The sequence below is a fragment of the Pleurodeles waltl genome, chromosome 12 (assembly GCF_031143425.1).
Source record: "Pleurodeles waltl isolate 20211129_DDA chromosome 12, aPleWal1.hap1.20221129, whole genome shotgun sequence".
Taxonomy (NCBI): Eukaryota; Metazoa; Chordata; class Amphibia; order Caudata; family Salamandridae; genus Pleurodeles; species Pleurodeles waltl.
In genome coordinates this window covers 159,647,152-159,719,240 of record NC_090451.1, presented here as the reverse complement: position 1 = coordinate 159,719,240, position 72,089 = coordinate 159,647,152, and positions in this window count along the sequence as shown.

Genomic DNA, 72,089 nt, shown 5'->3' with positions numbered 1-72,089 from the left:
AGTCATGCGCACTTTGCATGTTCTCTACCCGACTGTATTGCACAGCAGAGTGGAGAACATGCCCTGGCTCCCATTCCCCATCTGAGCGACAGAGAAAGTCGCTCAGACCAATCAAGACGCTGCTGTCATGCCGTTGACAGCAGCATTGTGATTGGCTGGGAACCTGTGCAGCCGGGAAGTGGAAGAGGATGGAGAGGAGACAAACGTGTCTCCCCTTGAAGGTAAGTGTGTTTTTTTTTTTTTTTTCCTTAAACCCCCACCCCCTGTCCCATCGCGCCCTGTCCAGCCCTGCCACCCGCATTCAGTGGCAGTGGCCACTGAGAATACATGTGCATGTTCAGGTTAGTGTTAAGTGAAAGTATTTTTTTTAACAACCCTTCAGTTTAATAGGTTTAAGGGGGCGTCATGTGCTTTGTAAAACTTTGCACAATTCAATAAGAAGGCAGAGGTTCCAGTTTTTCTTTACTTTTTGCACAGAAGTAAAAAGCATAAAAAACTATTGTTACGTGAATATGAGTAGCAGTGAGGTCATTTTACTAAATGTGCAGAGAAGATCAACAGACATTATACATCCTTTGAGAACTCCAATTGAAGCCAATTGCAGGCCACACTATATATTTTTTTTTATGCAGGCTTTATTGAAAATTCGATGCTGCAGAATGTCCTTGATAATTAATTGATCAGAAATAATAAATGTGTTCAGAATCTCGGTAAAATTACAACTGTACCAATTAATGATCAAGGGCTGGATCATCTAATGGGTGCAAGGTCCATGATTTGGGATTAAGCTCATCCTGGTTAAGTGTGATAGACATAAACGAGGGCAGTTGGCCCATGCACAAGAAAACTAACCAAATAAAGAAGCACTATAAATACAAAGGCATCCAAAAGCTGACAATGCAATCCCAGGAGCAGGTGGATGTAAGTGGGTTTTCAATTTGGCTGGAAACAGGACTTGATCATTACTTATCTACAAAGTCGATCCCACCTTTTGACCTCCACATCTAAAGAAGCATAACTGTTAAACCTGATTGCCTTAGGGTGGTCATCCCTCAACTTGTTGCCTGCCTCCCTCCATGTTTCTGACCTTGAGTTTTCTGGTTTTAGGACTCTGTGCACTTTACCACTGCGGACCAATGCTAAAGTGCTTGTGCTCCCTCTCCCCAATTGACGTATTTAATTTACTTGTAAGTCTCTTGTAAAGTGGTATACCATATACCCAGGGCCTGCAAATTAAATGCCACTAGTGGGCCTGCAGCTCTAGTTGTGCCACCCAAACAAGAAGCCTTTTAAAACTGTCTCAGGCCTGCCATTGAAAGCTTTTGTATCCAGTTAACATCCACTTCGACTTGGCATTTGAAACCCCTTGCCAAGCCTTAAAGCCCCCCTTTCATTAAATATAAGTCACCCCTTAGATAGGCCCTACAAAGCACATAGGGCAGGGTGCTCTGTAAACAAAAAGTAGGACACTGGGACTCATTACGAGGTTGGTGGGATGACCATTGGCCCGCCAGCCCCTTGGTGAGGAGACCACTGCAAAGTTGGCCTTCTCCACCCCAGCCCAAATACAAGATTTCCACTGGGCTGACATGCAGACACCTCAGAAAATGGAGGTTTCTGCCAGTCATCCCAGTGGAAACCATTCAGCGCCATTGGCCTTGGCTCCTGATGAAAACAGCGGGATGAGTTCAGGCTGGATTGGGTCCACTGACTTGGCCAACGGATACAGATGGAAGGACTGTACCCTAGTGACATCCTGGTGAAATTACACTCCTATTGAGTGAAAGAAGCAGTCCTACAGGCAGCCAGAAAGGTATCTTTGCAAGGGTCCTCATGCACAGACAAAACATAATGTGGTGACACTCCTCTTCCACTCATCCATTCTGTTTCACCTTAAAGACAAACAGACAGGCAAGGAGGGAAGGATACTGATGGTCAAGGGGGAGACACTAGGCAGAACATGTAAAATCACACCCATTTATGCCCCCAACACGACTCAGACCTCCTCTCTTCACTCCTTCTTTACCCTCCTTTACTTTCCAGAGGGGGAGGTCATTCTGATGGGGGATTTTAATCTCATTTTGGACACTAGTTTAGATAGCACCTTTCCACATAGATCTGTGACAAACAGTTTTCCCAACTCTATAAAAACAATCTATACATTCATTAGGTCTTGTAGATGCCTGGAGATTCTATCCTCCCAACATTAGGGATTCTACCTTTTTCTCCCACTCCCACGATCATACTCGAGATCGGATCTCACCTTTATAAACCAGGCACCAGCACACTCCATATAGTCTTCAATTATACATCCTAAATATATATTGGACAATGCCCCAGTGGAGCTGTCCCTGGATTGGGCACCCCTACTACCAAACTCTGTAGGTGGTTCTTTCTGTCCTCTCTCACAAGAGACTTTGTTCTCCGAGATGAGCTATGCACTATCATTAGAGAATTCCACAAATTAAATATCCCTCTGGACACTGACATCTCCAATACTTGAGATGCATTTGAAGCAACAATTAGAGGAAAATGCTTTTCTGGAACGGCTGCACATACCAAAGAAAAAAAACCAAGAATGACTGACTCTCAAGGCAGAACTTCAAAAAGTCAAATAAGAACATAAGGAAAATCCCAAACTCACATTACACAAAAGATTCATATCCCTTAGAGAGAAGTTGAATGTCATCTATACTAATGGAGGGGAGTTCACTTTCCTCTGCCTAAAACAAGCTACATATGACCGGGGAAACAAAGTAGGCTCAAAATTAGCACAACACCTATGGGTCAAATACAAAAGAGATTGCATTGGTCACCTAATCAATGACGTGGGAGACCAAATTACGACTGAATGTGACAAAGCAGACACTTTCCATGACGTCTATAAAAATCTTTACATACCCAAACTACCCAACTATTCACTACAAAAAGGAATATTTAGAAAGGGTCCAATTGCTTCAAGTGTCCAGCGACCAAAACGAAGATCTAAGCAGCCCCAGTAAAGAACAGAAAGTCCAATTGGCAATCTCATCTCTTAAATTACACAAAACTCCTGGTTGAGATGGATTTACTGCTCAATTTTGAAAAACTTTCATTGCTTGTTCCACACCCCCTCACAACTATTTTTAACCAAGTAGCATCCACCCACAAAGTCACAGCTTTTATGTGTGAAGCTTTAATCATGGTTATTCCCAAACCAGGGAATGATTATCCTTATTGTGCCTTGTCCAGACCAATCACACTGCTCAACCTGGATGCTAAACCTTATTCTAAAATCCTCAAAACTCGATTAGAAATTATTTTACCCGATTTAATTCACCCAGATCAGTCAGGTACTTCTTCTGGCACTTGATGCCGAAAAGGCTTTTGACCAAGTAGAGTGGTCTTTCCTCTTTCACACTCTACGGGGAAATACGGAATTAGTGAACACTTCATAAATATGATTCAAGCCAATTACACATCTCCCCTTTCATGAGTGGTAGTAAATGACTTAGTTGCTGATTTCTTTAGACTAGAACAGGGAACTCAGCAGCAATGCTCGCTATCCCAGCTGTTATTAGCCCTCAGTATAGAACCATTTGCAGCTAGTGTTAGAGCAGCAGACGAGATACAGGGAATCCCATTCAGTCAAGAAACCTTCAAGATTTCACTCTTTGCAGACGATGTACTGCTTTCCCTCACTGTAACTAAGTTCACCCTAGAAGCCTTATAACAAGAATTAAGCCAATATGGACAAGCATCATGCTATTGCGTGAACCTTCACAAATCATTCCTCCTAAATCTAAATCTCCACCCATTAAAAATGGGTGAACCCATTACCTTGGCAAACAAATATCTTTCCTACTTAGCAATTAAGATAACCCCTAAAATTCCATATCTATATCATATACATTTTCCCCTGTCACTAAGACTTTTGCAACTTGTCCTAAAACAATGGGCACCCCTATCCTGGTTGGACCAGAACAATGCAGTCAAGATGACTGTATTGCCACATCCCATATTTATTTCAGGCACTCCCTAGAGAACTTCCCAGCGACTTCCTCTCAGCACTTCGCTCCATCATACGATTCATTTGGCAAGGACGTCAGGCTCGACTTTCCTATAAGTTTAACAGCTTCTGAAACAAGCAAGTGGAATGATGCTTCCTGATTTCCTCCTCTATTACAGAGCAACACAACAGAGTGATAACAGAATGGTCAGCGAGGGACTCAGATAAGCAATGGCTACACATGGATACAGCAGTGATGGGACGCTACAAATGAGATGTATTATGGAAACCAAAGCCAGACAGACCCCCAAAACTCATACCTTAGTACGCCCATGAGAACCATTCTTAAAGTATGGGATATTGTAAAGTGCACCCAAGGCTGGGTGACATTCCCTTCACCGCACACACCCATTCATTTCAAGTCTGTATTTCCCAGGCACTTAAGCCAGGTCCCTTTGACCGATGGAGGAACAGAGGTTGCATCACTATTTCTGACCTCTTCCATGGATAGGACCTGCTTACTATTGAGCACTGTCCAAGATACTTTGGACTGGCCGCTTCTGAACCCTACAATTACACATTACTTAAATATTGGGTCCTTCACCAGATCATTCGAAGGGCCGCCACTAGGGATATATCTCTGATTGAACAATGTGTCCAACAGTCAGGAGAAACTAAAGGGGTAATTTATTTTCCTTATACCCACTTACTGACTACTACCCCTAGCTCATCACAGTGTCACATCACATGTTGGACCACGGTTCTAGAAGATCTCGTCTCCACTAAACAATAGCAAAAACTTTGAGGCAACATAGCTAGATATAACCATTCTATTGGAATGAGAGAAGCCCATTACCAAATACTTTATGATTGATACTTATACCCCACCAAACTCAAATTAATATACCCCACCACATCAGAACTCTGCTGGAGAGGCTGTGTATTACTGGGAGACTTTAAACCTATTTGGTAGGATTGACCCATTATCCGGCCTTTCTCATCTGAAATCTTAGCACAAATCAAAATGATATTGTGATACCCAATCCTAGCTGTACTAATTAGATCTCTAAGATGAGACCCTTATTCACCAAACCTCAAACGATTGTTCCATCCTATGGCTATATGTGGAAGCAGCTAAGATTACACCAGCTTCCAACTGGAAAAAATCCCACCTCCACTTTGCTCGACTTTGACAGGGCCTCACGATGGAAAGAGTGGCTGATGTTTTAACAGACTCCCACAAGAACTTTAAATATAAATGGGACCCCCTTGCTCAATTTCTTTCCAAAGGCCTCCCATTCGAGGCTTGCCCCACCCATACAAGAGCATGGCACCTCTTTCAAATATGATTTTGCCTCGTCTTAACATGTTCCATGACTAGTCCCTTTCTACTGGTGGCTTTCCGTTTTTGCACTTCCATCATCCATTTACCGTATACACCTAAGAATACACTTGCACTCCTGAAAACAAAAGTTGTTTTTTGTTTGGGGGAGGGGAGGGTTAATATCAGGCATGACAACTAAAATTGTGATATTGAAATGATATTCAGAGATCAAATGTGAAAAATGTTGACCAGATGCCATTGTTTCCGACTCATGCACCTGATCAGTATACTAGCTGTAAACACTGCAGGATCGATGACGTTTTCTGTATTTTGTCAAAAAACAAACTCTTTGTCTGATATCATGCCTGTTAAAACAGTTTGAATAAAAGGACTTCCCTTTTGTAACAAACAGCAGTACCTTAGCATGAGGTGATTATGGGAAAATAGACTTAAAACAACACAGATTAAAAATCAGCAGGTAGCAGTTAAAAAAAAATGGCTGCTAAATGAAAGTTAAAAAAATACCATCACTCCATAGAAATGAATTGGAAAACTTGAAGCAATATTAACAAATGTATGGAAACATGTTTAAAAATAATAGACATGCAAAATTATGCTTTGAAAAAAGTTAAACACATGTAAAGTATAAATTAAATAATAGTAGAAATTATATACACATATTTAATATATACATAAAAACATAAGATAAATTGATGTGGGAAATATGTATATAAAACAAATAAAAAATGTTAAAATACTGTGGAAGGTAAAAGGTGAAAATGTACAACATACAATACTACATAAATATAAGTTCTATGTTTTTTTATTAACAAAAAGTTTACTTATCTCTTTATAATTTTTTTGTTTTTCGGACTCAATATATCAAAATACACAATACATAAACTTTGAAAACATAAATAAAGTTAGAAACGTGTGTGTCATGTCTTTATTATAAAAAACAATGCAATTAATAGTACTATTGTTTACAAAGGTACATCTATTTTTTATTATATTACTAATGATCAACAATACTAATTAACTAACACAAAATATGCAAAATATGCCTGCTACTTACAAATAAAAATAAATTAAAATATTTCAGAATAAAAATATAAAATTAATAATATGAATACTCCAAAACTAATCATTTGTGAACCATTATAAACCAACTATTCCCACACCAATATAAATCCATTTAGGGAAGATGTTGGCCACAAAAGAGGTGGCATTTACTATTCCCACTCCAATCTCAACCAATTTGAGGAAAGCATTGGACACTAAAGAGGTGACACTTACTATTCCCACTCCAATGTTAACCAATTTGGGGAAGGCTTTAGACACTAAAGCAATTACAGTTACTATTCCCACTCTAATTCAACCATATTGTGGTGGGAAGGTGTTGGACACTAATGGAAAGGGGTGACATCTACTGTACCCACTCCAATCCAACCATATTGGAGGAAGGTGTTGACAACTACAGGGGTGACACTAACAGGGTGACATTTACTATTCCCACTCCAACGTAAACCAATTTGGTGAAAGTGTTGGACACTAGAAATGTGACATTTACTACTCCCACTCCAATCCAACTTATTGGGGGAAGATGTTGGGCACTAAAAGGGTGACATTTACTATTTTCCTACCAATCCATCCAAATTAGTGGAAGGTGTTGGACACTAAAAGGGAGACTTTTGCCATACCCACACCAATCTAATCCAATGTGGGAAGGCATTGACACTAATGATGTGATATGTACTATTCCCACTCCAATCTGAAGCAAATTAGGGAATGTGTTTTGCACTAATGGGGTGACATTTACTATTTGCACACCGATCCAACCCTATTTGGGGAAGGTTTTGGACATTAAAAGGGTGAAATGTACTATTTTCACTTCAATCTAAACTGGGAAAGGCTTTGGACCATAAAGGGGTTGCATTTACTATTTCCACTCCAATTTAAACCAATTTTGTGAGGTGTTGAGCACTAAAGGGATGACATTTACCATTCCCACTTCAATCCAACCACATTCAGAGAAGGTGTTTAGCACTAAAGCGGTGACATTTACTATCACCACGCCAATTTAGACCAATTTGGGGAAGGTGCTAGACACTAACATGGGGAAATTTACTATTCCTACTCCAATCTAAACCAATTTGGGGAAGATGTTCAACACTGAAAATGTGACATTCACTATTCTCACTCTAATCCAACACTATTCGGGGATGGTGATGAACACTAAATGGGTGACAATCACTATTCCCACTCTAATCTATACTATTTTGAGGAAGATATTGGACACTAAAGGAGTGAAATTAATTATTTCCACTCCAATTTAAAACAATTTTGGGAAGGCATTGGTCCCTTAAGAAAATACATTACTTACTTTCACTCCAATCCAACCATATTGGGAAACAGTGTTGGACACTAAAGGAGTGACATTTACTATTCCAAATCCAATCCATACCAAATTGAAGAAGATGTTGGACACTAAAGGGGTGAAATGTACTAATCCCACTCCAATCCAACAATTTTGGAGGAAGGTGTTGGACACTAAAACAGTAACATTTATTAATTCCACTCCAATCTAAGCATATTTGAAAAAGGTGTTGGATGCTAAAGATGTGTAATTTGCAATATCCACTTCAATCCATTTTTTTTTTTTAAAAGGCAATGCAAAATAAGCTATGTCAAAACACAATCAATACTCCATAATCAAATATTTTGTACTATAATTTTAAATATAATTTAATCTAAAAACAAACTAACCTAAACTACAAACCTTTCTATAAAAATTAAAATGATAAAACTGTTTTTTTATTGAATTATTTTTCATTCTCTCCAAAACTGTATGCCATAAACTAATAAATAAACTATTACTTCAAAATGAACAATCATAAAATAAAAAATGATAACAATTACATATATTTGTAAATGTAAACTATATTTTAAAAATAAAAAATTACAATTTCAAAAACATATTAACACATATTACAAAAATAAAAATAAAATTATTTACAAAATATTTTCTTATAACAATATATAGCTTAATTGCATTTTTCGCTAAATATGAAAAAACAATATTAACCCTTCGCTGCCAGGCCTTTTCCCCCTCCTGTGCCAGGCCTTTTTTTGGCTATTTGGGGCAGTTCGCACTTAGGCCCTCATAACTTTTTGTCCACATAAGCTAGCCAAGCCAAATTTGCGTCCTTTTTTCCCAACATCCTAGGGATTCTAGAGGTACCCAGACTTTGTGGGTTCCCCTGAAGGAGGCCAAGAAATTAGCCAAAATACAGTGAAAAGTTCGTTTTTTTAAAAAAAATGGGAAAAAGGGGCTGCAGAAGAAGGCTTGTGTTTTTTGCCCTGAAAATGGCATCAACAAAGGGTTTGTGGTGCTAAAATCACCAGCTTCCAGGAACAGGCAGACATGAATCAGAAAACCCAATTTTTCAACACAATTTTGGCATTTTACTGGGACATACCCCATTTTTACGATTTTTTGTGCTTTCAGCCTCCTTCCAGTCAGTGACAGAAATGGGCGTGAAACCAATGCTGGATCCCAGAAACCTAAACATTTCTGAAAAGTAGACAAAATACTGAATTCAGCAAGGGGTAATTTGTGTAGATCCTACAAGGGTTTCCTACAGAAAATAACAACAGAAAAAATAAATATTGAAATTGAGGTAAAAAAAACGGCAATTTTTCTCTCCATTGTACTCTGTAACTTTTTCCTGCAATGTCAGATTTTTTAAAGCAATATACCATTACGTCTGCTGGACTCTTCTGGTTGCGGGGATATATAGGGCTTGTAGGTTCATCAAGAACCCTAGGTGCCCCAAGCCAATAAATGAGCTGCACCCTGCAGTGGGTTTTCATTCTATACCGGGTATACAGCAATTCATTTGCTGAAATATAAAGAGTGAAAAATAGCTATCAAGAAAACCTTTGTATTTCCAAAATGGGCACAAGATAAGGTGTTGAGGAGCAGTGGTTATTTGCACATCTCTGAATTCCGGGGTGCCCATACTGGCATGTGAATTGCAGGGCATTTCTCAAATAGATGTCTTTTTTACACATTCTCTTATATTTGGAAGGAAAAAATGTAGAGAAAGACAAGGGGCAATAACACTTGTTTTGTTATTCTATGTTCCCCCAAGTCTCCCGATAAAAATGATACCTCACTTGTGTGGGTAGGCCTAGCGCCCGCAATAGGAAATGCCCCACAACGCAACGTGGACACATCACATTTTTTGACAGAAAACAGAGGTGTTTTTTGCAAAGTGCCTACCTGTAGATTTTGGCCTATAGCTCAGCCGGCACCTAGGGAAACCTACCAAACCTGTGCATTTTTGAAAACTAGAGACCTAGGGGAATCCAATATGGGGTGACCAGGTTCTGTTACCCAGAATCCTTTGCAAACCTCAAAATTTGGCTAAAAAAACACATTTTCCTCACATTTCGGTGACAGAAAGTTCTGGAATCTGAGAGGAGCCACAAATTTCCTTCCACCCAGCATTGCCCCAAGTCTCCCGATAAAAATGATACCTCACTTGTGTGGGTACGCCTAGCGCCCGCGAATTGAAATGGAACAAAACACAACGTGGACACATCACATTTTTTCACAGAAAACAGAGGTGTTTTTTACAAAGTGCCTACCTGTGGATTTTAGCCTCTAGCTCAGCCGGCCCCAGGGGGCCAGAAATGGCCTAAAATAAATATGCCCCCCAGTCCCCCGGGGAGCGACCCTTGCCTACGGGGTCGCTCCCCTTGCGTGACATTGGCACAAAAAAAAAATCCCCGGTGCCTAGTTGTTTCTGCCCCCTTGGGGGCAGGTTGACCTAAAATCGGCCGATCTGCCCAAATAAATTTGCCCCCCCCCGTGAGCGACCGTTGCCTACGGGGTCACTCCCCTTGCGTGACATTGGCGCAAAAAAAAAAATCCCCTGTGCCTAGTGGTTTCTGCCCCCTGGGGGGCAGATTGACCTAAAATCGGCCAATCTGCCTCCAAGGGGGGGGGGGAGAAATGGTCTAAATACAATTTGCCCCCCAGGGGAGCGACCCTTGCCTAATGGGTCGCTTCCCATCTCTAAAAAACAAACAAAAAAAACACACAAAAAAATTAGCCCTGGCACCTAGAGGTTTCTGCCCCCAGGGAGTGCAGAAATGGCCTAAAATAAATTTGACCACCCACCCCCCCCCATCCCCCCTGGGTCGCTCCCCTTGCCTGCGGGGTCGCTCCCCTTGCTTGACAGTGGCACAAAAAAAAGATCCCCGGTGCCTAGTGGTTTCTGCCCCCTTTGGGGGTAGATTGGCGTAGCAAAAATCAGCCGATCTGCCCCTAAAGGGGGCAGAAATGGCCTAAATACAATTTTCCCCTCCAGGGCAGCGACCCTTGCCCAAGGGGTCGCTCCCCATCTGTAAAACAAACAAAAAAAGAAAATCCCCAGTGCCTAGTGGTTTCTGCCCCCCTTGGGGGCAGATCGTCCTAATTAAAATAGGCTGATCTGGCCTAAAATAAATTTGCCCCCCAGGGGAGCGACCCTTGCCTAAGGGTCACTCCCATGCGTGAAAGTGCATGGGCAGTGCAGGGATCCCCTTTCCCAGCACCCTTTCTAGGGTGCTGGTTCCCCCTGCGTGGCAGCATTACCACCGGCTCGATTACGAGCCTGCAACAATGCTGCCTGCACTTTCCCGCTGGGCTGACTGGCAGAAACCTTGATTTCCGCCCATCAGCCTAGTGGGAAAGTCGTAATGGGCCCAGCGGGGAGTTAGCCAGCATAGCGGCAACCTCCCAGTCGTACGTTTGGCGGATGAGATATTCCATCCAATGAACTCATAATGAGAACAATAGGGCCTTATTATGAGTTTGGCAGTTTTGTGAAAGCAAAACTCGCAGTGGCGGTTGACCGCAGCACTCCTGGTGGTCTGACCACCAGATTACAACGCTGGTGGTTGGACTGCCCGGGGACCATGGCCAGTATCAGGGATCTCAATGGTTGGTGGCGGTCAAAGTCGTGGTCCTCCTTGGTAGCACTGAGTTCAGCACTGCTGTGCTGATCACAACTCCCCTTTCCGCCAGCCTTTACATGGCAGGGTCTGTGGGAAGAAAAGGCTGTCGGAAGGACAGTGCTAAGGCCCCCCTGCCCAGCCCCCTCAGAATGCTCACTGTCTGCTATGGCTATGCATTCCAAGGGTGCTGTGGCAACGGCATTGGCCTCAGCTCCCTGAGGGACTGAGGTCAAATCCGCGACTATTTCCACAGGGCTGACCGGTGGAAACCTCCTATTAGAGAGGTTTCCGCCAGTCAGCCTGGTGGAAATATTGTACCGGAGGAGAAATTCAGCTTCACTGCTGTCTCCTCCCCATGACTCTGTTGGGCAGGCGATCAGCCTGCCAAACTCATAATGAGGCCCTTATTGTTGTTTTAATGTTGCTGGGGATCTGCTGTCATTCCTTCAGCCCCCCTACAACATTAAAACAATGCTTGGTGGGGGCTCCGCCTCATCGAAGTGCACCATCAGGATAACACATATAAATAAAAAGCCCTGGCAGGGCATTATGGGACACTTCATACCTGAGCTGTGAATAAGAAATGGTCAGCTCCTGCCACTCATTCATAATTATTTTTATTCTCCTTTTTTTAAATAGTTTCTGGTGCCCACTTGGGACACCTGCATCTTTCATTTATGTTTGAGGCTAGAGGGAGAGCCCTGTGGCCCAACCAATTCCCTTCAAGCAGTACCATGGGCCACACAAGAGCCAGCAATGTTTTTTTTTAAATGTATTAAACAACTGGAGTACCGAGTGCACACCAAGGGAACCCCACAGCATTTTTTATATTGGTGCTGTAGGTTGAGGCCCAGGGACCCCACAGCCCCTGCTGGCTGCCCTCATGGGAGTCAGACACTTTTCTATCGTTTGGTGGGTGCAATAGTCCCCATCTAGGACACCAACAATCATGGCTTTGCTGGGGCAGCAGGGTTAGCCCCAGGGCCCCCACAGACCCAGTGAGTCTCAAACCCATCACCACACTAGGTGCTAATGTGAACTGGATCCATTGCTTTGCTTCTGCCCGGGAGGACAGAAAACTTCTATTCCCTACCTAGGAGGGTGCGAGCAGAGTATGCCCAAATTTTTCCAGGCAATAAACTACAGTGTATCAGGGAATGGGGTCCCCATGACACTGCAAAGTATTGGGCAGCAAGTGGTGAGGTCCCCAGGGCCGATCTCAGCTCAAGCAATGGGGTCCAATGCCCCCTACCCTGTAAAAGTATGCCCCAGGAGGATGGGGTCCCTGAGGCCTCACAAAAGTTCCGGAGGGCAGTCACATGCCCTACTCCCTATATTTTAAAACAGTCGTTTATTATAGCCCAGCAGCTCAACAACATGTTTCAGAAATAAAACTATGTTTATGATCACTGACACCACTGCAATTAGCATTATAAATGCTCCAAACTACCAGAGACAGAGGAGAAAATGGAAATAGAGAAAAAGTGTCTGACAACGGGACAATGAATATGGTAACTGACACAGTAATTACTCTAGCTAACAAACAACTGAGACTGAATTGGAGGTTTCATTTTGTAGCCTCTTATTTTGTCTATCAGAGAATTTTAATTTTGTTAGAGCACACATTGATTCATGCATATTAACAAGACAACTGAAACCGTAGAAGGCTTTTAAACTTAGCATGTAGGTCATGCTAATTTTGAGAATTATTTGATTTATGTTTCAGTGATGTTGACATTTTGACTAAGGGATATAAATTACAAGAGGATATGATTACAGAAAATGCTAAAATTGAGGATGTCATAAATAACCTTGCATTTTGTATGATAGAAACATGCCTAGTGATTTCAAACCAAAATCAAAATTCGTACATATGATGCCATATGATGTGATTGACAAATTCCAGAAAAAAAGTGTGGAATGACCCAGAAAAGGGATAAAGTGAAGGATAAAATTAAATGGTGCCAACACAGAACACTTGAGTCTTTTATCAAAGATGATGAGATAATAATTTGCCTCGCAGACAAAGGTGCCAACAATTTCATCATGCCCCTTGAAATGCATGAATCTTAGGCACAAACACAATTAAATGAGTGTTATGAAGTAATCAATAGAGATGAATAGAAATGAATATACAATGTGAGAAAGTCATCCTTTTGGTCCTGACCACCCTCTATTTTGACTGATACTGGTGGTATTAACTTTGACTATGCTCTGGGCTCTGCTAAACATTCCCAGGGTCAGTGCTTTGTTGAAAAAGTAAATGAAAATGAGGTGTAATTATAATTGGCTCTGACACCCTACCTTTAAATCCCTATTATATAGTAGGGCATGGAGGGCATGTAGTTTCAGGGACGTCAGTTGAGTTAGGGCACCAATGCCTATCTGTCTGCTTTTAAAATAAAATTAACCCTGAATATGACTTTGGAGTTAAACTTCCAAAGTCTTAAACTCCCTTATTTTTAAATAGGTCACCCCTAATGTTTAATTGTTTCCCATTGTAGTACATTTCCTCTATAGGCAATTAGAAGGCTTTATTTTAAAATAATAAATCTTATTTCTGCTAGGAAAGGACTAAATATGTCATAAGGGAAATCAAAATAATAGTTAGAATAAATCCGACAACTTGCCAATGTTAGATTTATTATAACTATTTCTAAAAGTTACCTAAATCAGCCCTATAGGGGCCTTTCCTGATTGATCAGCCTCTAGCAGGCTGGGCCATGCTACTTTAAAGAGGTATGAAGTGGACTGGGCTGAAACAAAGGAAGCATTTGGTGGTTGAGGAACTGCTAGAGTAAATGGCAGGAAGTGGGTAGGGTGGCCACACTGGTCTTCAAAAGAGGGAAAGCCACTTGGGACAGAAGCTACACTTCCCCCATTTCCTGCACCCCCGGTCGAATGGAAGCTCCAGTAGACAGATTAGGAGAGAGACTGGAAGGGGTTTATCAGGGAAACCTAGCCACACCAGTGGGTAGGCTCTGCCACATCTAACCTCCCAGGAGAGTGTGAGAAAACAGGGCTGATTGCAGAAGCCTTCTGACTTTTTGCCCCACTTTTCACTTTTTGCTGGTGTTTTCCTGACTCTAATGGGACCCTGGGTACTGCTAACCAGTCCCAGGGCCTGTGCTCTTTATAAAATGAGTATGCAAATTAGGCTAATTATATTTGGCTAAGTCAACCTACCTATAAGTCCCTAGTATATGGTAGGGCGTGTATGTTTAGGGACCCCAGCAGTGGGGGTGCCCCCATAGGTGCACTGCTGAGGTGCCCAGTGGGATTTCAAAGGCAGGCCTGCCTTGCTGGCTGCTTTTAAATTAAAGTTACATGCAAATTTGAATTTGGGATTAAAAGTAGTTCCAAAGTCTTAAACTCCCTTAATTGTACAGACAGGTCACCCGTAAGGTGTTCCCTATGTGCCCCTAGGGCTGGGTGCCATGTAACTATAAACAGGGACCTTAAAATAGTTGTATATGCCCTGGTGAGGTAAAACAACTAAAGTCATTTTCCCCTTGTTGTAGTGAATGGCCTCCATAGGCTAGAATGGGGAGACTTTATTTTAATTTATAAAGTCCTCTTAAGTGCCAGATACCTTACGTTTCGTATCAAGTTAATTGCTATAATAAGTCCCACAACTTACAATTGTTGGATTTAATATAACTTGTTCAGGTAAAGAGTTTTAAACTTTAACTAAAAAGTTGCCAATTTCAGCCCTGTAGTGCATTGCTCTGATTTGCCAGGCTGCCATGATGAGGTGTGAAGTAGCCTGTGCTGAACACCACCAAGGAATGTGCCTGTGGGAGGAGATCTCCCATCAGATAGGGAAACCGAAAGGGGGGAGGGCTGCCGAAATGGTCTTCAAAGGAAGGGAAGGACATTTGGAGTAGCCCAGCACCTCCTTTAGATCCTGCAAACCCAGACAATTAGGTTAGGAGAGGGCAAGGGAAAGGTGTGTTTTTTAAGATTTTTAGCCACATCAGTGGGTGGGCTCAGCCAGATGTAACCTAGAAAATCACGTTCCGCCATGATGGATTTTTAAGGAATGTTGCTCGCTGGGGTTTGATTTTTGCCACACTTCCCAGGAAGTGGTCATCACAGGACCCTGCACCTGATTGGAGAACGGGGACGCCCATGTTTTTCACCCAGGAGCAAGAATAAAACTACCAGACCTGCACCCACACCTCATATCCCTACCAGATTCCAACAAGGAAGAACTACAGAAGAAGAAGGACTGCCCTGCTGGACCCCCAACCTGCACCTGGATACTGCACTCTGGAGGACTGCATCAGCTGCACACTTAGGCTTCACCACAAGAAGGACTTTGCCTGGCTTTAAATGGTTCAAGGAGGGACTCCCTGTTTGCTACAGGTGACAAATTGCTAACCAGAGTCCCCTGCACCAACGCCTGAAGAAACTGACCAGCTGACCACTGTCCAGTGGCCAAAAAGGAGTTTGTGCCAGGTGCATTCTGGGAGTTGTAGTCTGCACCTTCAGAGCTTCTGGAACCTTGGGGTGAGCTGTGGACACCAAAAGTATCATACTAACCATTTCAAATGGATCAGGGATGAAACACACACAACTGCAGTCACACATCACAAAGTATCCAATAACATCAAATAGTTGCAAAAGTAATGGCAGGACTATTGTGTTCTAAACAAAGCAAATCTTTAATTTTGCAAAAACTGTTTGATTTAGTAAACCAAAGGCAAATGACCAGTCCATTTTCACATTGTATGGCCCAGCACACTGCTGTGCCACTAAACGTGCCCTTCATGACAATGCCAGGGAGCCTCTTCATAAAGGGGCATCCGTTGGGCATGGCTGGCACCTCGAAGATGTTACTTGGGATGAGGACATTTGGGTTTGGGAGGGGTGTCCTTGGGTTTGAAAGGCGGGGGTTTGGAAGAGGAAGGGGTGGAGTGACATTTAGGAGTGTGGGTTTGGAAGTCAGAAGGGCTGGATCAATGTGTTGAAGGGCGACCCTTTCAAGTGAAAGATGTGGGTGGGTCTGGAATAGGGGTGGATTTGGATGTGGTAGGGGCTGGAACCTTTATGGAAATGGGGTAGGTGGGTTGCGAGGGCAGAGGGCCTTGTAAATGTTTGGATCCTCAGAGGGCAACTTAAGAAGGGCTTTGATAGTTAGTAGGATCTTGGAGGTAGAAGGAGTGTCAGTATCTGGTGTGGTTGGGCCTGTTGCGGGTTCAGGTGCATGTGCGTCAGGTGTACGTGCTGAAAATATGGGTGTATGTTGTACCTTACGTGTAAGTTGGGTGCATGATTGTTTCAGTCTGAGTTTCTTAGGTGTGTATAGTGTGTGATGTGTCTATGGATGTCAGTGCAGTGAGGGGTGTGTGTGTTGTTACTGCTAATGTAGTGATGACTGTGGGTGTAGATATCTGTGTGGTCTGCATGTGATGCTGGTTATGGCGGTGCATGTGGGTTTTGAAGGTGTCTGTGCTGGGTGGGGATGTGGTTATGTGGGTGAGGGGGTGGTGTGTGCATGAGTGTGTGTTGTCTCCTGTGCTGTCTGGAGATATGATGCAGGAGGGGTGTGAGTATGTGGGTGTGGTGTTGTCAGTGGTGGGTGTGGCATATGTGTGTTTGAATGTGTGTAATTTCTTTTTGGGTTGGAGGTGCTTGCGTGTGTGTGTGCTGCCTCTGTCTGTATGGGTAGGTGTGTGGCAATGTGTGCATGTGCTTTTGGCAGGTTTGGTAATAGGGTATTTTAATGGGTATAGGCCCGGAGAGGAACACAAGGTTGGGGTGGAAAGGTTGCGGTCAGCGAGGATGCCAGAGCCTAAAAAGGTCTTTGTAAGTCAACCATGGCACTGTGAATGCTTTTCAGATAGGCCATTACTTGCTTAAGATGGGTGCCTTGCCCCTGGATGGCATTCACGACGGCAGACTGACCCACAGATGTGTGTGTCTCAGGATATCAATAGGCTCCTCACTCAGGGAAACAGGGGGGACAGGGGCAGGGGCTTAGGTGCCTGGAATTTAGGAGATGGCTCCCCTCTTAGGGGGCAGGCCAGGCCAACTGTTTGGGGGAACAACTGGGAGGGTTATGATAGAACTGGAGGTGGTAGACAAGGATGAAGGTGGATCCAATCCTGCAGGGTCCGCCACTACTCAGGAGTGTCCATCTGATAATGAATCTGTATTGGAAGAACTTGAGCTTGTGATGTTCTTTGAACGCCCCACACCCTTCTGGTTACTGGCTCCCTCCATGTCCAAACTGAAAGGTCCAGAACCACTGTGACCAACAACGTTGGTCCCGCCTCATTTCTCCTTCACTTGCTCTGTATGAATCTGAAATGACATGTAAAATTGGTATATTGCAACTGCATTTCCACACCTGACCATCGCATATCAAGAGAAAACATTCATTAAGTGCACATATCACATTATTTTCTTGGTTCACTATATAGGCTTCAACATAGGCATGTGCACATGCATGCATGCTACATAACCTGGAAACAGTTGGTTCCAGTTAAGTCATAACCGCAGACAGCTCCAAATGCATCAATGGACTTCTCTACACTCCATCCTTCTGTCCGTAGTAGGATAGTTGATCACCTTGTCTACTTTGCCACTTGTAGTATACCATAGTAAAATGATGTTACCAAATAAGATGGCTACAAAAAATACATTGTTCACACAAGGCCCAGATTTCACGACATGTTCATTTACCTTACAGCACATCATGATGTCATGAAGTTCAAGTTAAAGACCAACGTACCATCAATATGGGCTATACCAGAAATCATGTAACATTTTTTATTTGAAACCTTATCATATGTCCACGTCAGAAAAGGTCTAATGAAAGCTGTAATGAAGTAGGTTAGTGTTGTGGGTACTCTAGCACATCCAAGAGCTTGAATACAGCAAGATGCTGTTGCTTGCAACATTCAGACTTATTTGGGTATATTAATTACATCTTCGAATATCAAGTTTGCAATAACAATGCTTGTTAAAAGTCTCCTCCAACTTTAACTGACAAAACGTGCTCTTCACTATGTGATCTGTATTGAACATATGCCACAATTAGGAGGATAATTGCTCATTTCCTTAACAAGCAACCACCTGCCAAAAGGCACTTGTACACATTTGATCATTTAAGGATGCTTGCAAGTCTGAGGCCTTGATTGACTTCATACTTATTTCTCTGCTCACCTGTTTCTAATCAAGTCAAGTTCCTTGTCCTCCATCCTGCCTCCAGTCGAGTTCCAGTGGAAGTCAAGTTCCTTGTTCTCCAGCCTACCTCCAGTCAAGTTCCATTGTTCCTCATTCTCCGACCAGCTTCCAGTCGTGTTCCAGCATTTCTCATCCTCTGGACTGCCTCCAGTCGAGTTTCGTGAACCTCACCCTCCAAACGGCTTACTGCAGAGTCTCAGCTCTCCTTTTCCGTCTTCTACCAATGATCCCATATTTCCTGTAAAAGAGAGAAAATAATAAAGTTGAGAAACATAGTTTGGGTTCTTCTCAAATTTACAAGTAAGTAACTTTATTGCAAGGTAAAGAAAAATTAATTGCTTAAATGAAACAAAACAGAGCTCTGTCTTTTTAATAATTTATGACAATAAGAACTAGCATGATTTATTGTTTGGGTGGAAATCCAAGATACCGCTAAACACACATTAAGGAAAGACGTATTTCTTGTAACAAGCGCTCCCCTGAGAATTGCTAGATTGGAAATAGAGCAAGTTTATGAAAACTATAATTCGCATGAGATTACGCCAGACCACAAAGAAGCCCTTTAGTCAAGTTGATTGTTTATGAGTTTGGACATTGCTTCAGAGACTCTGAAAGTACTGTAATAAGATGAAGAGATTTGTTCAGCCTTAGAGAAATGTATGCATAATGTGTCAACAATAACTGACATTATGCAACATATAGGCCCTCATTACAACCCTGGCGGTCGGTGATAAAGCGGTGGTAATACAGCCAACAGGCCGGCAGTAAAAAAAAATGGGATCACGACTGCAGCGGAAACCGCCAACATAGACAACCACTTTAACACACCGACCACCACGGCGGTAGCAACAAACACTGCGGCAGTCACCGCCACCAGACAGGTGGAAGACAATGTACCGCCCACCCTATCACAATCCGCCAGCTTTTCTGGGGCAGTACCAACGCCATCAAAAGCATGGCGGAAACTGGACTTGGAAGGGAAACCACTCACCTTCCGACAATCAACGAAGGTGTATTACAAGGTGTGCTTTCAGAAGCGATTAAACACATTGACAGAAACATCCAGTTACCCAGACGTGCGGATTCAGTGAATGTGAACGTTGACTTCTATGGATATGGTTGCATCCCACATGTGGTTGGAGCTATTGATGGCACCCATATTGCCTTAGCACCATCTCAAACCAGGGAACAAGTTTATGGGAACAAGAAGAACTTCCATTCTATAAACATGCAAGTTGTCGGCTTACCAGATTTGTAGATATCAAAAGCATGTGCTCGGTTCCCAGGATCGGTCCATGAGTTCTTCATGCTGCATAACAGCACCACGCCACAGCTGATTTCACAACTGCTACCAGAGAAGGTCTGGCTTGCTGGTAAGTATAATATGTTCTGACGCTGTTTGGGTAAGGTTAGGTACTATAATCAGAAAGTGTGTGACTTATTGTATCACTTATGTCTGTCATCTAAATAAAAGTCTCAGCATATCCCAACGGTCTATGGTTGTTGACACTGCTGAGGAATCCAACTACATCAGGGGAAGTCTGCTTCAATAAGGCCCATGGAAGAACATGAGTGCCTATGGAATGGGCTTTTGGGCTCTTGAAGGCCAGATTCAGATGTCTATGTCAAGACGGGGTAGCCCTCCTCTACTCACCTGGGAAGGTGAGTCATATCACTGTGGCCTGCTACATGATCCACAACATCGCCCTCTGGCAAAACATCCCTTATATCTCAGAGGATGGAGACCATGAAGTGCCACCGGGTGAGGATCCTGAAATCCCAAATTATGATGATAGTGAAAAAGAGCAAGGAGCTGACTTGCACCAAGGTCTCATTGACAACTTCTTCTCATGAGTGTAAGTATGCTGTGAGATGTCATGACTTAGGCTCTCATTTGAACCTTGGTGGTAAAAACCGCCTACTGCTGCGGCTACGGCTGCTAAAAGACCGTCGCCGCAGCTACAAGCTGTCCGCCGGATTATGACCACAGCTGGATTTCCGCCAGAAGGATGGCTGCAGCCAGCTGTATTATGAGAAATAATACGGCCTGGCGGTGTTCTGCTGGCGGATGCTGCTGCTGGCAGCAGCACCCCGTCTCCTGCCAGAGGACCTCCTGCACATAGGTAAGTGGGTGCTCTGACAGGGGAGGGGTTGGGGGTGTTGTGTGTGGGGGTGTATATTTGTATGTGCATGTATGCGGGTGAGTGTTGCGTATTGGATGCATGTGTGCATGTATGAAGGTGTGAGTGTGTGTATGTTATGTTTTGTGAATGCGTGTGTGCGTTCTTGTTTAAAAGTGTGTACGGGCATGTGTGAGTGGGAGTATGCATGCGTGGATGTTTGTGGGAATGTGTTTGTGTGTGTGTGAAGGGGTGCATGAAATAGAGGAGGACTGGGGGAAATTGGAGAGGCAGGGGGGTGGGGGAATTCCCTCTCACTAATAGTGCCTACCGCCATGGTTTTCGTGGCGGTAAGGAAGCCAAGAAAACCATGGCGGTAGGCGGGGTCATAATCCCGCGGGTGGAACAGTGACGGCCGCCGGGCTGGGGATAGATATCTCCAGTCCGGCAACTGTCACCGCCTTGGCGGTCAGAGTGGTACATTGGCGGGTTGGCTGTCATAATATGGTGGTACATACTGCCAGCCTGTTGGTGGTACTTACCACCATATTTCCACCGACCGCCGGGGTCATAAAGAACCCCTAAGACTAATATGGCAACTCTTCTTGTAATTATGTGAGAAGTATGTTTAGGGAAAGCATTAGGAAGCTGACTCTCTGACAAACTGTGATAAAAGGTGTTTGTGGAGGAAGGATTTGACACATGCTCATTGTGTTAGAGTTGCTTTGTTTAGTGTAGAGTTTTGTCATGGAAGGTGTTCTCCAGAAGTTGACTATGTGAATTTTGTCATTTGCATGGTTTCATAGCTAGTCCCTTAGTTTAGGTCTGTTTTTTGGTACCTTCACCATGACATCTTCAATTGGACATTTCAGAGCTGTGACATTAGTAGGTATATGATGCTGTTAGGACCTAAGAAGTGGACATTTTGGGTGTACAAATCTTGTACCAAGACAACTTGCACATAGATAAGATGAAAGTTAAGACGAAGCCATTGGACTTGTTCCTTGTCATGTAGTGGTCCTGATGCAATATGTGTGCCATCATGTGCTCCAACAAAATGTTGTTGTGGGCCCAAATCATGCTAGTCTCCCTTCAAATTGGCAAAATCCTCATTGTATATGAACTGTATGTTGCTGTTGATGTAAGTCATCATTCTAGGCCAAAGTGCTTGTGGCACATCACTGATATTTGTTTGTGACATTCCACTAGTTGCCGGAACACCGGACTGGAATGACCCTGTGATAAGAAACTGTTGTACTGCCATGTGTTAGTTTCTTGGTTTAAATGACGCGGGATTTCTTTTGTGAGGTAGGGGATATGGCTCCAGCTGATGACACAGACCAATTGGTTTTTGCATGTTCTATAGGAAATTGTCTGAGGTATCGCTTCCTTCCATGTTGTAAGGCCTGAAAATTTGATCACTGGCCCAGAATATTTGAGTCATGTATGATTTGCCATGCTTCTGACAGCATGTTGGCCTATGACTGGAACAATGGACTAAAGATGTTATAAGAGAGGGTGCTTGTTTGTATATGTGGGTGTGACATGGTTACGATCCTGAGCTAAACATTGTGTACATGCAACATATCCATGCTTACACAAGTAGCTTGTTTTGCCATTGTAATTTCACATGGTAGTATATATATATATACATTGCTAAATGTGAGATTTACTACAGCAGACAAGGAGTTTGTGACTTGTGTATTTATTAAAACAGTAAAGGTGAAGAGATAAAACAAACATAAAAAAATTAGTGAAGTAGTCAATTATGATGAATGAAACCATAGTTGTAGATGCCGAATTGTCTGAAGTCCAAAGTCCAAAATACCACTCTCATCAGAAAGGGAAAAGTGTACAGAAATATTCCAAGGAGTGAATGTGTGACATACACTGGAAGAAATGAAGGTCAAGGTTTCTTGCTGGCGGTGATGGGTGTCTTGCCATCTGCACTGCCTTCATTTTTACATGGATGTCTCTGCTTGCGAAGGAGGGGGGTCCGCTGCTGCAGAGACAGGAGTGTCTGCTGGCATGTTTTCATCTGGCAGGGCCTCCCTTCGTGTGGCTGCCACAGATGGAGGTGTCCCAGATCTAGTTGGTCCACAGGAAAAGATAGATGGTGCTGGAAAAGTCCTGCACACGGTTATGTTGATGCCCTACAGCACCCCAATCAAGAAGCCCATGTTGGTGTTGTGGGTGACCAGCTCCTCATGTATGTCCCTCTAGAGCTGATTCATCTGCCGTATTTTCCATCAATATCTGGCCCATCACATCTTGGGACTCATTATGGATTCCCAAGAATTGGTCGATGTTGTTTTGGGTGTGAGTGGCCCTAGTGGCTTCACTCTGCTGGCCCACAGAAGCCCTCCCATGAACACTACCCCCACGAGCCTGTGCCCTTGGCCAGGGGTGCCCTCTCTCACTAGGCATTGGTTACTCTGTGACTGGGCTGGTGATTCTCTCCTCAGAATCCAGGACTCAGTAGCATAAGATGGCAGTAGCTATGCTAGGTACACAGGTTGGGGAAACTTGGGTTGGCTGAGGTGTTGCAGCTGGTGTGGGAGGTGTTCGTGTGGGCACAGTGTGACTCAATGTTACCAGCTGACCAGATGTGCCAGGACCATCATCCAAGTTCACATGTCCAGGAGTGTTTTCATCACTCTGGGCTTCATCCAGGGGTGGAGTGGGAGTTTACTCAGTGGTTAATCTCTGCTGTGCTAGATTGACCTGTTGTGAAATAGAGAACATTGTTATTGTGGAAATGTGGTATCTACATGCAAATGTTTTGGATCACAGTAAGTAGAGACCTAGGTAAAACAAAATAAGTAGAGATTACTATTGTGATATATTTCCGTTGTATTGAACTTGTTAACAAGACATTTGGAGACATTCAACACATGAACTGGAATTGAACAGCTCAGTAGGTGTGCTCATTGTTGCATTTTGGATTAAGGAATGGACATGACATCTCAAAAACACTGAGGCAAAACAGTTGAGAAGTCGCATGTGTATTTGAACATTTCAAGCCTTGGTTGTGTACAATAGGACAAACACACAACTTTGTTGCATATGTAGTAGCAGTCGTCATGTGAGCAGTGCAGAGTCAATGGTTCAATTGCCACTTCTAATTAGCTGACTTAGCTTAATGCTTTACAAATATCTTAGGTACACACTTGGTATGGTGTCACTCATGCCATCAATAGTTTCAGTTGAGGAGACCAGAACAATATCACGCTAAGTAGGCAGACATGTATCTGAGTAGAACATTGTATGTAGATTGCTCAGTCCATGAAAAGTGTAACATGTCAGACAAGTGAAAATGGGCAAAATCACATTTGCATCTCGTTTTATGTTACAGAAATAGGGCCTCTTGGTAATTGTAGCCATTTCAATCTCTACTTCCCAATGCTTGACAAATGGTTAGTCTTACATACCTGTTGGCAAAATGCATTGGTCCTGGGATGATAATTTAATAGTAATACACTTCTAGACACCCTTCCAACATGTGGCATGTAATGGAAATTGATACATGTGATCATATATATGTAACAATACACATTGACACTGACAATCAAACATCTCTGGTACTTTGAGTATTGCATGTTAGGAAAGTAGATAGACAACACAATAGCAAAAGCTGAGATGAGAGCATACAGTATATTGAAGTGTTGTGACAGTTACTGGCAATCTGCTAGTAGCTAGACATCAGATCAAGCAGGATGAGGAGCTTGGCAGCTCCTAGCTGGTCAATTAGCTCATCAGCTCTGGGGATGGGGTATGTGTCAGTCCTGGTGATAGCACTGAGCCTCCAGTAATTAACACAGAACCTAAGTTCAGGTGTAACACTAGGTGGGCCAGTCGTGTGGACAAGAACCACTGGGCTGGACCAAGAACTGTTGGAGTGCTCAATCACCCCTACCTCCAGCATCTTGGAGACCTCCTTCCTTATGCTGTCTCTCACTTTGTCAGTCACCCTGTAAGACTGTAAGTGCTTGACAGGTAGTCTGTCCCTAGTATCAGTGTCATGTGTGCACCAGCAGGTAACCTCAGGGGTAAGTGAGAACAGGGAGGCAACTGACGTCAGTCCCTCTGCTGATCTAGGGTCAGAGTAGGAGAGAGGTTTACAACCCGCACTGACCTATCCTGCTCTTTGAAAGACAGGAGGTTGGGTAGAGGTTTGTCCGCCTCACCTACCCTATCATCTGTACCCAAAAGCATGGTCAACTCATACCTCTCAAAGTGTGGTTTGAGGCGGTTCAAGTGCAGGACCCTCAAAGGCTCCCTACGAGTCTGCATGTCCATGAGGCAGGTGACATTGCTCTTGCGCTCCTTCACCCAAAATGGCCAAGACCAACATTCTTGGAGAGCATGGGGCTCTACTGGGCCCATCACCCACACTTTCTGGCCAGGCTGAAATTCAACTAGAGTGGTATTCTGGTCATACCATCATTTCATGTCCTCCTGGCTAGCCTCCAGATTTTCCTGGGTGAGTTTCTGGAAGCAGGCTGTCTGGTTCCTCAAGGTCAACATGTAACTGAAAACATCCTGGGGTTGCTTCTTAGGAGCTTGCTTCCAGCCCTCCTTCACCAAACTAAGATGCCCTCTCACAAGGTGCCCATACAGAAGTTCAAAAGAGCTAAAGACCCCCTTCTGTGGTACCTCCCTTAGGCAAACAACAGGCACGGTAACAGGATATCCCACTTATGCCTCAAGGATTCTGAGAGACCCATAATCATGCCTTTCAGTGTACAGTTGAACCTTTCAACCAGCCCATTGCTTTAGGGGTGGTAAGGCGTGGTGAATTTGTGTGTTATACCACACGCCTGCCACATGGCCTTCATGTACAGCAACAGGAAACTGGTATTCCGGTCAGATAACATATCCCCATCAGTGCCCAGGCTACTGTGGGCCCAGTCATTGTCCTCAGAGGGATAGCTTTTGGGTACCGGGTGCCATGATTCACCAAGACCAGGATAAACCTGTTGCCCATGGCTGCCTTGGGAGCTCCACAATGTCAATGCCTACCCGCTCAAAAATGATGCTCACGAGAGGAAAGGGTTGAAAAGGAGCCTTGGACCTTTTCCCAGAATTTCCACTCATCTGGCAGGTTTGACAAGTCCTGTCGAATGCATCTGAGTTCTTCCTTATTTGAGGCCAATAAAAGTGAGTGACAAGTCTATCAAAGGTCTTGTCCTGCCCTAAGTTACCTGCCAGTGGCACATCATGAGCCAGATTCAGCAGGTAGGCCCTTAAACACTGGTGTACCACCAGCACACGGGCTTACCCAGGTTCAGCAACCTTAGGCTCACTACAAGCGATCCCTCTGCCAGTATATCAGGTGAGATTCAGAGATGTCACCAGCTGCCTGGGCCTCACCCTGTTTCAGAAGCCTCTCAAGGGTAGGGCATGCTTTCTGCACTGCACAGAATTCCTCCCTGGTGGGGCCTCCTTCCTGCTGCAATGGGTCAGCTCAGGCAGGTCCCCCAGATCAGCCACTCCTTCCCCTGTAGGTAATGGTGCAGCCTCCTCAGGTTCAGCCTCCTCCCAGACAACGGAATCTCAGGAGCAGGTTTCCCATGCTCCTTGCCCCTCCCCTTCTTGGCAGGCACCTGGGCCATTGTTTCAGGCTACCTCCTGACTACTCTCTCTAGTGGCCATGGACCATGTGGTCATGCACACCCACTCTGACAATCCCAACATTTCCAAGTGCGACCTGAGCTCCACCTCCTTCCAGGTGGTATTCTCCATGTCGTTGCCTAGTAGACAGTCAACAGACATGGATGGACTCACAGCTACCCTCAAGGAACCTGAGACCCCCCATTCAAAGGGAAGCTGAGCTACCAAGCATTGGCGCTCACTGCTGTCTACTGCTACAAATTGGTGGACCACATTAGGGACTACCTGCTTCATACACCAGATGACAGCAGTCTGTTGTCATACTGGCTCCTGTGTCTCTTAGAGCCTCCACCCACCTCCCATTGATAGTCACCCAGTGTCTGTACTTTGTATTATTAGGCATGAGGGTTCTCTGGACCACCTCACCCTCACCCAGAAAGAATAGGGTTAACTCAGCTGTCTCTCTACCACTGACTGGGGCCAACCCCTCCCCAAGTGCTACACTGGCCACCCCAAGTGACTGCTCACCAGTGGGAGGCTATGCCCGCTTCGAACACTTGGGACTCCTTCTGATGTGCCCTTTCTGACTACAGACAACAAACTTGATGGGTCCCTTTCCTGAGAGGAACCAACTCTTTCTCTCAACAGGGGCTGGGAATCCTTATCCTGGGAACTAGTTTAGGGCCCCTTAGAGAACTCCTTACTTTTACCCTTGTCCCCCTTCTTTCTTCAGTTATGGACCCTGCCCACCCTTGGCTGAGTCTCCCACATACAACTTCGGTGGACCCTGGTACTGAGCTCGTGATCTGCCTCCTTGGAAAGCTTCCTGTTGTCAGGAAGTTTACTATCAATCAAATAGTGGTGCAGCTCTAAAAATCAACGTCTAGACAAGTGCTTCCAGGCAATCAAATTGTGCAGCCCCTGATAGTCTGTTACTTTGCTGATCTTCATCCAACCATCCAGTGCTCAGGAGAAAGAATACACATACTCCACCCAAGTTTGTGACCCCAGTTTGGAATTCGCCCTAAACTTGATGCTGAGGTGAGACCATACCTCCTGGTCAGGTTGTCCTTCATGGTAGGGTACCTTATCTGATCTGCTATTTCTAAGGCCAACAAGGTGTTCCTCCCCTCCACTGAAAAATACTTCGGCAGGTCTGACCCCCCCAATTTCTCTCAGGGATCTTGTGCATCCTCAGTGCCACATTATAACCCTTGAACTACTGCTTTATGTCGTCACCCACAACATACTCAATCCTTTATCACATCTTTGGGTATCTGTACCTTCCCCACAGACTGCGATGGAAAACTTCTGCCACCATCTGTTCTGGACCTGCTCTTTAGATCCAGCTCCTTCAAGCTCAGCTCATGACCTGGCATAATTTTCCTCTCCTCCCTGGCCATTGCCATTTTCTTTGCTTCCATCTCCAGCCTGAGTGCCTCAGGCTCCAAATGATGCCTCTCCTCTGCTTGTCTGCCCCTCAGTTCCTCTGGGGTCAGACCCTTAGAAGAAACACTGCTGCCTGCCCTGGAGGATACCCTCCCCCAGGCAGGTCCTGGTTATCCACCATGTCACCATGTATGCTTCTCATCATCCCCGAAAACATTCTCCTCATCTTTGGGCCCATCAGCATCCTTTGCTGCCAACCAGGCCCTCAGCATTTTTTGCAGCTCCTCCTTTTGAGTGAGGTTTTTAATAGGACATTTGATTTGTTTGCAGAATTTTTTGAGCTGAGAACGGTATAGATCTCCAAACTCTCCTGCTCAAACCCTTCTTCTCTGCTGCTCAAACTGATGGCTCACCAGACTGAGATATGATTGTGGACAACTCACAAGTTGCAAAGTTTCAGGAATGCAAAGAGAAAAAAATCCAAGAAGAGAAAATAATAGTATGTGGTTATATAATGGTCTGCACTATGCAGTAGTGTACACCAATCACTGTGTCCTATCCTCACCCCTGATCACCACTGTTAGAAATGGGGTCTCTAGTTGGCAGTCAGTTTACACCCTGTCTAAGAAGGGACCATCACTCTAGTCAGAGTGAAGGGGACACACTCCTAAGATAACCCCGGCTCACTCCCTTGGTAGCTTGGCACGAGCAGTCAGGCTTATCTCAGAGGCAATGTGTAAAGTATTTGTACCCACACACAATCATACAGTGAAAACACCACAAAAGTACTCCACACCAGTTTAGAAACATAGCCAATATTTATCTGAGTAAAACAAGACCACAATGACAAAAATCCTACATAAAATACACCAGCAGACACCATTATTAAAAGTGTACATTTCACACTGGTAACTGCCTAGGCTTTTTTATATTTTCCCTAGTTCAGCTGGATTCTACAATTTCCAGAAACCAAAATGTACGCACTCCCTCCGTTCTTTTAATGGTGAGTTTGAGCCCGCCCAGGTGGCATTGTCTTACCTGGGTGGGGCTAGGTGGTCAAATGCTGAAGCATGACACTATATAGTGTGTGAGACCACCTAGTCTTTAAAGGAAATACCCCCACATCATCACTCTACGACCCTTCACAGCACCCATTCACCGCTTACTTACCTAGTGAGGTTAAGGAGCTCCAGGAAAATTTCCCCCGGTATAGCTCCTCATTACAAGTGAACCCCATACTTTTTTGTGGTTTTGGCTTTACATGTAGGGAGATAGTATTGGTCGATTCCTTTGAATTTAGATTTGTTTAATTTCAGTCTCCCTGACTCTCTATATGTGTTTTGAAAAATCCAACATACACATGCAAAGAAATACATTTTTAAAGTTAAAAGAGCCTTAATCCATAGGAATCAATGGACGTGTTGTTTCAGCACAATTTATGTGGTATGCCTCAAACATAAAGCAGCAGGAGAGGTGATGCATCAGAAAATCAAGTGATGCGTTGATTCCTTACGTGCAAGTGAGGACGTGTGTTGATTCTTACCCCACCAGGTGGGCGATGCATCAATTCTTTCCCCGCAGGAAAATGATGCATCAATTTTCGACCACGCAGACTCGGTTCCTTGTACTGATGTTGAGATTTTACACCAAGGTACAATACATGGAATATACAGACGCACAGCAATGATGGATCCACATTGAAGTAGGTGATGCATCAATTTTACCAGCACTGCGTTGGTGTTTCAACTGCAGTACAGGCACTGCAATAATTGTTCTGCCGCAACAGCTACAGAGCACGGATTTTTCTTTAGGTCACAAGCTTCAACTTCCAAGGACCATGGGACTGGATTTGGCACCTCTTGGCAAGTCAGGACTCTCAGCAGAAGAGCCCAGGCACTGACAGATGAAGCCTCTGATGTCCCTGAGACTTCAGAATAGGAGGCAAGCTTAGATCAAGCCCTTGGAGAATCTTGGAAAGCAGGATATAGAAAGCAAATTTCAGTCCTTACATTCCCAGGGCAGAAGTAACAGCAGCAGGGCAGCACAGCAAAGCAAAGGCAAAGTGGATGTCCTCCTCAAGCATCCAGCTCTTATCCCTGGCCGAATGCCCTCAGTCCAGAAGTGTTCTAAAGTTGTGGGGTCAACAGTTCAATACTTATACTCATTTCTGACTTTGAAGTAGGCAAACTTCAAAGGAAAGTCTTTGTTGTGCACAAGACCTTGCCTCTCCCTGTCCTAGTCCCAGACACACTCTAGGGGGTTAGAGACTGTATTGTGTGAGGACAGGCACAGCCCTACTCAGGTGCAGGTGTCAGCTCCTCCCACGACTCTAGCCCTGGATGACCCATGAAAGATCTGCAGAACACACCTCAGCTCCCTTTGTGTGACTGTCTAAAATAAATTCACAAAGAGCCCAACTGTCAGTCTGACCCAGATATGTATTCCACACCCAAGCAAAGGCACAGAATGGTTAAGCAAGAAAATGCCCACTTTCTTAAAGTGGCATTTTCAAACTTACAGTTCAAAAACCAACTTCACCAAAAGATGTATTTTTAAATTAAGAGTTCACAGACCCTACTGTCCATATCTATATCTGGTCCCAATGGGACATTACACTTAAAAATATATTTCAAGGCAATCTCCAAGTTAACCTATGGGAGAGATAGGCCTTGCAATACTGAAAACCACATTTAGCAGTATTTCACTATTAGGACATATAAAACATACTAGTAGATGTCCTACCTTTTAAGTACAATGCACTGTCCATTGGGATGCCTTGGTCCTACATTAGGGTGATTTACATGTAGTAAAAGGGAAAGTTTGGGCCTGGCACGTGTGTGCACACGCTAGGTCGAACTGGCAGTTTAAAACTGTACACACAGATGTTGCAGTGGCAGGTCCGAGACATGTTCACAGGGCAACTCATGTGGGTGGCACAATCAATGCTGCCAGCACACTAGTAGTATTTCATTTACAGGCCCTGGGCACCTTTAGTTCACTTTACTAGGGACTTTCTGGTAAATCAAATATGCCAATCGTGGAGAAAACCAATCACCAACCCCATTTAGACATACAGCACTTGCACTTTAGCACTGGCCAACAGTGGAAAAATGTCCAGAGTCCTAAAGCCAGCAAAAGCAAAGTTCAGCTAAGGATCATAACAAGAGGTCGGAAGCCAAAAAGACAGGGAAACCACACCATAAGCTGACAGGTCTTACACTCTCAGTATGCAGAATGGCCAACTCCTTCTTCTCAGGGAAAGAGTTGTGATGGGGCACGGGGAGGAATACAGTCAGTCTTCTGGGCCTCCAGGTATTGCTTGGAGGCCAGGGAACACACCTTCCATCTCAGGTCATTCCACCTCTTCCTAATTTCTTCATTTGTGCATATGGTGGTACCTATAGCATTCACTCTGTCAACTTTTCTGTCCTACATTTCCATTTTCCTACTGAGAGGAGTGTGTTGGACTTGCGTTCCAAAAAATTGTAGCTCTACTCTTATAGTTTCATCCATCGTGACTGACAATTCAGCCTCTGAAAAACGAGAATTCTTTTTGGCCAGGACATAACTATAAATTAAAGTAAATGACAAACAGCAACAGATATTAGATAAAAATGCAACAAAAGTATGTGGAAAGTGTTAAATGGGATTGGGAAAAAAGGGCTGCCAAATAACTTGTGGTCTCTGTGTTGCTGTGCTGCAGTGGAGAGGCAAAGGAACATGGCCTGGGATAATGTGTGTTTTATAGTGTGATTTGCAGGTGTGTCCACTTAGCTAATGGATATCAGTTGTGTTGGTTTTGTATCCATCCAATGGGCACTATTCTTGTGCTTTTCTGAGCTTGCTTCATCTACTGGCTTGGCTGCAAGCCGTGGCCTTGACGGCACGGAGTATGCATCACCACCGCTGGGGGGAACCACTCCATCGACAGTTGGTGGTTCAGGTTGCATGCATCGTAAAATGGCAGATGGAAGACTGCCAGCTCAGGGGTCTCATGCAGTGAGACCACCAAAACCTAAATCAGGCCCGTGGTCCAAAGGTAAAATTCTCCCACTTAGTGTATCCGAGTTGGGCTTCATCGCGGTCAGCCTCAAACTTTGACTTTTCCCCTGTCAAGCATAACCAGATGTCTGCTTTTGGTGCTTTTTTGCATTTAAGCAATAGAAAGTGCATCTTTACATTTAGGGGGTCATTCTGACCCTGGCGGTCGGTGATAAAGCGGCGGCCAATCCGCCAACAGGCTGGCGGTTAAAAAAATGGAATTCTGACCCTGGTGGGAACCGCCAACAGAGCCCGCCACATTAACACTCCGACGGCCACGGCGGGACAGACAAACAGCGCGGCGGTCACTGCCAACTGGCAGGCGGCAGACAATGTACCGCCCACCTTATCACAACTCACCAATCCGCCACCTTTTCCGGGGCGGGAGCCCCGCCGATAAAAACACGGCGGAAACAGACTACGAACGGGAAAACGCTCACCTCTATACACTCCACAAGGACGGAGGACAGCATGGAGCCCGAATTACACATCCTACCCGCTCTCGTCTACCTGCTCATCTACCACGAGTACGAACTCCGGCGCAGACGACTACGGTGAGTACCGCACCTACGACACAGGGGAGGGGGGGAGGAGGAAGGGTTACGGGCACACACATACGCATCACACCCACCCCCCAACTATCTACACACCAATGCAGAGCACCAAGTCAAAGTGACCCCACCCAAACCCCCCGGAATAACGAAAAGATATGATTAAAGTGAGAAACAACATTTATGTTAAAAATAGGTTCATTGAAGACATGGTAAAATAGGAAAATGAAGCAAAAAATTTCAAATGTAAACATTGCGTGACCGAGAAATAGAGGCGGAAAGTCCCGCACAGTCACAGAAATTGCAAATGTCCGTGGGCCAAAGTGTATCAACACATGGGCAAAGCCCACACAGGAGACCTGAGTCCGTTGGAGAGAACACTGCAGGGGCATCAGATGACAAAACTACAGGCACCTCAGGGGGAAGGGAAGGGGGGGCACCAGAGCCACATGAGTCCACGACGCCAGATCCAAGAAGGGGCCACCATGCCCACTGTTCAATCCTGGGGAGTGCAAAGCCACAGTCTCTCAAGTCTCTACAGTGGGTGGCTTGCCCACTGTCATATCCTGGGGAGTGCAAAGCCACAGTCTCTCAAGTCTCTACAGTGGGTGGCTTGCCCACTGACATATCCAGGGGAGTGAAAAGTCACAGTCCATCAAGTGGATAACAGTCTCCACAGGCAATGGGGGAGGCAGGGTGGCCCGAGTGCAGCGTGAACATTAGCACGACACAGAACCGGAACAGTCATTGGGCCAGCGGTGCTTGAGACGGCGGGGCCCAGCGGAGCGGTGCTTGAGACGGTGGGGCCCAGCGGAGCGGTGAATGACAGGAAGGGCCCAGCGGAGCGGTGCTTGAGACGGCGGGGCCCAGCGGAGCGGTGCTTGAGACGGCGGGGCCCAGCGGAGCGGTGCTTGACAGGAAGGGCCCAGCGGAGCGGTGCTTGAGACGGCGGGGCCCAGCGGAGCGGTGCTTGACAGGAAGGGCCCAGCGGAGCGGTGCTTGAGACGGCGGGCCCAGCGGAGCGGTGCTTGACAGGAAGGGCCCAGCGGAGCGGTGCTTGAGACGGCGGGGCCCAGAGGAGCGGAGCTTGAGACGGCGGGGCCCAGCGGAGCGGTGCTTGACAGGAAGGGCCCAGCGGAGCGGTGCTTGAGACGGCGGGGCCCAGAGGAGCGGTGCTTGAGACGGCGGGGCCCAGCCGAGCGGTGCTTGACAGGAAGGGCCCAGCGGAGAGGTGCTTGAGACGGCGGGGCCCAGCGGAGCGGTGCTTGAGACGGCGGGGCCCAGCAGAGCGGTGCTTGACAGGAAGGGCCCAGCGGAGCGGTGCTTGAGACAGCGGGGCCCAGAGGAGCGGTGCTTGACAGGAAGGGCCCAGCGGAGCAGTGCTTGAGACGGCGGGGCCCAGCGGAGCGGTGCTTGAGACGGCGGGGCCCAGCGGAGCGGTGCTTGACAGGAAGGGCCCAGCGGAGCGGTGCTTGAGACGGCGGAGCCCAGCGGAGCGGTGCTTGAGACGGCGGGGCCCGGCGGGGCCCAGCGGAGCGGTGCTTGACAGGAAGGGCCCAGCGGAGCGGTGCTTGAGACGGCGGGGCCCAGCGGAGCGGTGCTTGAGACGGCGGGGCCCAGCGGAGCGGTGCTTGAGACGGCGGGCCCAGAGGAGCGGTGCTTGACAGGAAGGGCCCAGCGGAGCGGTGCTTGAGACGGTGGGGCCCAGCGGAGCGGTGCTTGAGATGGCGGGGCCCAGCGGAGCGGTGCTTGACAGGAAGGGCCCAGCGGAGCGTGCTTGAGATGGCGGGGTCCAGAGGAGCGGTGCTTGACAGGAAGGGCCCAGCGGAGCGGTGCTTGAGACGGCGGGGCCCAGCGGAGCGGTGCTTGAGACGGCGGGGCCCAGCGGAGTGGTGCTTGACAGGAAGGGCCCAGCGGAGCGGTGCTTGAGACGGCGGGGCCCAGCGGAGCGGTGCTTGAGACGGCGGGGCCCAGCGGAGCGGTGCTTGACAGGAAGGGCCCAGCGGAGCGGTGCTTGAGATGGCGGGGCCCAGAGGAGCGGTGCTTGACAGGAAGGGCCCAGCGGAGCGGTGCTTGAGACGGCGGAGCCCAGCGGAGCGGTGCTTGAGACGGCGGGGCCCAGCGGAGCGGTGCTTGAGACGGCGGGGCCCAGCGGAGCGGTGCTTGAGACGGCGGGGCCCAGAGGAGCGGTGCTTGACAGGAAGGGCCCAGCGGAGCGGTGCTTGACAGGAAGGGCCCAGCGGAGCGGTGCTTGAGACGGCGGGGCCCAGCGGAGCGGTGCTTGAGACGTCGGGGCCCAGCGGAGCGGTGCTTGACAGGAAGGGCCCAGCGGAGCTGTGCTTGAGACGGCAGGGCCCAGCGGAGCGGTGCTTGACAGGAAGGGCCCAGCGGAGCGGTGCTTGAGACGGCGGGGCCCAGAGGAGCGGTGCTTGACAGGAAGGGCCCAACGGAGCGGTGCTTGAGACGGCGGGGCCCAGCGGAGCGGTGCTTGACAGGAAGGGCCCAGCGGAGCGGTGCTTGAGACGGCGGGGCCCAGCGGAGCGGTGCTTGAGACGGCAGGGCCCAGCGGAGCGGTGCTTGACAGGAAGGGCCCAGCGGAGCGGTGCTTGAGACGGCGGGGTCCATCGGAGCGGTGCTTGACAGGAAGGGCCCAGCGGAGCGGTGCTTGAGACGGCGGGGCCCAGAGGAGCGGTGCTTGAGACGGCGGGGCCCAGCGGAGCGGTGCTTGACAGGAAGGGCCCAGCGGAGCGGTGCTTGAGACGGCGGAGCCCAGCGGAGCGGTGCTTGAGACGGCGGGGCCCAGCAGAGCGGTGCTTGAGACGGCGGGGCCCAGCGGAGCGGTGCTTGAGACGGCGGGGCCCAGAGGAGCGGTGCTTGACAGGAAGGGCCCAGCAGAGCGGTGCTTGACAGGAAGGGCCCAGCGGAGCGGTGCTTGAGACGGCGGGGCCCAGCGGAGCGGTGCTTGAGACGGCGGGGCCCAGCGGAGCGGTGCTTGACAGGAAGGGCCCAGCGGAGCTGTGCTTGAGACGGCAGGGCCCAGCGGAGCGGTGCTTGACAGGAAGGGCCCAGCGGAGCGGTGCTTGAGACGGCGGGGCCCAGAGGAGCGGTGCTTGACAGGAAGGGCCCAGCGGAGCGGTGCTTGAGACGGCGGGGCCCAGCGGAACGGTGCTTGACAGGAAGGGCCCAGCGGAGCGGTGCTTGAGACGGCGGGGCCCAGCGGAGCGGTGCTTGAGACGGCGGGGCCCAGCGGAGCGGTGCTTGACAGGAAGGGCCCAGCGGAGCGGTGCTTGAGACGGCGGGGTCCAGCGGAGCGGTGCTTGACAGGAAGGGCCCAGCGGAGCGGTGCTTGAGACGGCGGGGCCCAGAGGAGCGGTGCTTGAGACGGCGGGGCCCAGCGGAGCGGTGCTTGACAGGAAGGGCCCAGCGGAGCGGTGCTTGAGACGGCGGGGCCCAGCGGAGCGGTGCTTGACAGGAAGGGCCCAGCGGAGCGGGGCCTGACTTGGCGGGTCCCTCATCAGCGGTGCCTTCCTGCACGGCGGGGCCCTATTCAGCGGTGCCTTTCTGCACGGCGGGGCCCTCTTCAGCGGTGCTCCACCCGGCGGGGCCCTGTTCAGCGGTGCCTTTCTGGACGGCGGGCCCTCTTCAGCGGTGCTCCTCCCAGCGGGGCCCTGTTCAGCGGTGCCTTTCTGGATGGCGGGGCCCTCTTCAGCGGTGCCTTCCTGCACGGCAGGGCCCTCTTCAGCAGTGCCTTTCTGCACGGCGGGGCCCTCTTCAGCGGTGCTCCTACCGGCGGGGCCCTGTTCAGCGGTGCCTTTCTGGACGGCGGGGCCCTCTTCAGCGGTGCTTCTCCTGTAATTCCAGGGAGTCAGACCTGGGCAGGACTCCCTGCTCAGTCGCCCTCCGACCGTGCAGTTGCTGGACCCTTCGGTGACGGTGTCCTGGGCCCTTGGGTGTCCTCCCTCACACCCGGGATGGGGCTTGTGGGGCCCTCCTGGTCCGCGCTCCTGCTGCCTGACTTCTCCGCCCTGCTGCCCTTGCCCTCCTTCGCTGTGGCTCTCTGGGCCTTGCCTCCCCTGGATGTTGTGGCAGGTGAAGTGTCCGAACGTTGGTCCTTGGGGGCAGCCGTGGCACTCTTCCTGCGGCGGCCCCTCACTTTCCGGGTCCTCTTTCCGGGGGGGGGCTGGCTGTCCCCTTGCTGCTGACCGATGTCTCACTGCTGGCAAAGGGGGGACTCCAAAATCCATGGACTACGCTGACACGTGAACCCGGGCTGGTGGTGGCTGAGGTGCTCTTGGGACTCTTAGCAGATGGAGGGGGTGGGTCAGGTGAGGGAAAGAGGTCAAGATTGGAGAGGTAAAACTTTTTAGGACCAAGGTAAACGGTAGGTGCAGTGGTTATGGGAGTGGAGGAAGAGGAGGTGGTTGTAGGAGAGTCAGGTGTGCTGTCCTTGGGTGAAGGTGCATGGGCTGCAGGCTGTCGTGAGGTGGTTGGCTGTTGGGTGGGTGGCTGCCTGCGTTTGTGTGTCTTGGAAGAGGGGGTGACAGACACAGTGGGAGAGGACACAGGGGACGTGTAAATGGCAGTGGGGGTGGTGACTGCACGTGTGCGGACTGTACTGGAGGGTGTGCTGGTGATGGGTGTACTGGCTGTTGGTGGTGTGCATGCAGGTGTGAGTGTAGACATCACAGGGAGGGAGGAGGGAGACGAGGAGGTGGGGGACACAGAGGTGGTAGTGGCTGTTGGCATGTCTGCATCTGGGTGTTGCTTGGGTGAATGTTTGTGTGATCTGTGGTGCTTACGTCTGGATGAGCTGCCCTTGGGTGTTGAGGTGTGTGCAGGCTGGTCTCATGGTGTGGATGGGATAAGCAGAGGAACAGGAGACAGAGACAGGCTGGAGGCAGTTAGAAGAGGGAGGCTGGAAACAGGGACAATGGCTGCCGTCAGTGCTGAGGCCAGAGAATTGAACGATCGTTGATGGGCAGACTGACCCGAATGAATGCCCTCCAGGTATGCATTGCTACAATGCACCTCCCTCTCTACCCCCTGGATGGCATTCAAAAGGGTAGTCTGCCCAACAATGATGGTCCTCAGGAGGTCAATGACCTCCTCACTGAGGGCAGCAGGGGTAACAGGGGCAGGGGCTGAGGTGCCTTGGGCGAAGGAGATGCCCGCCTTCTTGGGCGAGCGGGCACGGAGCGTAGGCTGAGGGGCTGCTGGGAGGGCGGAGCTGGTGCGCTGGGTGGCGGCTGTACCTGTAGAGGCGGGGGGCACGGATGTTGCCGCCACCGCTAGGGAGCTCCCATCCGAGGACGTGTCGGTGTCGCTGGTTTCACCACGGCTCCCCGTTGTGAAGCTCCCCTCGCCCTCCGTATCACTGGTGGCCTTGGTGTCTGTGCCATGGCCCACCGGGGCCTTGTGAGTCGCAGCTCCTTCGTGCTCCGGTGCAAAGTCTCCTCCGCCTGATGATGCTGAAGCACACATGCACAAGAAGAGAAAGAAAAAGGGAGGGGGGAGACATAATAAAAGGTTGAGTACATGCATTGTCAACACCGTTGGCGGAGAGGACAGACACAGGAGCCTCATGCACTAAGCCGCGCAATCGGGGTACACTACTGAGTACTTGTGACTGGGCCAACAGGTCTAGGGACAACAAACGCGCACATGGGTGATGCAGGACCATGGCTAGCTGTACCTGTCACCGTACAGAGGTGGGGGGCGGGGGCACAGGGACATGGCTGAAGGAGAGGAATACAATACAGAAAGCGCCCTGGCCTAATGTCACCCACAGCCCTCCTCCCCCACCCAGGCACCTCCACTGCGCGTAAAGATAGCTGAATGTGCTGGTACTCACCCCCTTGTGTCTGCTGTGATGTCGTCACGCGCCCATCCAAATCGGGGTAGGCCACCGCCAGGATCCGGGACATCAGGGGGGTCAGGGTACGACTGGTACCCCTCCTAGGTTGGGAGGCCATCCCCAGCAGTGACTCGGCGGTCTTCCTGGTCCCGCGGCGGATGTCCTCCCACCTCTTGCGGCAGTGGGTGCCCCGTCTGTTGTGGACCCCCAGGGTCTGGACTTCCTTGGCGATGGCACACCAAATGTCGATCTTCTGATGGGTGCTGACCTATTTGACATGTCCAGGGTGGAAATTGAAATATCATACATTTATCGCATGATAGATGCGATTGTCCCCCCCTCCCCAACCTTGCCATGTGGCACATGCTCTCATCTGTCGTGCCTTGCACTCGTCATTGTCCCCCCACCCCACCATCTTACATCCACCATACACAACCCAGGCATAGCCCATTCAACGTGCACACAGTGTACTTACCTGTTGGTCTGGAGGACCGTAGAGTCGCGCATACTGGGGCAGGACCCCATCCACAAGTTTCTCCAACTCTTCTGTAGTGAAGGCAGGGGCCCTTTCCCCAGTCGCAGCAGCCATTGTATCTCCCAGACCGAGGTCACAGCAGCACTTGCAGTATAGGTCCTCTCCTGTGGATGATCAGGTCTCGAGTGATTAACCAGATAGAAAATGGCGGTCACGGCCGCCGCGGCGCGTACCGCCGCGGTGCGTTCCGCGACCGCCGGCGCAGCTAGTCATTGGCTCGTGAAACCCATAGGGCTCGATGTTAACCAATGCGGCTTTGCGCCGCGGTCTTCGACCGCCTACCGCCACGGTGTGTCACGCCAGCGCATTGACCTCACATCCCACTGACACACTTCTCAGGTCAGGCAGCCGCCATTACAAGGTACCACAGGGCTTAATTACTACTGCGTCACACAGGCCTTGCATTGCCACTCATACAAGCCATTCAATGCATTGACAATCGTGTACTGTGCAAGCTGTAGTTACGTACCTGTGGGTTGCTTGACTCTGTGCTCCATGTTGTCCTTCCTAGGCACCGTCCGCTGGGACTTGCGAGGAGAAGGATGAATCCTCCCGTGTATCGACCGCTGGTGGACCTGTCGACAATGGAGGAACGTCATATTATACTTCGCTACCGACTTGACCGAGCCACTATACATGAACTGTGTGCCCAGCTGGAGCCAGCACTGATGGCCCCCATCTGCCAACCCACAGGAATTCCCCCTCTGGTGCAGGTTCTGTCAGTCCTCCATTTTTAGGCAAGTGGGTCTTTTCAGACAACAGTGGCCATGTCATCAGGGATGTCTCAGCCTATGTTTTCTAAGATTTTGTCCAGAGTGTTGTCTGCCCTGACGAAATACATGCAGAGCTACATTATTTTCCCTGAGGAGGGTGATTTGGCCACTGTGAAGGCTGACTTCTATGCCCTTGGACACATCATTGGTGCCATTGATGGGACCCATGTGGCCTTAGTACCCCCAAAAGACAATGAGCAGGTGTACAGAAACAGGAAAAGTTACCATTCGATGAATGTCCAGGTGGTCTGTTTGGCTGACCAGTACATCTCCCATGTAAATGCCATGTTCCCTGGGTCAGTGCATGACGCGTATTTATGCGAAATAGCAGCATCCCCTATGTGATGGAACAGTTACAGAGACACCGTGTGTGGCTAATAGGTGACTCTGGTTACCCCAACCTGCCTTGGCTACTGACCCCAGTGAGGAATCCCCGGACCAGGGCAGAGGAACGGTACAATGAGGCCCATGGGCGATCTAGGAGGATCATAGAAAGGACCTTCGGCCTCCTGAAGGCCAGGTTTAGGTGCCTGCATATGACAGGGGGATCCCTAATGTACTCACCCAAGAAGGTGTGCCAGATCATTGTGGCCTGCTGTATGCTTCACAATCTTGCATTGCGACGCCAGGTGCCTTTTCTGCAGGAGGATGGTCCAGATGGTAGTGTTGTAGCAGCTGTGGAGCCTGTGGAGAGTGAAGAGGAGGAAGACGACGGGGACGACACGGACAACAGGGACACGGTCATACAACAGTATTTTCATTAGCACCCAGGTAAGAATCCCCCAGGGCATTTTACATTTACTTCTGGCCTCCTGCATCTCTACTTTCTGTGTTTCCCCCCAGTTCCTTTCAACTGAATTGTGACTTTCCCTTGGCTTTTCAGAGCTGTATGACCCACTGCGTGACTTCTGGTTTGTTCGGCCATGGAGTAAAGCAAATTGACATTGGTATGTTGTCATCGCAATGTAACTGTACATTTTTGAATCGTTATGTGTAATACATTTGTTAAGAATACAAGCAGACTCCTGAGTGTTTTAAGTGCAATAAGTGATTTATTTAAAGTGCTACATATAGGTCCATGATAGTAAAACGGTGATGGGTGGGGGTGGAGTGATGTCCATGGCAGAGTCCAGTTCTCGGTCGCACAGGTGCATTGTCCATATGCCTGTGGAAGGATGGAGCAGGGGCAGTTCAAGGTTGGACAGGGTGACGATGTGGGACAGTGGAATGACATCCGGGGGATCTTAGGCTGGCGGGGGTCTTGGCATCCTACTCTGTCTTCCTTTGTGATCTCAGGCTCCTCTTGCGGGGTGGTTGATCTTCAGCAGGAGGTGGGGTTCTGGTGGCCCGTCGTTGTGTGGGGGCCTCCTGTCCACTAGCGCCGGCGGAGGTGGTAGGCTGTTCCTGGTCCGGGCTGGTGACAGGGGCCCTTTGGGGTGCCACATGGTCCCGCAATGTGGTGACTATTAGGTTCAGGGCCTGGACGATGTTCCTGAGCTCCTCTCTGTACCCCATGTACCGTTCCTCCTGCTGTGCCTGGATCTCCTGGAACCTGGCCATTACCGTCGCCATCGTCTCCTGGGAACGGTGGTATGCTCCCATGATGGTGGTGAGGGCCTCTTGGAGAGTCGGTTCCCTGGTCCTGTCATCCCCCCCCTGTTGCACTGCAGCCCTCCCAGTTGCCCTGTTTCCCCGGGCCTCTGTCCCCTGGACGGTGTGCCCACTACCACTGCCCCCAGGTCCCTGTTGTTGTTGGGGTGTTGGGTCAGCCTGGGTGCCCTGTAGTGGCGGACACACCGCTGATTGACCTGTCCTGGAGACAGAGGCATGGGCCTGCTGGGTGGGAGCGGTGCTGATATTCCCAGAGGGGGTTAGGTCTGCTGTGGCCTGTGTCTGTGTGTGGGGAACCGACTGTCCAGAGGTCCCCGATGGTCCGGGCTGGTCATCAGGTTCCAGGTCGACAGAGCTGCTGTCCTCACTGCGGGCCTGTTCTGGGGGTGGGATGGACATATCTGGACCCTCCTGGCCGGTGTGTTGGCGTTCGGGCCCTGCAGGGGTGAAAGAGTATGGTTATTGCTTCTGTGTGTTCCAAGGTGTGCGATTTGTGGGTGCCCTTGTCCCCCAGTGCTGGCATTCCCTTGTGGCAGGAGTTGTGAGGGTGATTTGTGGGGGGGATGGGTATGTGCAGTGGTCATGCATAGGTGATGGGTGTCCATGGTTTGTGTTGGCATTCAGGGTTTGGTTTTGGGTTGGGTGGGTTGTGCTGGTGAGACATTGGCAGGGGGGGTGTGTGCTGGGGGGTTGGGGGTGAGGGTGGGGGTGTGGGTTGGCATGCTGGTGGTTGGGGGGGGGAGTAGTTGAGACTAGACTTACCAGAGTCCATTCCTCCGCCTACTCCAGCGAGGCCCGCAGGATGCAGGATGTTAAGGACCTCTTGCTCCCATGCTGTGAATTCGGGAGGGGTGGGTGGTGGTCCGCCGCCAGTCCTCTGCACAGCGATGTTGTGTCTGGAGACCATCGACTGTACCTTCCCCCGTAGGTCGTTCCAGCGCTTTCTGATGTCTTCACGGTTTCTGGGATGCTGTCCCACAGCGTTGACCCTGTCGACAATCCTCTGCCATAGCTCCGCCTTCCTGGCTATTGAGGTGTGTTGCACCTGTGTGCCGAAGAGCTGGGGCTCTACCCTTATGATTTCCTCCACCATGACCCGGAGTTCTTGGTCCGAAAACCTGGGGTGTCTTTGGGGTGCCATGGGGTGGTGTGGATGAGGTGTGGGGTGGTGTTTGCGGTGATGTGAGTGGTGGTGTGTGGTGATGTGTGCGTAGATGTGGTGTGGTTGATGATGTTGGGTTCCTGTGTGTGTTGGGGTTTTCAATTGCTGTGCTCGCTCGCTCTCTCTCTCTCGCCTTCTCTCCGATTTCCAACTAGTGGGGGTTTGTGGGTGATGTGGGTGTGTGTTTTATAGTTGCTTGGATGTGTGGGGGTGGTGTTTGTATGTGTATCAGGTGTGTGTATTTCAAATTGTCCAATGTGGCTGGGATTTGGAGCTGGGTGTGTATTTTGAGCGCGGCGGTGTGTACCGCCAATGGAATACCGCGGTTGAATGACCGCCGCGTGGATTGGTGGGTCGTAATGGCATGGGCGTGTTTGTGTTGGCATGGCGATGGAGGTTTGGTCATCTCCAGTTTATCGCTGCCCGCTGATGAGGCGGCCTTCCGTGGATGTCGGGTTTTGGGCGGCTTGGCAGTTGTTGGTCAGAATGACCGTGGCGGGTTACCGCGGCCGCGGCGGTAGAATGGCGGTCTTCTGACCGGCGGTAAGAGCCTTTTACCGCCGAGGTCAGAATGACCCCCTTAATCTTTAAAAAAATCATGTCTCTGGTTCTCTACATTGGAGTTTTGTTGTTTTCGTGTCATTTTAATGAAAACAATGTTTCCTAATTTTCTGAATTGGTGCTGGATTTTTATTGTGTATTGTGTTTTACTTATTTACTGTTTTGTTGATATTAAATTTGTTGATATTAAATGCTTTACACTCCTGTCTTTACACTCCTGTCTCCTAAGTTAAGCCTGACGGCTCATGGGCCAAGCTACCGAGGGTTGTTCAAGAATTAATTTATTTAGACCTTGACTGGACCGTATGTGAAATTGCAGCATTTTACTAAGCGTAGGTATCTACCCAGCCTTAGTAATAATCCACTTTCCAACATACGAGAACAGTTGGAAAATTCTTGCTAACTAGAGAGATCAGGGTTTAATCGAATCTGAGGAGTTCAATCATAATAAAAAATAATCAAACTAGTCCCAAAACAACCTAGCAAAAGAAACTTAAAAGCAGTGAAGAAATAGAAACAATTTCCCTATAGTATCATACAATAAAATGTAACCTGAACAACACTCACTGCAGGGCAGTGTCACTCTGCTGGACTGCAATTCAACATAGTAAGAAATCTACACTGCAAATAACCACTAAATAAAAAATCCGTTATAAAAGAAATGTCAGCAAGCAAAAAATAAACAAGACAAATAAATATATATATGAAAAGAATAACTCTGAAAAAAAAAATATATATAGGTGTTTCTTCCAACTACAGGTCAACCCACTACAAGAAAAAAAAAACAAAAAGGAAAAGAAAACTAAGCCACAAGAATAAAAAAATCCAAAACACAATAAAATACCAATTCAAATGTAAGTATTGTAATTAAAGCACAAAACTAACAAAGTAAAGGTAATACATAAACATAATTGAAAAAATACCCTAAAACTAACAATCTACAAAGCAAAAAACATACAGACACAACAAACATCTATTCCTCTCGCCAGACTTCAACAAATGAAAACTGTGCGGAAAATAACAGCAAACAGCTCACCAAAACATAAGTAAATAAATAAAGTGAAATAAAAACATCTATAATATAAGTGATAATGTGCAGCTACAATGTAAACATGTGGAAATATGCATGAAAAAACATACTATATGTTACAATAATTAACATATTTTTAACCTTTAAAACCCACCAATAAAATGCCAGAAAAAAGCAAAATACACCAAATCCCCACAAAAACCTGATATTAAGTTACAAAGGATACACTTATATTAACAAGAACACCACCAGTAAGAAAACACAATGGAAACTCACACAATATTATTCTATTGCATGCTATGACAGGGCCTCTATTACAAAATAGATAGTAGAAAGTGTTAGCAGCATAATCATCCCCTTATATTAATGAAATAGAAGTAAGAAATATTCTACAGGAACAGAAAGAGGCCAGGACCAGCTCACAAGAACCAATAGAAACCATACATAAAAATACAACTTCAACTGTTCCTGATCAGGCAACAGGACAACTCCACGGCACACCAAATGCAAAATTATTAATTGCCTGAACACAGAGAACTGCAAGAGAAGCACCAGTAGCCCTTACAAATATGAAGAAATAGACACATCCCAACACTTATACACAAGAGGAGGGGGTAGTTGTGGTGGAACGGGGTACACTTACAACACATTGAGCAAGTATAATCAATAGTAGTTCATGTTGATAATCGTGTAGAAATGGGGTGGGCTGTGGTTCTATGCAGTAGATATGCTCCCCCACCCAAGAGCATGAAGTAGTGCTTCAGCAGAAACACCACGCATGAAATTAAACACAGCAGCCGCAGCACTCAAAACAAAGTTTGTAATAAACACGTCCCCCAGTTACGTTGGTTGTGGTGGATTCCTTTAATTCGCAAGACATGGGCCTCAAAGTAATCAGTTGAGCATTGTTCCATAAAAACAGCCTGAGTATTGTTCCATAAACACTGCCAAAATATGTTTCATCACAACAGGTGACTTTTTCAAGGCTCCTTTTGCAAACAGACTTGAAACGTCACAGTAAATAGGAAGGTAAATGAGGTAAATTGCTTTTAAACTGAACAGGGTGATGTGTAAACCCTGCTAAACCATGAACCATGGTATATCTCAAATCAGGTCTCAACCCATCCAGGGGTCCAAGTCTGCTTGGTTTCCCACCTTCAACCTTTTTCACCTCTTTATATATACTATATCTCTCTACCCATCCATCCACTTGATTATCCATTCCAGGCGACCACCAATTTTCTCTCAATCTCTTCTTCGTTCTCGTCCTACCCAACTGCCCCTCATGCGCCGTTTCAACCAGTCTAATTCTAAGACCTAAACGAAGGACATATTTAGCTCCCCTCATAACTATCACATCATCACAAACTGATAACTCTTCAATAATTTTAACATAGGGTCTAACTGAAATAGGCACAGTGCTTTCTCTTCTAGTACCCAAAGAAATCAAACGTTTCATTTCTTTAAGTGTGAAATCTAATTCCATCTCCTTGATCCATTCCTACTCAGTGATAGCGCCTCCTGCCTGCACATACAATAAGTCTTGTATTGAAGCCACAACACCCTCAGCTTCTCTAGCTAAAACAGCTGGACCATCTACATCTCTCCAATCTAAGGACATCCTGGATAAACAGACCGAAAACAGACTTGAAAATGCCCCCCTCCCCCTGAATGTATTCCAATGTACAGCAATATTCTTGTAAGCAAGCTGCAAGTCTAATTAGTCTTGCTGATCCCCCGCTAGCCCCTCCTGGAAGAAGAATTCTTACTAAAGGCTTATGATCAGTTTGCAATATATAAATTTGGTATTCCACAAATAAATTTGAAAATACTCAACACCCCACACTGTTGCCAGTGCCTCCCTTTCAATCACTGAATAATTTCTCTCCGAAGCAGTCAAAGTTCTGGATGAAAATGCAACCATTTTCTTTTGCTTACCCTTGAGCTAAAACAGCCCCCAAGCCTTTGGCACTTGCATCCACTGTTAAAATCGATTTCAGTTTAGTTTTAAATGGTGTCAAATGTCTTGCATTACAAACCTCTTCTTTTTAAGTACTCAAGGCATTTCTGTTGTACCTCGCCCCAAACAAAGTTTGTCCTTTTTTTCAACATCACCCTCAAGGATTCAGTTTTATCTGAGAACCCCTGAGTAGTATTCAACCAATCCTAGGAATGATCTCAAATTACCTTTATCTTTTAGGGCTGGATCTAATCTTATGCTACCTAATAGATTTGTTTTAGGTTTCACACCATCAGCTGTAATTGTAAACCCTAGATACTCCACTTGATCCACCAAAAGTACACACATGTTACGTCTAATAGACAAACCAGCTTCATTCAGTCTAAGATGAGCTTGTCTAAGTACCATGTTATGCTGTTGTACAGAATCACCAAAAATTAGAATATCATCCTGAAAATACAATATATTACCCATGCCTTTGAATATCTCACTCATCATCCTTTGAAAAACACTTGCTGCCGAACATAAACCAAAAAGCATGCAAGTGAATTGAAAAGTTCCTTAATTTGTAATGAATGCTGTGAGGGACTCAGACTCTTCATGCAACCTTATCCAATAGTAGGCATTTTTTTAAACTAACTTTGACAAATATTTCCCTCCACCTATGCTAAGATCAGCTTGTTAATGTTCGACAAAGGGCATAACCACAATTTGATTCAGAGACCTAAGCTCAATGCAAAATCTATACTTTCCACCAGCTTTCTTTGTAAATCTATGGTAGATATCCATCTAGATGTTTCTATTGGTTCAACCACTCCAGACTCAATGATCTCCTTCAAATATTCCTTTACTGCATCTCAAGCTACTAAAGGGACGCATCTCAGTTTATGTTGAACAGGTATGGCATCTGGTTTTAACACTATTTTATGGACATACCCTTTCAGGAAGCCACCTTTTTCTCTAAACAGTTCTCGTGCTCCACACAAAATATCTGAAAGCGTGATGTCCTCTACCACCATTACTTGGTTGGGAGCTCTAGGACTTACTACAATATTAAGATCGTATTGGTGCATCCAACCTAGTGTAGGTGGACCACTTTCAGACACATATACTTTGCTACAAGTACGCCTCCCTCCAAACTCTACAGTTGCTTCCATGTGTCCCACCAAATAAAATTTTTCCCCTTGAAAGCCACCAGGATTAATATTCTTTGGGGACAGTTTAAAAATAGCCCACAAAGCAGTAAACATTTGTTTTGGAACAATGGTATACATAGAACCAGAGTCTATCATTAACTCTACTACATTGTCATTTATTCTCAAATCAACAATCAGTCTTTTCTTTCTACTCTGATTAACCTCCTTATCTCCTACACAAAGAATTCTATCAGTTACTTCAGAACATTGTGTTGCATGAGGTTCCTCATCAACTGTCACCACCCTAGTTTTATTTGCCTGTTTACATACATGCGCAAAGTCCACACTTTAGACAGGTTTTGCCTACAGATATACACTTTGCATATTCTGCAGTGTGGAAACTGCTTCCACATCAATAACATCTTTTAGACAGTTGTCTAGATTGTGAGAAACTTTTGTTAGTCTTCGCAACTGCCCCAACTTCTGGTTCAGTTTTTCCAGTGGTGGTGGATACTCTACTGATACTATTTTCCGTTTCCATTTCTCTCATACAATATTCAGATTGCTCAACAATTCTTGCAATATCAATAGCGTCCCTGAGAGAAGGATTCTTAGCTGCCCATAGTCGCTCCTGAATTTTCATGCTTTTACAGTGCACTATAAGGTGATCACGCACCAACTCATCCGTCATGACACCAAATTTACATTTCAAAGACAGTGCTCTTAGCTTTGCTTTTATGCTCTACGTTCTAATACCAGATCATAACAAGGAGGCTTGGCAGTTTGGGTTGGACTGTTACTATTGGAGCAGGACCAAGATTAATTTGGATCTGGCTGGGTCTAATCTGCGGTGACATCGTGAATGAAAAAAACATGGACTAGAAAACAGCTGAGTAATTACCAGTGGCTGAGATTAAGTCAAGCATTTCATCCATCACTTTTTTTGTTAACTGGAATGTCAATGATATCACCATGTCCCAAAAATCAAAGACAAATAAGGCAGTGGAAGGGTAGCACATTCTTTCCAAGTGGCACTTGGAAGAAACCATCCTATGTTCTACCAATTCCTGGAAATACTTAAAAAAGAACAACGCACTAGAACTAAGAAAGAAAGAATTTCTAATCCAAGTGAAGCCAAATATATCTAAACAAGCTAAAGAAATGCATGGGCATGCAATATGAGACTATTTGCTAACATTCAACGGCTACCATTTCTGGACTCAAGAACCCTATTTTAAAAACAACAAACAAAGCAACAACACCATTTAACTTGCCCAAAAATCGAAAACACTTTATCACTATTTATTCATCAGTATCATTAAAACTTTTTCATATCAATCTGAAATTGAAATTACAAAAACCTACATTAATTTTAATGCCCAAACAGTTTTCTCCTGTACACACAATTCAACACAATACAAATGCAGATAAATACTGAGTTAACATCAAAAATAACATTGCCCACCCAATAAAATAAATGAATACGATTAAATAACACGATTTTCAGGTGATGCTCTAGCAAGTGAAATTATCAAAAAACACTCCCAAAGAAGTATCAATAAAAAAGAGCCAAAAATGTTTTTAAAATGTAACCTGTACAAAAATAAAATGTCCAATAGGTATACAATAATCCAGGGTATCCATCTAAAGTATGTAAGTAAGAAACAAAATGAAAAAAACACCCCCAGGAAAACTAAAACATCTAAGAAAAAGTAAAAAAAGGAAAAATGCTGCTTTGAAAATAAGCACACTTATCCTTCAGAAACAAAAGAAGTAATGCATCCAGAATAAAAATAAACTTTGATGCCCCCCAAAAGATTTGTTTATAACATACACATGAACCCACCAAAACATGATCAACCCACCACAGTAAAAATCATTAAAAACATCAATAAACATGCAGAAAACATCACAATACATATAAAGATTACATTTTAGAATAAATTCCATCCTATTACCCTAAACAAACTAACACATGCCACATTAACAAAAAATGAATTAAAGTAAGATTAACTAACAAAGACTGTCCTAACTCGTAAACATGTTAAACACTTGGGGCCTGATTATGTCTTTGGTGGTAGGAATCGTCAGTCCACTGTGGCAGCAGTCCAAGAAAGTCTGCTGCGGTGTTGGTCTCCAGACTGCTGTATTACGATGTATGCAGGCTCAACCTCCACCCACCAAGACAAATGGCAGCCCCCAACTGCACGGCGACCAGAAATCTTGGCAGTGCGAGCTCTGTTGCTGTCATGGCCGTGGGGAACTGCTGAGCCTATTACTATAACACAATCGAGGTGGCAGTCTCCTTGCAGCAGTTAGCTGACAGCCACTTTAATTTAACATCCATGTCACTTCCCAAAAATCCCAGTTTTTCTGAAAATATGTTGAGAGTCAAGGTGGATGAAATCATAAGAGTATAGCCACATTTGTTTGGAGCCCAAGTCCAGCATACTGCTTTCAGGAGAAAATTGGAAAGGTGGCACAGGATAGTCGAAGGAGTGAATGCTGTATGCACCATTCTGCACAAAAGGAGAACATTAAGAAGAGGTGGAACAACCTGATGGGGAGCATATTGACCCAGATTTAATAAGCTCTAGCGTCACGGTAATGTCATTTTTTTCACACTAATGTGGTGTTAGGCTTCAAAAATCGTGGCACCATATTTACAAAGCGGCGCAATGCATGCATTGTGCCACTTTGTAACCCTTTGTGACACATTTTGCATGCATAATGTATGCAAAGGGGGCGTTCCCCCATTAGGGGGACTGCAAGAATGGTGCAGTGGAATCTAGACATTCCACTGCATCATTTTTTGCGTCTACTTTTAACGCCAGTTCAGAGCAGGCGCTAAAAGGGGGCACACCTTTGCTTAGAATGGGCCCCTATCTACGGTTCAGGGTTAGCACCAACATTTTGGTGCTAACCCTGAATGGTACATCAATAGTCTCAAAAATCTTGAGGCTATTGACCCATACCCTGCACCATGGTGCAGTGCCACTTTTCTTAAATCTGCCCATAGAGTCCCTGAAGACTGGTGGTGGTCCTCCCAGTGCTCTATTGCAACTCTCTCCATGGGAGGAGAAGGTATTGGCCATCCTCCATCCAGAGGGCTTGACAGGAATACCTGGGGAGTGGGGTGTAGTAAGCCACAACACAAAAACTGTCACAAATCTTCAATGTCCTGCATGCTCACATCTCACCTTTTGCCACAGCGCTGTTCATCTACTTTCCCAACATGCAATACCCAGAGTAGCAGAGTTGTAAGCTTGTCAATGTGTATTGTTGTACTGACATCAGAAATATTGATGCCCATTACAATGCCATATGTTGGAATGGGGCCTGCAAGTGTTTCAATATCAAAAGATCATCCAGGACCCGTGGTATGTGTCAGCATGAAAATGTATGGGCCAACCTAACTGCAGTGTGGCAACAGATATGTAAGGCTAAACATTTGTCAAGAGTTGGGAAGTAGAGAGGGTGACATGACTTCAACTTCTATGGGGCACTGCATCTGTAACTCAAACCAACAGGCTATTCTGCACTTGTTCAAATACATTGGTGTGCCATCTCTCAAATCATGTACTCTCCCCTGGGAGTTTAGCATTGGTGTAGTGAAGGGAGTCAGCAAGTGACATGCCTACAACTACCAGGAGGCCCAGTTTCTGAACTCAAACCAACAGGCCATTCTGCACTTGCCCAAATACATCTGTGTGACATTTCCAAACTGATGTACCCTACCTTGGGAGTTTAGCATTTGTGTAGTGTAGGGAGTCAGCAAGTGGCATGCCTACAACTACTAGGAGGCCCTGTTTCTATAACTCAAACCAACAGGGCATTCTGCACTTGCCCAATTACACCTGTGTGCCATCTCTAAAATGGTGTACTCACCCATTGGAGTTTAGCATTTGTGTAGTGAGGGGAATCAGCAAGTGATATGCCTACAAATACCAGGAGGACCTGTTTCTATAACGCAAACCAGCAGGGCATTCTGCACTTCACAACTGATGTTCACTTACATGGGAGTGAGCAATCTAAATATCAAGCTGAACTCAGAGACGTGTTTGTCTACCGAGCATGCTTTTGTCCTGGTATCCCAAAATGAAACTATTGAGGGAAGGAATGACACCTCGCCAAGTATAATACTCCTAAGACATTAAACTGCTTCATCAGATTGGTAGTGGCAGCTAACACATTGACTCAGACCTGTTCATATGATGGCTACACCTACATATACTACAAAGTTGTGTGTTCACCTGTATCTCACACAACTAGGCCTTGGAATGGTAAAATACACATGGTTCCTCGCCACTGTGTTGGCTTACCTGTTTGTAAGATGTCATATTCATTCCCTCATCTAAAGGTGCAACTGATCACCAAATTTACTGCTTGAGTCTAATGGTTTCTGCAAGTTTCACAATCACACGTCATGTCAACAACTTCAATACCAAGGTAACATAGCACAATCATTGTCCACTTAAGACTGTCCAAGATCTCTACTTACAGTCATACAAATCCTTTGGATGCAGATTCAGCACTTAAACCAACCAACAATGTAATCTATTTCTCAAACAGGTCAAGCTGGCACAGCATCTGGCCAGATATTGTCCACCAACCAGACTCTCAACCCACTTCTAGATGAAGCCCTCAGTAATGATGACAGTCCTGGACATGTGGACATTGATGACGGTCTTGGCCCATCTGAAGCTTACTGTACCCGCAAAAGCACGTCTCACACCAGTTGGTTCTACATCAATGACAACAACGTGTCCCTGAACCTGTGTACCTAGCACAGTTGCTACCATCTTGTGCTCCCCAGTCTTGGACCCTGAGGTGCAAATCAACAATCCTTGCCCTGGGGTCCAGGACCAAGTTGGAGAGGGCACCCTTTGCCAAAGGCATAGGCTTGTGGGGGTAGGGTTCGTGGGACGGATGCTGTGGGTGGCAAAGAGAGGCCAGTGGGGCCATTCAGGACTAGAATACCATCAGTCAAGTCTTGGGGGGTCTATCAGGAGTCCCAAGGCATGATCGGCCAAATGCTAACCGAACTCTGGGAAATCAAGAAACTGCAGAGGGACATGACCCAACAAATGGAGGACCATAATTCTAACATGGCTGCCCTAACAGGAGTGCTGAGGGATATCCATACAACCTGAGCAAGGTTTTTCCACCAACATCTACCACTTCCTGCGGGCCAACTATATCAAGCCAAAGTACATCTGCAACAGGCAGAGGAAGGGAGGTCCTGCCAGAGTACCAACCACCCCTGACACCTCTGGAGCAGCTAATCCCCCCTCGCAACCGGGGATGTCCATTCAAAAATCCAGACACCCACCACTGCCAGCAAAAAACCTCATCCTTGATGTCCTCCTTTGCGTGTCATACAATCACTCTGTGGACTGATCCTACACCCCATTCCATTCCATTTCTGATGATTGATCATTGGGGGATCCCTGCTTTTGTGAGGTATGCTTTGGATGAGAAGGGGGGAGAATAGATGATATTAGTTCTCTATTGAAGGTAGGATGTAATCCAGTCGAGAGCAGTCCCTTCTATGCCGGCTTTGTGGAGTCTTTGAATTAGGGTGTCATGGCCAACCGTATCAAAGGCAGCCGAGAGGTCCAAGAGAAGTAGTGCAGCAACTCCATTGCGGTCGACTGCGTTTGTAAGAGCATCCCAGATTGCTATGAGTGCCAATTCAGTTACTCTTCCTGGGCAGAATCCCGTTTGGAAGTCTAAAAGTATATAATTGTCTTCAATGAATTGTGACATCTGGGTGAATACTGCTCTTTCTATCAGTTTGCCTAGGAAAAGTCAATTTTTGATTGGTTTGTAGTTGTTGGGGTCTTGCGGGACTAGGCTTGTTTTCTATAATAACGGTCCTATGTATGCCTTTTCTAGATCTACGGGAAAAGGTCCTGTAGTTAAAGAGTTGTTGATGATTCTTCTTACAGGTGTGGCAGCAGAAGTAGATAAAAGAATGTTCTTGAGGACGTGTGGTGGGCAAGGGTCAGAAGGGCAACAGGAAGGTCTGCTTGCTTTGACCAAATCCATAAATTCACCTTGTGATATTTGTTTGAAGGACTGTAGAGGCTGGGTTGGTTTATTCTTAGAGGGTATTTTAGGAAAGAGGTTGGTGCTGATGGGTTTTTTCTGTTTTAAATAGGAGTCCAATGTGTCTGCCTTGGTTGTGTAATGCGTTGCCAGTTTGTTTGTGAAATCTTGAGTCGTGGGACGAATTACTTTCATGCATGTAGGTTTTCAAAATTAATTGAGAATTTTATAAAATTCTATGGTTGCAGATTTAGCATTTTAAATTCGTAAATAAGTACCTTTTTTTTTTAGCTTTTTTGATTGATGATTTTTATATTCTGTTAAGATTGTGCAGCTGCAGTTTGTCTTGACTGTTGTTTCTTTTGAGCCAGGTCCACTGCAACTTTCTGATTTGTTGCTTTATCTTTTTTAAGTTCTGTGTTTCTCAAAGGTGTTGGTTTTCTTTTGTCGTGTTTAGTTTTTCTGAGTGGTCTTAGGATATCAAAAGGTTCCTGTAGCCAGTCATAAAGTTTTGAAACAGAATTAATTGTATCTAGATCTGTGTTGGCTGTTAGTTGTGTTTCTAAGTCATCAAAACTGAGTTTGCTCCAAGGTCGATAGGTGCATGTATGTAAGTAGTTGTGGGGTGTGTTGATTTGTGGAGCTTTATGTCAGAAAATTATCAAATGGTGGTCTGACCATGTGATTAGCGTGATGCTATGAACGGTAACTGGTTCAGGCTTAGAAAAAATTACATCTAGGATGTGTCCAGCGATGTGTGCCGGATTGTGTACAATCTGATATAGGTTCAATGCGACTAGGCCAGTGGTGATAGCTTTTGGATGGGGCATATTGGATTTGTCAAACCAAATATTTAGATCTCAAAGAATGCATAGGTTTGAGTATAATGTAATAAGGTTTGAGACTGTATCTAGAAAAGCATCTGAAAATGTTGAGTTGTTAGGTGGAGGTCTGTAAAGGAGGAGAAAGTTACAGGAGAATGCTGGAGTAGGTTGGCATTTGGTGAGGAGGGCTTCACAACCTTCTATGGAAATGTTGTTTGTTTTACTGAGATTTATTGCCTGTTTGAATATAATGGCTAGTCCCACTCCTCTCTTGCCTATACGTTTTTGTGTGATGGTTTGATAGTCCGGAGGAAGGGCTTCATGCAACACTGGGGCCATGTCATCTCCCAACCATGATTCTGTTATGAATAGTAAGTCAGGTGGTGTGTCTGTGAGCAGGTCGTAGATGTAGTGCTTGTTTTTTGGGAGTGACCGAGCATTTATAAGCTGGCAGTTTAGAAAAAGTGTTAGTGGCGGTGTTGTTTTGCTTAAGAGAAGGGTAAGCAGTATATTTTGAGCTTGCAGAAGGTGTGTTGTTAGTTGTGATAACTGTGTGAGGGTCACAATAGTCTTGTTTGTCAATATAGTATTCCTCTTCCAGCAGGTTTAGGAGGCATTTTGTTGGATCTGTGTGTGTAGGTGGTGGACTTGGTGGCTGAGAGAAACATGAAGAGTGTACTGTTTTTTGTAGGGTAGCCTTATCATTTAATAGGCAAGGGGATGTGAAGTTGTTAAGAGTGGCATGTTGTTTGTTTGTTTTGCGTCTCTTTAGTGTGGATGGAGTATGGGTTAGGGGTGGTGAAGGAGCATGTGGATCATGATGTAAGGCTCTAAATTGTGCAATGGAGGAGAGGCGGGTGAATGAAAGTTGCTGGGTTGGGGTGCTTGTAGTAGATATGTAGGGGTAAAGATTGGACGTGATTTGTATTCTTTGTTTAGTCATGAGGGTGGGAGTGGGTGTGATAATAAGTATAATGAAAGTTTGTGTTGATTTGATGTGCTGATGTGTGTGGTCTGTATTGTTTTTGTGGAATAGTGAGAGTGGATATTGATGTAGTGGTTTTCGGTGAGGGATTTGTGTGTGAGTTAGTGCTGGCGAGTGGAATTACAGTATTATAGGGAGTGTTGATGTGTTTTCAAAATTAATATATGAGGTGTGTAAGAGGGAATGGATGTGTGTCAGGGGAGTTTGTGTTAGTTGTGATGACAGGAAGAGGTATTATGTGTGGTGGAGTGGAGTGTGAGGATTTTATGGATGAGCGTAATTGGTGAAGAGAGGGGAAGGGCGTTTGTAGATGGTGTGTTGGAAGGCTGGGTTTAGGAATTGTCATGGTGGAGGGTGGTCTGTATGGAGCAAATAGAGGATAGTGTTGTTGGTTTGTATGAACAGGGATTGTGTATCTGGAAGGCTGACAGTAACGTATAGTGTGGTTTTGTGCTGCGTGGGTGATGGCAGGTTGTGTCAGTGGGAGTGGATAGAGTAGTGTTTATTGTGAGAATGAAACTGTTTTACTGTAGTAGTTGTGGTGGATATGTGTATATGGGTTGTAAATGGGGTATCGTGTTGGATGATGAGCTATTGCAATCTGTATGAGGTCAGTTTGTGATGCAGGAGTTTGATGTCTTTGCAGATAATGTTTGCATGTTGATGGATGTGTACGGTGCAAAGTCCTTTTTGGATAAATGTTAAATTGGGCAGCATTTCTAGCCCTTAGCCCTACCAGTCCCGAACAGGCCCAAACAGGCAGCTGCTCTTGTCCTCTACGCCCTTAGCCTCAGCGCCCGGGCTTAGACGCCCTGAGCCCTAGGCTTAAATAGCCCTCCTGGCCAATAGAAACCTAGTCCTAACCCTAACCGATCAGATTTGTAGCCCTAAATCTCACAACCAATGGGAGACCCAGCGCTAATCACCAATCATATCCCTAATCCTGACAACCAATCACAAACCCAGCCCTAAAACCAGGAACCAATCAGAATCCCAACCCTAGTACCAATCACAAGCCCAGCCCTAAAAACCAGGAACCAATCAGAATCTGAAAACTACTACCAATCACAAGCCCAGCCCTAAAAACCAGGAACCAATCAGAATCTCAAAGCTACTACCAATCACAAGCCCAGTCCTCAAATCCAGGAACCAATCACAATCGCAACCCTACTACCAATCACAAGCCCAGCCCTCAAAACTAGGAACCAATCAGAATTTCAAAATCACTACCAATCACAAGCCCAGTCCTAAAATCCAGGAACCAATCAGAATCTCAACCCTACTACCAATCACAAGCCCAGCCCTAAAAACCAGGAACCAATCAGAATCTCAACCCTACTACCAATCACAAGCCCAGCCCTAAAATCTGGAACCAATCAGAATCTCAACCCTACTACCAATCACAAGCCCAGCCCTCAAAAACAGGAACCAATCAGAATCTCAGCCCTACTGCCAATTACAAGCCCAACACTAAACCCTAAGCCAATAGAAAGACCAGCCCCCAACAACCTATCACAACACCAAATGGCACAACCAATAGAAACGTATATAAGGGCCCAGTCAACTGAAGCCCGGTTCCTGTGGGGGGGGGAGGAGGCAGCTGCTGCTCTATTCAGAATCTCCTTGGATACAGACAGGCTGAATCCATACTTCCAAGCTAGCAAAGTCTACTTTCCAGGTAAGGGAGAGATTGTAAAAAAACACTGAAATACTGCTTGTTGTACACTCTGAAATGTAGCTTTTTTAAGGCAAAAAACAGGGGATGCAGACAGTTTCTAAACACAATTTAAATCACAGAAACAGAGTAAGCAGTCTCCTAAACACACTCTGCAAGATGTATGTAGCCTTTTTATTCAGAAAAGAGGAGGGGGGCTTTCATGCAGCCATGTGCCACAAACTAGAAGGGAAATTTGACACAGTCACAGCTAAAAAAAAAAACACCTCTTTAAAAGGCCATGCTGCCTGAAACATAGAGAGTCTACAGTAAACAGGGCCGGGTAGCAGTAAAAAATACTTTTAAACAAATAATAAGATTTCCCAGAAAAGTCTGGGCCTCCTTCCCTAGGTCTTTTAGGAATCCTTGATCACTGGGCTGTATTAGGGCATAGGCAAAATGCTGGGCTCACAAAATGGAGGTGGCCGTCTTGGGCTTCCCTCCAGAAACTTAAGGGGCCAGAGCAGGTGTGGGAGGAGGACTCAGGTTGCCAGGGACTCAGTGAGCTAATCAGCGAGGCCCAGCCCGTGTGGGAACGGAGGAGGCAGTTGATGCTCTATTCAGAATCTCCTTGGATAAAGACAGGCTGAATCCACACTTCCAAGGTAGCAGAGTCTACTTTCCAGGTAAGGGAGAAATGGAAAAAAAAAAACACTGAAATACTGCTTGTCGCGCACTCTGAAATGTGGCTTTTTTAAGGCAAAAAAACAGGGATGCAGACAGTTTATAAACACAATTTAAATCACAGAAACAGATTAAGCAGTCTCATAAACACACTCTGCAAGATGTATGTAGCCTTTTTACTTAGAAAAGAGGGGGGGGGCTTTGATGAAGTCTTGTGTCACAAGCTAGAAGGGAAATTTCACACAGTCACGGCTAAAAAAAATGCCTCTTTAAAAGGCCAAGCTGCCTTAAAAACAGAGAGTCTACAGTAAACAGTCACGGGTAGCAGTAAAAAACATTTTTAAACAATTAATAAGATTTCCCAGAAATGTATGGGCCGCCTTACCTAGGTATTTTAGGAATCCTTGATCACTGGGATGTATTAGGGCACAGGGAAAATGCTGGGCTCACAAAATGGAGGTGGCTGTCTTGGGCTTCCCTCCACAAACTTAAGGGGCCAGAGCAGGTGTGGGAGGAGGGCTCAGGTTGCCAGGGACTCAGAGAGCCAATCGGCTAGGCCCAGCCCCAGTGGGAAGGGAGGAGGCAGCTGCTGCTCTATTCAGAATCTCCTTAGATACAGACAGGCTGAATCCATACTTCCAAGCTAGCAAAGTCTACTTTCCAGGTAAGGGAGAGATTGTAAAAAAACACTGAAATACTGCTTGTTGTACACTCTGAAATGTAGCTTTTTTAAGGCAAAAAACAGGGGATGCAGACAGTTTCTAAACACAATTTAAATCACAGAAACAGAGTAAGCAGTCTCCTAAACACACTCTGCAAGATGTATGTAGCCTTTTTATTCAGAAAAGAGGAGGGGGGCTTTCATGCAGCCATGTGCCACAAACTAGAAGGGAAATTTGACACAGTCACAGCTAAAAAAAAAAACACCTCTTTAAAAGGCCATGCTGCCTGAAACATAGAGAGTCTACAGTAAACAGGGCCGGGTAGCAGTAAAAAATACTTTTAAACAAATAATAAGATTTCCCAGAAAAGTCTGGGCCTCCTTCCCTAGGTCTTTTAGGAATCCTTGATCACTGGGCTGTATTAGGGCATAGGCAAAATGCTGGGCTCCCAAAATGGAGGTGGCCGTCTTGGGCTTCCCTCCAGAAACTTAAGGGGCCAGAGCAGGTGTGGGAGGAGGACTCAGGTTGCCAGGGACTCAGTGAGCTAATCAGCGAGGCCCAGCCCGTGTGGGAACGGAGGAGGCAGTTGATGCTCTATTCAGAATCTCCTTGGATAAAGACAGGCTGAATCCACACTTCCAAGGTAGCAGAGTCTACTTTCCAGGTAAGGGAGAAATGGAAAAAAAAAACCACTGAAATACTGCTTGTCGCGCACTCTGAAATGTGGCTTTTTTAAGGCAAAAAAACAGGGATGCAGACAGTTTATAAACACAATTTAAATCACAGAAACAGATTAAGCAGTCTCATAAACACACTCTGCAAGATGTATGTAGCCTTTTTACTTAGAAAAGAGGGGGGGGCTTTGATGAAGTCTTGTGTCACAAGCTAGAAGGGAAATTTCACACAGTCACGGCTAAAAAAAATGCCTCTTTAAAAGGCCAAGCTGCCTTAAAAACAGAGAGTCTACAGTAAACAGTCACGGGTAGCAGCAAAAAACATTTTTAAACAATTAATAAGATTTCCCAGAAATGTATGGGCCGCCTTACCTAGGTATTTTAGGAATCCTTGTTCACTGGGATGTATTAGGGCACAGGGAAAATGCTGGGCTCACAAAATGGAGGTGGCTGTCTTGGGCTTCCCTCCACAAACTTAAGGGGCCAGAGCAGGTGTGGGAGGAGGGCTCAGGTTGCCAGGGACTCAGAGAGCCAATCAGCTAGGCCCAGCCCCAGTGGGAAGGGAGGAGGCAGCTGCTGCTCTATTCAGAATCTCCTTAGATACAGACAGGCTGAATCCACAATTCCAAGCTAGCAGAGTCTACTTTCCAGGTATGGGAGAGAATGTAAAAAAAAAACTAAAAACCACTGAAATACTGCTTGTTGCGCACTCTGAAATGTGGCTTTTTTAAGGCAAAAAACAGGGGATGCAGACAGTTTATAAACACAATTTAAATCACAGAAACAGATTAAGCAGTCTCCTAAACACACTCGGCAAGATGTATGTAGCCTTTTTATTTCGAAAAGAGGAGGGGGGGGGCTTTTGTGTAGTCTTGTGCCACAAATTAGAAGGGAAATTTCACACAGTCATGGCTAAAAAAAAAGACACATGAATCACCGCGGCGGACATTCAATGGCGGTAAACCATTGGCGGTAAATACCACCACGCTCAAAATACACATACTCAAACAAAACAACACCACATTGGACAATTCAAACTACAGACACCTGACACACATACACACACCACACCCACATACCCACACCAATATAAACACACACACCCACATTACCCACAACCCTTTACAACTACAAACAAGTGCCTGCAGAGAGAAACAGCAAGAGCACTCACACAACCAGAGCCACATACGACCATCACCTATACACCACACACAAACCTCACATCACACACCCCAACATATCACCTCACACACCCTCACCCACACCACACTATACCTAATGCACCATAACGACACCCCAGATTCTCTGAGGAGGAGCTGAGGGTCATGGTGGAGGAAATCCTCTGGGTAGAGCCTCAGCTATTTGGATCACAAGTGCAGCAGATATCCATTGCAAGGAAGATGGAGCTATGGCGGAGAATCATGGACAGGGTCAATGCCGTGGGACAGCACCCCAGAACAAGGGATGACATCAGGAAGAGTTAGAACAACCTACAGGGGAAGGTACGTTCCATAGCAGCAAGACATCAGCTCGCAGTACAGAGGACTGGCGGTGGACCCCTACCTCCTCCCCCACAACTGACAACATGGGAGGAGCAAGTGTTGCCAATCATGCATACTGAGGGCCTGGCCAGAGTAGGAGGAGGACTGGACTCTGGTAAGTTAACTCTATACTACTATCACCCCCTTACCTGCATGCCATCACATACCCTCACCCTCACCCTCACTCCCATCACTCTACCACTTCCCACATACCCCACCATCACATCTCACTTATCCCAGTGCCAAATCCTGCATGCAACACCAGTGCATGGACACCCCTCACAGACCTGCACGGACACCTATCACCACTGCATGCACATTAGAGACAATCACCTAGCCCACCAAATAACAACTCACACAAGGCAAAGCTGCCAGGGCAATAACAACCATAGAGGGCAACACACCCATGCACAATATTTCACCCACAGAAACAATAACACTGCATTTACATCCCCACAGGTAACTCAGCCAACGTCACCGGCGAAGAAGTGCCAGCAACATCCAGTCCAAGTCCCCAGAAGAGGCCAACAGTGATGACAGCAGCTCTGGTCGCCTGTATCTGGATGACTAACCTGGCCCATCAGGCATTTCCAGACAGTTGGTTACCCAGTCTCTCGCTCACACCACAACAGAGCCTCCCCCCTCAGGAAACACCACCTCTGCACCAACCCAGCGGGCCAATACCTCTGTCCCCAGGACATATCAATCAGCAGTGTGTCCACCACTACAGGGAACCCAGGCCACCCTACAAACACAGGACAATCAGGGACCTGTGGTCAGTGGCAGTGGGCACACGGTTCAGGAGACAGAGGCACGGAACAACAGGGAAGCTGTGAGTACTGCTGTGAGACAGGGGGAGGACAGGCCCAGGGAACCGACTATTCAGGAGGCACTCACCACGATCCTGGGATACGCGAGGCCAGATACTGGACAAGTTGCAGGAGAACATCCGGCTAGAGGAGGGACAGTACCTGGGGATCAGGGAGGACTTGAAGGACATCAACACCACCGTGGTCTCCATTACAGGGGTGCTGATAGACATGGCCAACAGTATGAGGGAGGCAGTGGCACACCACTGGGCCCCTGACACTAGCCAAACCGCCGAACGTCCGCTGCCGCTAGTGGACAGGAGGCCCGCCATAGGAACAACAGGCCACCAGCACCCCTCCCCCTGCAGAAGGTGAACCACCTCGCAAATGTTCCCTGCGATCCAGGTGGAAGCCAGAGACTATTCCCAAGACCATGCCAGGAAATAAGACTCTCATGAATGTCACCCTTGTGTCCCACTCTGTCACCCTGTCCACCTTGAACTGCAATTGCTCCCCTTCCTATGCTCCCTTGGACAATGCACCTGTGATACAAATAGACTGGACTCTAAACTGAACTTTCCTCCATCATCACCAGCCCATTGCACTTCCCCTTTACTTCTTAGCACCTAAATAAACACCCTTTGAAAAAATACAAGTATGAAGTATATGAAATGATTCAAGTCTGTATTTGTTTAACAATGTTTAAACATTACAATTCAACTGTACAGTAATGTTTACATTGGAAAGACCTATAGTTGGCTGCACTGAACACACTAGGAGCAATAGTGGGGAACCAACATCTGCAAAAAGAGATGCCAGAGGGTACAGTGAGTGGGCATAGAAGTAGGAATACACAGCCTGCCAGTGACAATGTCACACATCAAACTGTCAATTATATGTGTGTCAACACTGTCTTACCTGTCTCTCATTGGAAGTATTGACGTATAATTACACTTCTGTTGTCCTCATCCTCATCCTCTGCCTCCTCATCTTCACTGTCCACAGGATCCACTGCTGCCACACGGCCATCTTCAGTCTCCTCCTCCAGCAGAAAAGGCACCTGGCGACACAAGGCCATGTTGTGCAACATACAGCATGCCACGATGATCTGGCAGACCTTCTTGGGTGAGTAGCACAGAGATCCACCTGTCAGATGGAGGTAACAAAATCTGGCCTTCAGGAGGCCAAAGGTCCTCTCTATAAACCTTCTTGTTCGCCCATGTGCCTCATTGTAATGTTCCTCAGCCCTTGTCCTGGGATTCCTCACAGGGTTCAGTAGGCATGAGAGGTTGGGGTAACCAGAGTCACCTGCAAATATTGAAGGACACCTGTTAGCCACAAACTAACCCTTAGGGCCCATACCATACCCATACACCAACATATACTGGGAGGGAACCAGGGCACACCTATTAGCCACACCCTGTGCCTCTGGAGTTGGGCCATCACATTTGGGATTCTGCTATTCCTCAGGATAAAAAAATTACGTACAGACCTAGGATACTTCGCATTGACGTGGGAGATGTACTGGTCTGCCAGGCACACCATCTGCAGATTCATGGAGTGAAAGCTCTTTTGATTTCTGAACACCTGTTCATTTCACCGGGGGGGACAAATGCAATATAATGTTCCAACAACAGCCCCAATAATGTTTGGAATATGCCCCATTACATAGAAATCAGCTTTCTCTGTGGCCAAATCCTCCACCTGGGGGAAAACGAGGTAGCTGCAGATGTGTTTAATCAGGTTAGACAACACTCTAGTCAGCACTATTGAGAACATTGGCTGAGACATTCCTGCTGCCAAGCCCACTGTCACTTGGAAGGAGCCAGTTGCCAGGAAATGGAACACTGGTAGCACTTGCACAAGAGGGGGATCCTGGTGGGGTGACAGATAGCAGAGATTAGGTCAGGCTCCAATTGGGCACACAGCTCCGTGATTGTGGCCTTTTCAAGTATAAAGGTGAGGATAATGTGCCTGTCTTCCATTGTTGCCAAGTCTACCAAGGCTCTCTGCATGGGGGGATGTCTCTATCTCCTATTCATCCGCAGCGGTTGCAATCTAGGGAGCAAAAGAGTGAGCGGCTGGTCATTGTCTTTACATTCCAACCACTACAGTTCAATGCATGTTGTGACTGTAACAGTAATTTGTTGGAATGACCAAACGGTGCATTTGTGTACTGTGTCACAGTTAGGATCCATGGCCTGCACCCCCCCAGGTAATTCCACTGACGTTGTGGGACGTTGCGGGTGGCAGTCGAGAACCGGCGTGCAACTCCTCTTTGACTATCATTGGGCCCTATGGGGTACTGTGGCCAATGGTGATGTACACCGGCAGTGACGATACGCACCGCCGTGGACGCGACCGCCATTTTCTATCTGTGCACTCACTTGCTACCTGACCTTCTATAGGAGAGGACCTATACTTCTGCAACCTGTGTCTGGAACTGACCATGGCTCGTGTGACATGGGAAAGGGCCCCTGCCTTCACCTCAGCGGATTTGGAGCGACTGGTGGATGGGGTCCTACCCCAGTACCGACTCCTGTATGTGCCTCCAGACCAAAAGGTGAGTACACTGTGAGCACGATGTATGGGGCGTGAATGCATGGAGTGCTGTGTGTGAAGACCTCGTATAGGGGGGTTGGTGGATGGGCCCTGGGCAGCATGCAGCATGTATGGTGGGCCATGTCTGTGCTAATGGAGATGGGAAGGGGCATGGTGGGCCATGATTGTAACAGGCAGAACGACTGGACTCATACCTTTCCCTGTATCTATTTTCCTCAGGTCAGCACCCATCAAAAGAAGGGTATATTGTGTGCCATCGCCAAGGACGTACAGACCCTGGGGGTCTACGGCAGGCGGAGCACCCACTGTCTGAAACGTTGGGAGGACCTGAGATGCTGGGCACGGAAGATGGCAGAGGCCCAGCTGGGGATGGCCTCCCAACGAGGAAGGGGTGCCCGTCAAACCTTGACCCCCCCTGATGGCCCGCATACTGGCGGTGGTCTATTCGGAGCTAGATGGGCGCTTGGTGGCATCACAGCAGCCACAAGAGGGTGAGTACAGTGTCCATCATTACAACTTATGCCTGGTGGGGTGGTATCCGGGTGGGGGGGTGCAGGGTAGTTCCCATGTAGGGATGGGTTCTGATGTGAAAGTACACCTACCAAGCTAGTAGGCATCCACTACTGGGCAGGGGTCTGTGGGTCTCAGCTATGCTGCAATTTGCGTTAGGTGTCCCTAACCATGGGCTGGTGACTAGCATTGTGTTGATAGTACATTGCCTAGTGCGTAGGGCTGTTCCCTGTGTGTGAATGTGTGGTGCACGCCAACTGTGGTGTTGCTGGTGCCATTGACCAAGTGTATCCTTTGTCTCTTCCCCCCCTTTTTGTTTTGTCACCCTGTCCTTATGTGCATAAGCATCATCTAGCGGAGGAGCGGGGACGCCGGAGATGGAGGGAGCTGCATCCCACAGGACCCAGGAGGCTGAGTCCACCGACGGTGAGGGCACCAGTGGGACGGAGGGCGAGGATAGCACCACAGCAGAGACAGGAGGGGACAGTTCTGACATGGATACCTCCTCCGCTGGAAGCTCCCTTGTGGTGGTGGATACCTCTGTGCCCACCCCAGCTACAGGTACAGCCGCCACCCCCATACCAGCACTGTCCTCCCAGCAGCCCCTCAGCGAGTTGCCTGTGCCCGCTCACCCAGAACGGGGGGCATCTCTTTCGCCCCAAGCACCTTAGGCCCTGCCCCAGTTAGCCCTGATGCCCTGAGTGAGGAGGCTATTGACCTCCTGCGATCCATCTCTGTTGGGCAGTCAACCATTGTGAATGCCTTCTAGGGGCTGGCAGCCCAAATGCAACAGACAAGTTCATTCCTGGAGGGTATTCACACTGGCCTGGCGGCCCACCAGAGATTAATCCAGGCTCTGGCCTCCTCTCTGATGGCAGCCATTGTCCCTGTTTCCACCCTCCCCCTTCATCTTCCTCTACCCAATCCCATTCCCCTCAGCCCCAACCTATCCCAAGCACACAGGCAGACTAGCATGCACACAGGACAACACACAAGAGTGGCACAGGCAAACACAGGCACCACACTTCATCCCACAGGCACTCACACAAACACCATGCAGATGCAGACATACCAACATCCACTGCCTCCACTGTGTCCCCCTCGTCGTCGTCATCCACCTCCATCCCAGTTGCATCTGCACTCACACCTGCTTGCACTACATCCGCATCCACTACCTCCACCATCACCAGCACACTCCTCACTGGCAGTCACCATCCCCACATCCATGCACACATTCCCTGTGTTCTCTCCGACTGTGTCTGTGCCCCTTCCTCCCAAAGTACACAAAAGCAAGCACTCAGACATCCAACAGCCATCCATCTCACATCAGCATCCAGCCCATGCACCTGCACCCTAACACAGCAGACACCTCCTACAACCACCCCCTCTTCCTCCACTCCCAAACCTTCTCCCTCTTCCTGCCCCAATGTCCCTAAGAAGTTTTTCCTCTCCACCGTTGACCTCGTCCCCACCCCTCGTCCCCCGTCCTTCACATCAGGCCAGGGTGGTTAAAACCCAGGCAAGCACCTCAGCCACACGGTCCACAGGCCCAGGAGTGTCCACAGCAACTCATGGTGGGAAAGGATCCCGGGCACCAGGCAGTCACACGCAAAGGGTGCCTGCCCCAAGTGCTGCCAGGAAAGGCAAGGAGCCACCACCATCTGCTGCAAGGAAGGGCAAGGTGCCACCACCAGCTGCTGAAATGAAGGGCAAGGAGCAATCCCCAGCTGCTGCCACAAGGAGCAAGGAGCCATCCCCAGCTGCTGCCATTAGGAGCAAGGAGCCATCCCCAGCTGCTGTCAAAAGGAGCAGGGAGCCGGCCCCAGCTGCAGCCAGAAAGAGCAGGGGACCTGCACCAGCAGACAGAAATTACAAGGGGCCTGGTGCTGGGACTCAGTCGGAGCCCACACCACCAACCATGGTGGTGCAGCCGTCCAAAGCTGCAGGGGATGAGCAGGAGCTTCCCCCCACAACCACCACCAGTTCTGCCACCAGCACCACCACCAGTAGCACCAGTGGGCAGCCGTCCTAGGCTGCAGGGGATGGGCAGGAGCTTTCCCTAACACAACACCAGCAGCTCCACCACCAACTTCACCACCAGCACCACCACCAGCAGCACCAGTGGGCAGCCGCCTGAGGCTGTAGGGGTTGGGCAGGAGCTCCCCCCCACAACCACCTCCAGCTCTACTATCAGCTCTGCCACCAGCACCACCACCAGCAGCAGCAGCACCAGTGGTCAGTCGTCCGAGGCTGCAGGGGATGGGCAGGAGCTTCCCCCCACAACCTCCAGCAGCAGCAGCAGTACCACTGCCACCAAAGATCAGCCGACACTGCAGGCGGACATTCTGTTGACCTGCCTCCATAGGTTGTTTTGCGGCCTGCCCGTGCAAATCCTGTGGGTATGACACCCAGCTGAGAGACTGTGACCCCTCACTCCCCAACATCTGCATCACAGGGCACAATGCACCCTCCAGAACCAGTGGAGCAGCCATCCACTCACCCCATCCTCCCCTGGATGCAGATCACAGGCCACAATGCCCCCTCCAGGACCAGTGGAGCAGCCATCCACTCACCCCATCCTCCCCAGGATGCAGCTCACAGGGCACGATGCACCTTCCAGAACCAGTGGAGAAGCCATCCACTCACCCCATCCTCCCCAGGGTGCAGCTCACAGGGCACGATGCCCCCTCAAGAACCAGTGGAGCAGCCATCCACTGATCCCATCCTCCCCAGGATGCATATCACAGGGCACGATGCCCCCTCGAGAACCAGTGGAGCAGTCATCCACACACCCCATCCTCCACAGGATGCAGATCACAGGACATGATGCCCCCTCCAAAACCAGTGGAGAAGCCATCCACTCACCCCATCCTTCCCAGGATGCAGATCACAGGGCACGATGCCCCCTCCAGAACCAGTGGGAAAGACACCCACTTGAGAGACTGTGGCCTTGCACTCCCCAGGACAGAGTAATAGGCATGTTGCCCCCTCCAGGACCAATGGTGTTGTTCCATCTGCTGGCTGGGGTACTCCCGTTCCCCGTCCCCCTGAGGTGCCTGCCTATTTTCGACCTGATGCCCCTGCAAGCGTTCTCTCCATGTTGTTGAAGGAGTCAAGTGGGGCCTTGGACTTTGTAATGTGGCCCTGTGGCCAACGAACATTGAGGACTGGCCAGTGTCTCTTCCATAGGCTGTTGTGCGGCCTGCCCCTGCAAATCCTGTGGGTATGACACCCAGCTGAGAGAATGTGACATTGCACTCCCCAAGATATGCATCACAGGGCACGATGCCCCCTCCAGAACCAGTGGGAAAGACACCCACTTGAGAGACTGTGGCCTTGGACTCCCCAGGACAGAGTAATGGGCATGTTGCCCCCTCCAGGACCAGTGGCGTTATTCCATCTGCCGGCTGGGGTTACCCCTATTCCCTGTCCCCCAGAGGTGCCTGCCTATGTTTGACCTGATGCCCCTGCAGTGTGCTTCCCGTGTTGTTGAAGGAGTCAAGTGGGGCCTTGGACTTTGGCCCTGTGGCCCACAAACATTGAGGACTGGGCAGTGTCCCTTCATTTGTACATATGTATATACTTGTGTAGTGAATCCTAATTCGTTTTAATGGGATAACAGGAGTTAGCTTAGCCTCTGGCTTGCAGACTCGTGCCCCCGTCACCTAGTGACTTTTAACCTACTTAGCTTACTCTGTCTTAGCCCATTTAATTATTTATTTCTTCTAAGATGACTGCCTTGTTTATAGTTAGGCCACTTGTTATGAGTTACATTATCAGTGTCACCGCGATAAGGCATCAAGATCAAGCAACAAAGACAAACAAACAGTAGGTGTTCACACTTAGGGATTTTCACTCTCTATACTTTTGAGGGATTGTTTATATTAATTGCCATCCCACGAATGTCTGTTATCTATTGTTTGGGAACACACCTACGTCAGGGGTCCTTGTAGATCTTTTTAAATACAATGCACTTTAGACAGATAATCAGAGGGATTCCGACCAGAGGGCATCGCCACCATCGCTGATATCGATGCTGCAGTCGTCTTGATGCTGACCCAGTCTTCGTGTCCCGGCGGAGTATGAGATAGAGACCTCATTCCAAGGTAACAAGGGTTGGGGGCTCCTCTCATGGACATGGCATTGGCAGATTAGGTTTAACAAACCCAGCTCTCCTTTAGGTAGGAGGTTAGGCCTTTCACATTAGTGTATTAGGGCATGTTACATCTCGTATATGTCTCTTTTATGCATTGCAAGATGGTGGTGGTCTTTGTAATAATGACTCTCGTCTTCATAATTCTGTTTCTTACATTATTCATTATCCTAATCATTGCAGCCCATGCAACGTATCGCAAATTCCAGTTAAGTTAAATAAAAACGATTGAAACTTTACTGCATCTTCGTCATTGCCTGTGTTTGTATGAGACATGATATGCCCGTGAGAAAGGGGTAATCTCCATTCAACCACAGCATTCCCTGAGATGTCTTATTCTCGAGTCCATGCGTAAAGGCTGCCACAAATCACCTTTTACTATTGAGTTTCTGGTGAGGTGCTTCTAGTGAGCCGGTAAGGTAGGGACAACAGTTGCAATTTGTTGTAGGATAGGCATAGTTGCCTACAAACAGAAGTACTGTCATCCTTTAACCAGCAGTCTTGCCCAGAGCAAGAGTCCAAACTACAACACCTGTTGATTTGGATGCACGTACTACTACTAATTAATCTTATGACACTCACTTTGATCTATTAGTGTTGTCCTTGCATTATTCCTGAGGGCTCCGTGGTATATATGTTATGTTACTGCATCTGATTGCGTGTATGGTGTTGGGGTTGGGAGTGTTGGTGTGTGTGTGTCACTCTCTTTTTCCTCCCTCCCTCCCCTGTGTGCTAGGCGGCTGTACTCACCGTGGTCATCTTCGCCGTCGTTGGTGTTAGTGGTGGAGCAGGATGTAGAACAGCATTGGGAAGACACGAAACTCGGGCTCCATGGAGGCATGGTTCGTCCCTGAGTCTCCACAGGTGAGTCGTTTCCCTTCTGAGGTCTGCTTCCGCCAGGCTTTTGATGTCATTGGTACCGCCCCGGAAAAGGGGGCGGTTTCCTGTCTCATAATACAATGGGCGGATCATTTACTTCCGCTTGGCTGTAGGCGGCTACCGCCGTGGTGCCAGTTGATTCCGCCCTGGCGGTCGGTGTGGTAAAGTACCTGTCTATCAGAGTTCTCCCTGCCATAGTCATAATTTGGCGGTATTTACAGCCAGCCTGTTGGCGGTATTACCACCACTTTATCACCGACCGCCAGGGTTGTAATGAGGGCCATAGTACTCACCTATAGACTGGACAGGGCCACAATCACAGAGCTGTGTGCCCAATTGGAGCCTGACCTGATATCTGCTCTCCGTCACCCCACTGGGATCCCCCCTCTTGTTCAAGTGCTATCAGTACTCCATTTCCTGGCAACTGGATCTTTCCAAGTAACAGTGGGCTTGGCATCAGGAATGTCACAGCCAATGTTCTCAATAGTGCTGACAAGAGCATTGTCTGCCCTGATAAAACACATGGGCAGCTAAATTGCATTCCCCCAGGTTGAGGATTTGGCCACTGTGAACGGACGAGTTTTTTGCAATGGGACATATCCCAATATAATTGGGGCGATTGATGGAACACATATTGCATTTGTCCCCCCCCCCCACCCCGAGTTGAACAGGTGTTCAGGAATCATAAGAGTTTCTATTCCATGGCTGCTGACCCCTGTGAGGTATGCCAGCACAAGGGCAGAAAACGTTATTATGAGGCACAAGGGCAAACCAGAAGGATAATTGAGAGAACATTTGGCCTCTTGAGGGCTAGGTTTTGGTGCCTCCATCTAATAGGTGGATCCCTGTGCTACTCACCCACGAAGGTTTGCCAGATAGAAGTGGCATGCTGCATGTTGCACAATCTAGCCCTCAGACTCCATTTCCCTTTTCTGCAGCAGGAGGAGACTGGGGATGCCCCCGTGGCAGCAATGGACCCTCTGGAAAGTGAGGATGAGGAGGCAGAGGATGAAGATGAGGACAACAGAACATCTGTGATCCGTCAATACTTCCAATGACACACAGGTAAGACAGTGTAACGTTACATTTCAATGACTTTGATTGTATTCTGTGTGGCATTTGCATGCTGGTAATTCCCAATTCAATGCCCACTTACTGTTCCCTCTGGATATTCATTTTGCAGATGTTGGTGACATGACAAATACTCCTGGTGTGATCACTACTGCCAGCTACAGGTCATTAATCTATGCTCATTCTACGTACAGTTCATTTTCAATGGTTGTACCTGTTTCAAACAATACATATTTGATATACATGACATACTCGAAATCGATTTTTGTCAAGGGGTGTTTATTGAAGTGCTAACATATAGGGGGAAAGTGCAATGGGATGGGGTGATGATGGAAGAAAGTCCAGGGTATTGTTCCAGTCTGTATGTAGCACAGGTGCATTGTCCAAGGGGACATACGGATGGGAGAAATGGCAGTTCAAGGTGGACAGGGTGACTGAGTGGGACACAAGTGGGACAATCAGGAGAGTCTCATATCCTGGCAGGGGTCTTGGCAAGTGTCTCTGGCTTCTGTCTGGATCGCAGGGAAGGTTTGCGGGGTGGTTCACCTTCTGCAGGGGGAGGGGTGCTGGTGGCCTGTGAGTCCTGTGGCGGGTCCTCCTGGCCACTAGCGGCAGTGGAAGTGGATGGCTGTTCAGATGACTGGCTATTGGCAGGGGCCCGCTGGTGTGGGACTACCTCCCTCATAATGTTGGCCATGTCTGCCAGCACCCCTGCTATGGAGAGCAGGGTGTTGTTGATGGCCTGCAAGTCCTCCCTGATCCCCTGGTACTGTCCATCCTACAGCCACCGGTTCTTCTGCACGTTGTCCAAGATCTGGCCCATTGTGTCCTGGGAATGTTGGTAGGCTCCCAGCATCTCAGAGAGTACTTCCTGGAGAGTCAGTTCCCTGGGCCTGTCCTCCCCCTAGCGCACAGCACTCCTCCCAGTTTCCCTATTGGCCTGTGCCTCTGTCCCCTGAACCGTGTGCCCACTACCACTGACCCCAGGTCCCTGATTGTCTTGGGTATGAGGTGTGGCCTAGGGTCCCTGTAGAGGTAGACACACTGCTGATTGACGTGTCCTGGGACAGAGGTGTGGGTACGCTGGGTGGGTGCTGTGGTGGTGATTCCTGAAGGGGGAGGCTCTGTGGTGGTCTGTGACTGGGCTTGGGTAACCGGCTGTCCAGTGTTCTGTGATGGGCCAGGTAGGTAGTCCAGATCGTGAATGCCAGACTTACTGTCATCATTGTGGGCCTCTTTAGTTGGGGAACTGGATAGTACTGGCACCTCCTCTCTGGTGACATTGGCTGGGGTACCTGTGGGGATGTAAATGATGTGTTATGGTTGATGTGTATGACATATTGAGGCTTCCCCTCTATGCTTGGGTTTGCCCTGCCAGCTTTCACTTTTGTATGTTAGTGTATGGTGGGATTGTTAGTTCGCTATGCTGTGCATTCTTTAGTGATGAGTGTCCATGCAGGGATGTGAGGGCTGTCCATGCATTGGAACAGCATGCAGGGTTTGGCATTGTGATTAGTGTGATGTGATGGTGGAGTGAGTGGGATGGAGTGGAGTGATGGGAGTGAGGTTGAGGTATGTGATGGCATGCAGGTAAGGGGGATAATAGTAGAGAGCTGACTTAAGAGAATCCAGTACTCCTTCAACTCCGGCCAGGCCCTCAGGATGCAGTATTGCCAAGACTTTCCCCTCCCATGCTGTGAGTTGTAGGGGAGGAGGTTAGGTTCCATCACCAATCCTCTGTACAGCGAGCTGGCGTCTTGCTGCTATAAAACATACCTTCCTCCATAGGTCATTCCACCTCTTCCTGATGTCGTCCCTTGTTCTGGAGTGCTGTCCCACGGCATTCACTCTGTCCGCGATCCTCTGCCATAGCTCCATCTTCCTAGCTATAGGTATTTGCTGCACCTATGCTCCAAATAGCTGTGGCTCTACCCTGACAATTTCCTCCACCATGACCCTTAGCTCCTCCTCTGTGAAGCGGGGGTGTTTTTGTGGTGCCATGGGTGTCATGTGAGGTGTGTTGGTGAGGGTGTGTTGGGTAATGTTTTGGGGTGTGTGATGTGGAGTGCGTGAGTTGTGTATGGGTGTAAGTGGTGTGTGGCTCTAGTTGTCTCAGTGGTCTTAGTGTCTCTTTGGTGGCAATGATTTGTAATCGTGAAGGATTGTGGGTGGGTGTTTTATA